A 70,937-nucleotide genomic window follows, 5' to 3' on the forward strand; every position below is an offset into this window, starting at 1 on the left:
TTGCTTTTTGATGCTCTGATAGACACCATGACCAAAAGCAAGCCTGGGAGGAAATAATTTATTTGGCTTACACTTCCATGTCACAGTCCACCATTGAGGGGAGTCAGGGCAGGAACTGAAGCAGAGACTAACAGACTCAAGTTCAGCCATCTTTCTTAAATAGCCTGGACCACCTGCATAAGGATGGTATCTCTCACAGTGGGCTGGGACCACTTACATTAATCAAAAAATCAAGAAAATGCCAAAGACAAACCGGTAGGCCAATCTGACAGAGACAGTCCTTCATTTGATGGCCTTCTTCCCAGCTGTGTCAAGTTGACAACCAGGATTAGCCATCATAGTGCCTTTACCTGCCCAGCCATTCTGCTGGTCCCTCAGACTCCAGTCACTGCCCCACAACTTCAATTCCTGGTTTTATAAGCTGCTGTGAGGGGGGAGGGGTGCCATGTTGTTGGTTGTTTTACTCTTTTGGCTTTTTTTGGGGGGGGTGCCACCCAGTTCCCAAATAAATGCACAGCCTTAGCTTTGCTTGTTTCTAGCCAGCTTTTCTTAAATTATCCCATCTACCTTTTGCCTCTGGGTTTTTTCCTTTTCTTACTTCTATAATCTTACTTTCACTTTTACTGTGTGGCTGGCTGGCTGGCCCCTTCTTTTCTCATTCATTGATCTCTCTTCCTTTCTGTCTTTTTCTCCTTCTATTTATTCTCTCTGCCTGTCAGCCCCACCCATCCTTTCTCCTGCCTAGCTGTTGGCTGTCCAGCGCTTTATTAGACCATCAGGTGTTTTAGACAGGCAAAGAATCACAACTTCACAGAGTTAAACAAATGCAACACACCTTTGCATCATTAAAACAAACGCTCCGCCGTATAGTGTAACATATGCAATATTCTACAACAGGGTCCATATTCAATGACTCTCAATTCTGCTGATACATGACTGGTTACCTAGCATGAGGACCCCCAATCAAATTGCTCTCCAGAGAATGAGAGCACATCTCAGATGCATTCACTCGGTAGCCTGCTTTGCATTTTTGATGGACAAAAATTATATGGTTGAAACATTTTGAAAGCTTACAGGGCATTCTTAATTAGTTTTGTGATTTGTTTGACTGTGAACCATCCGTGCCAATTTTATTCTATTATTTTTGTGAGTTTGGGGTCCTGGACTGAATGAAGATGGAAAGAAGTGAGCGCTAGGCACCAGCGCACGCCTCTCTAGGCTTCCCGACAGCCCATGCGGTGACTGCTGCCCCTTCCTTCCTTTCCACGATGGCCTGCAGCCCCTCAGTGCATCACATAGACTCGTCCTCTCGTAAGCTGCTTTTGTGAGTATTTTGTCAAGAAACAAGAGAAGTAACTAACGCTGCTCACTGCTGCCCTGGGACCCAAGTCTAAACCTTGCACTTAGCGGGGTGTTGGGCTCCTCCATAACAGTTTGTCCCTTCTCAAGCAGCCACGATGGTCTTGGCCCTTTAGACTTTAGACTCCAAGAAGTCTCTGCCCTGGTGTCTTGGACACTCTTCTCCCCCAGACTTCTTCCTTCTGAACGTCCCTCAAGAGGATGCCCCCCTCCTTGCTTTGATAGTCATCCTCCTCCACTGTTCCCCTTCCTGATGGAGGCACATAGCCTCCCTTTCCCCTGATCCCGCCTCCCCAGCCTCACCTGCAGCAGAACTCCCCACCCCCACACCCCTCTGTTCTGCCCAGGGGAGCCTGCCACCCACTGGTGACAGCCCACTGCTATTTACCACCCACCACTGTTCATGGCTCTCCACTGCTGGCAGCTAGCTCACCAGCTGGTCTTCAGTGTCCACGCACACCCACCAACGGGCCTGCGAAGTGAGCATGGTGGCAGAAGTACTCACAGCAAGTACTCACAGCAGCAGGTGACTCCCCGGACACCCATGACCTCTACTCTGAAGGAAGAGTGGTCAGGCTGCTTGTGTATGTGGGTGGCATCTTTCCACCCAGCTCAGAGAGGGACCTTGCTCTGCCAGGTCTCCTGTGGGCTGATGTATACCGAGATGTGAGAAGACACTCAGGGTGGGCAGCTTCTGGGGACCCATGATCAGAGCATCCTCAGCTGCTGTGGCTCAGGCACACTCCCACATTATCTGGTAATTTGGGGACTCATCACATTCCCCGTGACTCTGATATTCCTAACAGTCAAACTGCTAGAAGCACATTGCGTCAGGAGTCCACTGTCACAGCAAGAAAGGTAGTCTTGGAGCTCAGAGGTGACAGACCATGCAAATAGAGAGGTTCTAACCCCTCCCTGGAACTCCTGACAGTCCCACAGTGTGTATAACACTATCTCACGGCCAGCAGGTTCCAGAACCTTGCCTGCCCTCTCCTTGCCCTCCTCCTTCTTCCCCTCCTCTTCAGAGGAACAATGGAGAGAAAAGAAGGCAAAGTGAGGGGGTTCATCATGATGCCTGGGGCTAAGGTCAGGCCTTCAGCACACATGGGACACACAGCACACACAGCTCTCTGAGGACTGGAATGCTGGGAAATGGTCCTGGAGATCGCATCTTGCTGCCCTGGGAATTCCCTCAAGGGTGTGCTGTGCTGTCTGGGCCTCTGGTCTTTCAAACTGTATCCTTACCAGTATCCTTGGGCTCCAAGAGTAGCAAGCTCATTCTTTGTTTCTATTTTGTCCAATAAATTCCAGGAAAGGAAAATAAATCTCTCATCTGCCAGTGCTTTGGCCCTGACACCCATTCCCAGGAGCCACAGCAGCAGCAAGTAGTAGGGGAGAGGATTTAAGTTAGAAAATCTGGCAAAAAAACAAACCAAGCTAAGGCAGGGCGTACATAAGTAAGAATAAGCTTTCTTGTATTTATTTGGGAGCTGGGTGGCAGGACCCCAAAGAGTTAAAAAAAAAAAAGCCAACTGTAGTCAAGTGTCTTATCAGAAGTTGTACAGCCTGCTAGTGGCAGAAGTAGATAACCAGGAGTCTAGATTCTCGTGTGGTCTCCTGACTGCGACTGTCTGCCTCTTCTCACTGCTTCTTTCAGAAAGCCACACTTGGCTGTACCCAGTTTCCCTCTCTGAGGGGCATTCCTAGCCCTTGTCCCATCTGCAGCCATAGCTAGCACGAGAGTGGGTGCATTTGGGTGACTGGGTGGATTAGTGTTGGTTGAGTGACTGGTAGAGACCTGCAGGCTTGGTGGGGCCTCATGGAAGAGGCTTGAGATGCCCCGACACCACCATGCTGCTTCTTCCTTTACTCTGGGAAGGTGATGAAATGATCACACAGCAGCCACTTAGTCAGATGCACCTTACTCAGAAATGACAACATTTGATTATGATGCGAAGGGGTAGTGACATCCCAGGGGCTTCCGATGACATGAACTTCAATGAGAATGGATGCCCCTAAGCTGAAACATGGCAGCCTGTGAGATGGCCTTCTTCACCAGGCAAGGCTTGCTCACCGCTTCTGCTGTTCTTGGGCACTCAAGTTGGGACTGTCCTCTCTATGCAGAGGGGCTCAAGATTTTGGCCTGGAGTGCTTCTCTTGAACCTGAATTAACTGACATGAGCCTGTGCTAAAGAGGGCGGACAAGACAGGTCCTTCAGACAGAGTGCTGCCGAGTGCTGAATCACACTATGCCTAAAACCTGCTCTTTTTATTTATTTATTATTTATTTATTTATTTATTTATTTATTTATTTATTGGTTTTTCAAGACATGCTTTCTGTGTGTAATAGCCATGGTTGTCCTGGAACTCACTCTGTAGACCAGGCTGGCCCTTGAACTCACAGAGACCCACCTGCCTCTGCCTCCTAAAGGCGTGCGCCACCACTGCCCAGCCTAACACCCACTCTTGACACCAGACATGTCCTGGTAGAGGAGCCAGGTACTTTACCACCTCAGATTCACTACAAAGTGGCAGTAATCAAGACAGCGTGGTTTGGGTGCAGGCAGAGTCAAACTCAATCTGGAGATTGGGATGGGGAAACTATGTTAACAGAAGGTACTAACATATCTTTCAGAGGTGACAAAATGTTCTTGAATTAAATAGTATAATTTCGACTATACTGGCAGTGTTAAGGATATGCTCCAGAGAGGTATATTTTTATGGTATGTGAATTATATCTCAAGAAGCTTAAAAAAGTAAATCCGAGCTCTGTTATGGGCTGAAGCCAATCTGGGAACATTTCTCATTGCTGGAGTTGAGTGTAGTATCTCAGTGGGAGGCAGCGAGGAGAGGCAGTCCAGGGTGCTTGGCTGAGCCCCTGAGGAGGGAATCAACCCTCCTCTATTCACTAGAATGCCCAACTCCAGAGCATTTGCATGTGTAACCTGTGTGTCCCCCTGTACGCAAGGTGATGCTGTGTGCTCACCTGCAGGTGTCTGTGTATGTATGCCTCACAATGTGGCTTCCAGAACATGGGTGTGTATCAAATATCAAAGCTGGATTGATACCAAAGGGAAAGGGACACTGGCCTCCAATAGCTGTCTTGACACACCTCTCACTGTGACATCTTTTCTGCAACTGGCATAGTCGGATCTACAGGCTCTAGGAGAGAGAGGTGAGGTCATCTTGGCTCAGCAGGTGCTCTATGGCAACCACAGACTGGTCCTGCCCAGGGGAGCTCCCTATGACTATGGTCGGAGTGAGCGGACACTCAGGGCTCCAGGACATGCAGGGCAGAGGCAGAGCTATAGCCGAGGCCCAGAAACGCTGGATACAGGGCTATGCTAGGCACATTACCCACCCAACCAAGCCCAAGGATGTGAGTTAGGAAGACAGCATACATAGTGGCCTCACTTCCCTGGTGTCAATTTGCAAATGAGAAGAACAGCTTGTCTGAGATGCTCGCTAAAACTTGGTAGCGAGCCATACTTTCATGCAATGTTCTTAACTCACTAGTCAGGAGTGTGGAGGAGCCATAGGAACAAAACAATGAGACTTTAGGTAAAGACAAATATAACCATGGGTACTTCGGGAAGTGAGCGAAGGTATCAGGTGGTGCAGTTCCAAATCACTACCACTAGGGGGCAGAGACTGTGCAAATATCTCACTGTCCTGGACTTCAACCAACCAACTTGCCAACCTTCCTTCTGGTTTCCGGTGGCAGTGTAACCTGGCAGGTTCTCCCACCTGCAACCTCCACACTCTGGCAATGAGTCTCTTTATTACTATGTAACCAGAAAGAAGAAACTGGGGAAGCAGTACTTTTAAGCCCTTCTTTTGAGGTGGTTGCTATTTGGCATCCCCCAAGATCTCTCGTGTGTTATCCCCATTTGACACACAAGAAAACTGAGGCTCCCCAGGGAGCACCAGGGCCAGACATCATTTCAGTAGGCGTGTCAGGGCTCAAGGGCTGGGGTCTGTGTAAGGTCTGGCTTATGCCCACAGTGACTGAGGAATGATCTCTGGGAGATCGACAAGTACCTGATATGAACCATTGTGGACTCTGGTTTCTTATTCACAAGAACCTGGAAAAGGGAGGGAAAATCCCACAGTGAGGCTCCCAAGCCACCATGGGTCCAGTCCCTCTGGGAATCCCAAACCCTTAGAGGTATTAGTGATAGAAATGGATCCTTGCTTTGGAAATCTGCTCACAGCCAGGATGTGGTGGCTCCCACTTATATCCTAGCACGTGAGAGGATGAGGCAGGGTGATGGTATGAGTCCAAGGATAGCCTGGAGTAACAACACAGTGAGATAGATCATCTTGGGCTATAGCGTGAGACTCTGTCTCAAAAAGAGAGAAAGAGGAAAGAAACAGAAAGAAGGAAGGAAAGGAAGGAAGGAAGGAAGGAAGGAAAGGAAGAAAGGAAGAAAGAAAGAAAGAAAGAAAGAAAGAAAGAAAGAAAGCTGTGTTCTTAGGGAGGCCATCACTGTGGTTTCAGGAGGGGGAGGCCCCAGGGTTTCCACTTCACAGGGTTGGGCTTACTGACAGCCACTTGCAACCCCTGCTTCATGGTGGGGATACTCAGACCCCAGAGTTCTGAGGTCAAAGCAGAGCTGAGGATGAAGAATTGTGTCCTTGTCCCCGCATCTAAGATTCATTCCCTTCCTTGACCTTGACTTCCCTGTGACAGTTTTGCCCTGTGATAGCACTAGAGCAGGGCTTGGGCAGCACAGGACAGGACCAGAATCAGGGCAGAAGGGCCAGGGATGAGACAGGGGATGGAGGGGCACGGCAGGGCACAGTGGGGCACAGCAGGGTCAAAGCAGGGGCAGGGCAGAGGCAGAGGCATGGCATGTAGGACCAGGGCAGGGCAGGAGCACAGCAGGTCGGGGTCAGGGCAGGGCACGGCCGGAGCAGGGGCACAGCAGGGCAGGGGCACAGCAGGGCAGGGCAGGGCAGGGCCAGGAAAGAGTCAAGGCAGCTTGTACCTGGCTAGTAGCTGGCTAAGCTCCTGCCACAACACCTGTGGGTTCACCTCCTCATTTTCAGGATTGCTCAGGCGAGCTCCCTGAGCTGCACGTGTGGCTGTCAGCAGTGTGCCTCACCACCCCAGGCAAAGCAGGAGTCAAGCAGGGGCCAGATAGACCTATTCAGAGCAATGATGGTGGTTGCTTCCTCCCTGGATCCTCCTGGTGGTCCTTGGAAGCCTGGGCTATCATGTCCCCTTCACAGAAATGCAAACAAGCTCAGAGCTGGGCAGTGACCAGCCCAAGATCACACAGCAGGGCTTGGTCCGGACTCAGGGCTCACTACTTCTAAGTCCAGGACCTTTGAGGTGCACCCAGCTCAGGAATGGCTGGGAGTGCCACTCTGTGATGGCATTACCATTCTCCCTGCCCCATAACTGGTATGGCCCCATCGGTCCCCAAGTATGTGGCACCAAGATACCCAGGGGACTTCTAACAGGTGTCACCTTCTAAAAACACCCAAGAGATTCCCGGGGTGAGAGCAAACTAGTTCAGACAGCAGCCAGGCTCCATTGTCTCTGTGCTTGCCCCTCCAACCACACATTGCTCATCCATCGCTCTGAGCTCACACAGAGCCTAGGGAGCCTGGGAGAGAGAACAAGGCCATCTGGAGCCAGCTAATGCCTAAGCCTGGAAGACAATGCATTACAGACACTTTCCATACAGTCTTGCTAACGGTGCTTTGGCCAGCGGCTCTGTGCTGTGATCCCATTACACAGTCTTGGCCATCTATTGGGCCAGCAGAAAGGGGAAGTGAAGGTGGGCTGCTCTACTCCTGCAGTACCGAGCATCAGATGGATTCAAGAGCACCAGGGGGAGGAAGTGGCCCAGGGGACTCCCACCCCTCTGGGTTGTGACATCACAATACTGGATGCACCAACCCTCCCATCTCTCCACTCTGTATAGTGCTGGACTTAAAGGCACAGATGCACATACATTCCTGGCTTCCTACATCACCGTGGGGGGGTGTACCCTGCAGTGGAAGCTGTATTATTGATGGTCTTTTAGCCTTCCTCACCCATCCTGTGGTTCAGATCCCGGGAGAGGGGGAGAAGGAGGCTAGGGCACTGAGTACCATGCAGTCATGGGAGGGTGGTTCTGGTGCTCACCTGAAGTGAGGTCCCAAACCCTCGGGCCTGTGCTCTCTCTCCTACTCCTCACACCGGGCTTTCAGTGGCTACAGCTTGGTCATTTCCCAGAGGCACCCTGATTCCAGACTCAGGGTGCAGTGTAGTCCAGTACAGGGAGCGGGGCAACCAGAGGGATCAAGACATACTGTGGAACTAGAAGCTGTGCAGCTGTGAGGATCTAGACCTGGTGCCATCTTAGTTCATGCTACCCCAGGAAGGCCTCCATTCACATCTGTGATATGAACATCACAGCCTCTGGGGGGAGCCATGGCTCTAAGAAGGCTGGTAAAGGGGAGGCAAGAGCTTGAGTCTGACCAGGAGAGAGAAGATGGAAGGACCAGAAGCAGGGATTGAGGCAATTGTTAAGACTGGGACCTGTTTGGGACAGCAGTCTGTGATGGAGAGGGGACCAGTGACTGATGGTGGAGGCACTAGGCTGGGGGTTTGGGTTCCCTGTGATTCTGAGGCCATGCCCATCTTGCTTGCTTCACTACCTCAACACCATTCATTAGCCCTGCCAGCCCAGGTGACCCCAAGTAGATGTGGAGAATGGGAACTGTTTCCATGGTTCTGGAGCCCCCAGACTGGACATGGTGGGGAAGTCTGTTCTGACCTTGTGTTGAGAGAGGAAAGTGTGTCTCTATGCAGGGAAGGCCAGTGGAGACAGAGACCCCTTAAGGGATAGGGCTGCTCTGAGATGGGTTAGTGCTGTGGGGTGGGGTGCGTGGAGTGGTGTGGGAGGCCCCACCATCGAAGGATCTGAGGTTCTCTCTAGAGGACAGGAATGAGCAAGACATTGGACAAGAAGGGCATTCTGGCATCAGGAACAGCAAGATAGTCTCAGATGCATGGGAGAGCCTTCACAGCTCATGAGAGTCCTGGGCAGAAAAGGAAAGGGAAGGTCAGTGGTGGGTAGGTGGCTTGGGCTGGAGAAGCTGGAGGCAGGAGCTGAGGGCATTGACAGCAATAGAAAGGGAGGGACCAGACTGCTGTAGGAACAGAGAGTTGGGGTAGAAGGTGCTAATGAAGGCAGAGAAGCCATTAAGATAACAAACCAGCTAAGAGACCATGGGGTTCTAGGGCAGGACCCCAGAAGCAGGCAGCAGGACCTAAGGGAGACTGACCAAAATGTGCTCCTGACCTGTGCCCAGCACTTTCTTCATTTTCAAAACTAAGAGAACATATACAATTGGCTGATGGCCGTGGGTCCACCCTGTGGCTTAACAAAATGTAATAAAACTGCCTGCATTGCTGCTCTTTGCTTTGGGTCCTGGGTAAGAGGAGGGTCACTAAACACAGCCACGTGCACAGTAATACCACAGCAGTCAGTCTGATGAGAGAAGCCATCTAAGACTGCTGGGTGGGTAATGCACATTAGATACAGTGAACAAAGGGAGGATTTGCATCAGGGGCTGAATAGAAGTTTCGTCACATGACCCAGAAGGATGTACATTTAAACTGTGTGAATTGTGTACTTTTAAAGGATTTCCATTTAACACATTTAAGCATTGGTGGATCATGAATAGCTGGATCATAGGTTAGGAGTACTGTTCTACCTCCCTTACATTGCTGTTATGGAGGTTAGACTGGTCCATATACCCAAAGCCCTGACATTAGTCACCATTATCCTGCCCAGTGAGATTAAAACACAGCTGAGACTAGGAGGTTCATGATAAAATGAAGCTGCTGCTACAGGCACACACCCACATCCACTGTGGTGGTTCCGTGGTGACACCACGGAATGCTTAAATGACAGGTGGGGCCCTGTCTAGAATGCTTTTCAGTCATGCTGGGGAAAAGCCAGTGCTGTTTGGGTGTACTCCCCTAGTTTTACCTTTTCATTGAAACAGACCCAAGAGAGTCCACAAGAGGGCATCCGCATGCTTCCCCAGAACCCTGGAGGATACCCAGCCCAGGGACACCATCCCTTCCTCAGAGCTGCAAAGGAGTTCCCTGACCCTGGGAAATATGCTGCTTGGATATGGGATGAGCATTCCAATCTGGGTGGCTTTTTACCAGCTCCCTGGGTGGCCAGACCCAGGCCTCCTTTTTATTATCACTTTTAGGGCTCCCAGTGTCCTCTAAGAATCCTAATTGTGGGGAGAGACAGCGAGGTGGTCTCTCCCCCTCCTGTGGTGCTGTGGTGAGGAAGGAGGGAGAGCAGGGTTCTCCAGAAGCCAAGGAGAAGCAGAGCCAAGGAAGGAGACCAGTTCCTGTCCCTGTTCCCAAAGTCCCGAGACAGTGGATACCTCCATGTGCTTCCCACAGGACCAGAGTTCCTCAAGTGTGACAAAGGTCACAGACCAGTCAATCTGAAGTCCCTCTGTTTACCTGAGCACACTGGGTCCTTCAATAACAGAGCCCTTTTCCTGGCTGGCTTCCAAGATCCAGCCTGAGAAACTGACAGGAGTCCTTGGGGATAGATAATGGAGTTCTCAATGCTGAGACAGCAGGCGTGGTGGCAAAGCCCAGGACAGCCACTGAGAAGAGTCCCTGCCTACGGTGGGCAGGACAAAGGACCAGAGCTCTGTCACCATGCTAGAGAATTTTGGACACTGTCTTCCTAGAGCCTTTAGATAGGACCTCCAGCTGTGACCTTGAGCTTTCGAGGCCCTGAGAAGTGGACAGCATCAAGTTCTCCCAGACTTTGGACCTGCCTCACACTCAAGCTGGTTTGTGAAGATCCCTGTGAGACACACTAAGAATTCACGGGCTAGAACTTCGGGTCTCCGGGGACTCAGTTGTTGCATAAGAAGCAAGGCCAAGGTAAGTTTCAAGGCTATCGTCTAACCTGTCTCAATTCCAAATATCCCAGTGCCAGGAGATATTCAGATCTGGCTAAAATCCTGAGGCTTCACACGAGAGGTGGGGGACAGGTGGACCACCCACATGCCCAGCTGAGCATACAAGGCCCTTAAGCTGTATGCTTAAGATCTCCATTCCTTGAACAGAATTCATCCTAGGGAGAGGCTTTGGGCCCCTGAGACTGATACCCTTGGCTGGTGTACTTTGGCCCGGATGGTATCCCAGTACTGGACATGACCATGCATTACCAATTTGCTCACAGTTCCTGGCCAACCTGTGCTTCCCGTTGTAGGTGTGAAGTTGCCTGTGTCCCTGACCTGGGATCATGGTGCTGGGCCCAAGCCAAGGTCAGGGAATAGCTGGCTCTTTGTAGAACAGTCTATTTGACTTCCTGGGGCCTGCTGAAACAGCTGATAGACCTCTGACTGTCTGAGGGTGGAGCTGGTCTCTGCACACAGTAGGCAGTTTACAGGCACCACCCCCAGCTTACCCCCTCTCTCCATATGGTCTTTGACAAACTACAGACCTGAGTCCAGATACCCTGGACACAAAGGAGCCATAAGACCAAGGCACAGATGATGAACTCAGACCACATGTTTGGAGCTGATCCTTGCCCTGTACCTTTATGTGCCAATCCACAGAGGGGCTTGAGTGTCTCCTGTATGACTAGTTAGCATAGCAGATATTAGATGCCCTGTCCTTGCCTCCTCACCTTGACCCTGATTAGTTTTTTGAAAGTAAGCTATTGGAAAAAAATGAGCCTAACCCTTGATGCCTGCCCCACCTCTGACTTTCCAACTCACCATGTAATCTCTCCCTCTGCTATGCACTCAACTGAGTGAAGAGGCTCAACTGAGTGTTCTCACTAAAGCCTAGCCTATGGGGCTACCCTGTCTGGGACAGTCAGCTGATGATTGTGAGAGTTAAGTGAGCTTCTTTACAAATGACTCAGCCCCAGATGTTTTGCTCTAGTGATGGAACGAGACTGAAACAGATCTCTTCCTACACACAGGGTCCTCACCTCAGGGTCTGTTTCTGGGGGGAACTCACCAAGATACAGCCTGACATCTCACCCTCATGGCATCATCTAGGGAACAGAGGACTATTCTTCCAGGACTTCCTTCCCCATACCATTAGGTATTGTTAGAGGTGGCACAGGAGTCTGGGTGAGCCCTGTGGCTGCCCCCAAGTTGTCCTTTCTTCCTGCAAACAGAACTAGAAAGCCATTTCCATCCTATCTGAAATGGCCTGTGTGACTTGAGGTGTTGTGGAATATTATTTTAACTAGGCAAAGATATGTTACATTTGTGGAATGTTACTTTAACTGTGTAAAAAGGTGCATTTGTTTAATGATGTAAGGATGTGTGTTTCATTTGGTAAAGATATGTTGCGTTTGTTTCACCTTGCCTGCCTAAGGCACCTGATTGGTTAGATAGAGGAAGGATAGGCAGGGCTGCTGGGTAGGGAGAATAAATAGGAGGAGAAATCTAGGCTCGAGAGAACAAGAGAAAGGAAAAAGAAAGAAGAGACAGGGGAGAAAAAGAAGGACAAGCCAGGGGCCAGAAGCCAGGCAGCCTCCAGATAGACAGGAGAAGCAACGAAAGTAGACTGTACAGAAGGAAAGAGAAGTAAAAAGCCCTGAGGCAAAAGGTAGATAAACAGGTTAAGTTAAAAGAGCTAGCCAGAAACTAGCCAGAGCTAGGTTGAGCATTCAAAACTAATAAGTCTCTGTATCATGATTTGGTTGGTGGCCCAAAAGAAAAAGCCTGCTATAATGAGGGGTGGTGAGAAATGTCTTCCCCACTCTTGCCTCTTCTAGCTTAACAGATGGCTATATCACAGATGGTGCAGGGAATGCCCACATCTGGCAGATGGCAGAGGCACCCACAGGAGCATCCTGGGCTCTGAGCGTCTGGAAGAAGGGCTGCTGGCCAGTCAAAGATGGACATGTGTGGGAACACACTTGCACCATGATGTCCTAGAGTTAGTTTCTTTGTCCCAGCAGCCAATCTTGAGTTCAGAAGGCCTGACCTTTGGTGGTTCTTCTACCTCTCACTCTCTGAGTGCCCTCAGCAGGCTGAGCACTGTACAAGCAAAAACAGGCCCAGAGTCACGTGACTCGGAGGTGCCTCCAAAGTCAGTTTACTGTCCACAGAAGGGCTCCAGGTCTTCCCAGTTCAGCCCTCCAGGTTCCTAGTGTGCCATGACACTGCCAATAATTAGGACCTGCCTCTGGTCCTGTCCCTACGATCCCACAGCATTTTGGGAGCTGAAACTAGGCTACTGGGGAGAGAATCTGGTCAGTTCCTTATTCTCCTTCCCCCTTATTGCCCACTCCCACTATTAGGCCATGGTTCCTGTCCCCAGGAAAGCCTTCCACTGCCCTAACCTTAGAAATGAGCCACTGTCAGGTCCCAAAGAAACCCAGGACAAGGCTCACTGGGTACCTCTGGCCCCTTCTGGCGCATCTCACTCCACCCCCACCCTAAACCTCTGCAGCCCAGGGGCTGGGCTTCCCTCCCCCAGCTTCCGATTTCCATTTAATCCAGCCATTGCATCCATGCTCTCTCTCTCTCTCTCTCTCTCTCTCTCTCTCTCTCTCTCTCTCTCTCTCTCTGTGTGTGTGTGTCGTTCTTGGTCCTGGGCTCCTCTCTTGGTCTGCTTGCTCTCACTTTCTCTTCTCTCCCTCTCTTACTCTTCCCATCTCACGTCTTTCTTGGCCCCATTTATTCTGGACCCTTCCAGATGCCTCTGGCTGTACTCTCTCTCATATCTACAGTAAAAGCCTTCTCCTCAACCATACCCAGGAGTGGCCATTTCCTCATTTTTATTCAGCCACCCAAACAGTCTCTATGTTGTAGATGCCTGGGCTTCTGGACCCACCTGTTCTGTAATCAAGGTCATAGCAGTTTCCTGTGACCTAAGAGATGCTTGCACATCAGTCAGGGGCCCTGAAAATAGGATTTCAAATGAAAAATACTGGCTACCCAGGTAGTGGGGATTTCAGATAAGTAGCAGGTAACTGTTTAGCATAAGCATACTCTATGTGACTTCAGGGATATGTTTATACTACTAATAGTGTTTATCTGGAATTAAAATTTAACTAGGTATTCTGTACCTTTTCTAATGGTCCTCCAAGATTTAGTAGGCACAAGCAACAGAAGAGAAGTTATTGGAAAGACAGGTAATGAGCAGGGTCACAAGCGTATTGAGGGAGGGTGGTATCACCCCAGGACGAGAGTGGTAGAGAGAGAGCCTATGGAGAATCCATCTGCCCAACTGGAGCTGCAGCCAGGATAGACTGGTCTACTGACACAGTCAGAATAGACCCATCCACTGTCAGAGCGGAAGAGGAACTAGAGAGAAACAGCCTGGCCTGACCTCATCACCCCTAACAGTACCCCCTGTTGGTTGAATCCAGATAGCAGGAAGCCTGGAAATGCCTTGGGCAGCATTAGGAGAGGTGGAGTCAGGGCCTGGCAACTCCTGGGAATCAGCACAGCCTAGAAGAGTAAACTGGTTTGCTTAATCCATCGGGTTCTGTCCCCTGATACTTACAGAGGACTGACCCTGCCAGGCTGGGTGCAGACAGTAAGTACTGACAGAGTCTCAGATACTGCATATAGCCTGGAGATCCACCAGTGCGTCTGCCCATAGAGGCCCAGAGTCAAGGCCTGTAGATATCGCCAGATGCCAGAAGCCCCCCAGTTCCTCCGAGGTCTTGCTTGAGTCACCTGAAGCTGATCTAGTTTTCTGGTTCTTCTGCCACGAAATTTTCCCCTGAGTTTTTTTTTTTTTTAGCATGCCCAGCAAGCCTGCGCTCTAGCTGCTGCCTCTACACAGACTATCCCTACCTCACAAGTCCCCAAACCTTGTCTAACAGGTCCCAGCAAGCAGGCCACTCCTCTGCCTCTGAGTCCAGGAGAACCTTGTACTAGGCAGCAGAAAGTAAAGAAGAGGAGTTTCCTCCTTGCCTCCCAAGCCCGGTATGATTGCAGAGCCCGACCCAGTGTTCCCAATACCCTCCCTGGAACGTAGCCCAAGTCTGGGCATGGCCGCAGTGCCCACATGACCCAGACTTCGCAGCTCTACCCCTGCCTTCTGGTTACACCCAACCTTGAGAGGAAGCCAGGAACTCCATGGTGCAGCAATAGGACCAGCCTGCAGCCCACAAGCTGGAATAACCCATGTGTACCCAGAATTATCTGCCAAGATTAAGACAGCCCATGAGAAAGCATCCGGTTCCCTTCCCTAGGCTCTTCCATCCATTCCTGGGTTCTTCCATATTCCTCCTCTCCATCTTCACTTCCATCAGCCCTTTTCCTCGACTCCCCACTCCCCTTCTTTCTCCCTTCTAGCCTAACCCTCCCCTCCCCTCTTTCCACCTCTTTGTCTGTGTCCCTCCTTCATTTGCCTCTGCTCTCTACAGGATTGGGTAGGAACAACATCCCAGCAGCTGACACTGCGTCTGGCTCCCAGTAGGGCTGGTGACATTTGACTTATGCTTTGAGGATAAAAATAATAATAGCTACATTCATTGGGTGCTAGCCTCAAGTAGTCACTGCCCTGGATGTCCTCATTGGGCCCATGGGCAATAAGGGCCAGGCAGGTGGGGCAAAGGTGGAGGCTCAGCGGAAGTTATTACATTGACCCAAGGCCTCCAAGGCCCTTGCAATCAGCTGGGATCTGCCTCTGGGAGCAGCCTTTGCTTCAAGACACAGTAGTCCCTGTGCCCAACAGATACCTAGGTCAGAAACCAGGCCACTGGACACTGCAGCCAAGAGATGATCTGGGGCATGTGGCACAACAGATAGTTGATCCTGCTGGGGTGGGAGTGACACTAAATATAGGGCCAGGGACCTGACGGCAGGACACAGAGCAAGCAGCCAGCTGGGCAGCCAGGAAGGTCCCAGAACAGGCTCTGCACCAACTCAGAGTCAGCTCTGGTCCTTGGAACCTGTCTGACATGTATATCAGGATAGCCACACTCTCAAGTATGCCCCAGCTGTCATCATGCCAGGACTTGTGTGCCTGGTCACGCTCTGCGGGGACAGGCCAGGAACTATGACAGTGCAGTTCGGAAGGGAGGTTGGCCTGTGTGGCATCAGGAAAAGTGCAAGGGGGAAGGGTGGGAAGGAGGAGAGAAAAAGAAAGACACTCGCCTCTGCTATTAGCTGGTTAAACAGTCAGGGAGGCGGAGCCTCTGTGCTACCTGAGCCTAGGCAGGCAGGGAAGTGCACAGATCACCTCTGCCCTGGGGACAGGGAAGCAACACCTCTTTCCAACCAGAGATCATCGAACTTTAACTGGGTCATGTTGGAGACCATGTGTGCACAAGTGGGAAAGAGTGCCAGGATATAGGGGTACATGGCACATCCAATGCCAACTGAGCTGTGCTCAGTGATAGTCATGAAACAAGGAGCAATAATCTGCCATCCCAGCATTGAAAAGTAATATTCCAAATGGCCAGGGAGCCTTGATTCCATTGCTAACTGTTACAGTTAGAATGCTGATGGTTGTGAATGTGGCCATAGCAGCAGGCAGCCGCTCTGCTGTTCTCAGGCCTGAGTTCAGGACCACTTCTGGTTTTGTTCTGTGGCTCTGGGAATTGAGTGTAGTGGACAAGCCCTCTACTATCCAGTCACTTGTTTAGTCCTGAAAGGTATCGCCCAGGCTGGTTTTGAATTCATGATTCTCCTGCCTCAGCCTCTGTAGCATTTGTCAACAAGTGTACACTGCCATGACCCCCGTAGTTTATGGGGACCTTCTCTCTCTCCCAGTGGGGGAGGGTCTGAGGAGAGTCACACAGAACTTTCCAGAAGGGCTAAGACAGACACCTGGGTTAGACTGGAGGACTTCCCGGTGTGTCAGGTGCCTTACATACTATGTTACTGTAAGTTTGTATATCCTAGACAGGAAAGAGGGTGACCACCCAAGCCAGGAGAGAGATGGAGAACTGGTGTGTTTAGAAAACAAGGGACTTACTATTTCATAGCCTGCCCCTTTACCCCCTCTCCTGTACACTAGAGGCTCTGGATAGCTTTTTGTTTTCTCCTGAAGAATGAGAAGCCCATGCTCGAGGTTTGTCAGCCAGGCTTGCTCGGCATGTGTCTAATGGGGCCTGAGCCCAGCGAGGCTGAGACCTATTTGGGTCCCCCTCCTGTTCTGAGAAGGCCCCCATGATGATCACAGCTGGTTGGCTGTGTGGTCTTTCCACGTTGCTGTCATGCCATCGGTGACCTTCAGAGCTGGTTTACAAGACTTTCCATGAGCCGTCCAGTTACGCAACTGTCACAGGGCTTGGAGAGTCCAAGCACTCAACACTTGTCTTTATTCTAAGGGGTAAACATGTGCATTCATACATTATACATGTATAATATAATAATCATGTGTACATAACATATGCACATACTATGTGCATATGTATATATCATATATACATATATAGAATATTTAAGGGCATTATATATGTAAATTTTAAATCTTGCAATCTTCGTATAAGCTGTGTGTACTATCGTTTCCCCCTCTTTTTGTAAACTAGTAAACCAAGGCTCAGAGAGTTGTTCAAGATCACACAGCTAGCAAGAGCTGTATCTAGCAGATAGAGTCAGGGTTGTAGCTCTTAGGCACTGGGCTCCACAGAGACACCAACAGCCATCACCTTACAAATGATTCTGTGCTGGGAATGGCCCCAAGATTGACTGACTGTGTGGGAAACAAGGTACAGTAACATTGGCACTCAGATTGTCTGAACTTAAAGGTAGCTCACAGTCACCCACAACATGGACACCCCCAAAGGCTTATGGGTGGCCAGGGAGGACAGCTTCCAAGTTCCCAGATGCAGAAGTCTAAGCCATCTCTTGGCCTTGCTGTGTGGTCAGGGTCCTGCCCATTTGTTCAACTCTGGTCTCCAAGTCTGCAGCACAATGCAATTATTTAGGAGTGTTAGGAACACCCAGCAGAAGACCAGAGCTGAGGCTCCTGCCAGGGCTGGGAAATCCTCTGCCTTTACAGTTTCCCTTCCTCACAACAAGGGTGTCATTCCTTGTGGAATGGAGGCTACAAGCCTGGGGCTCGTCATGGCTGGTTCTAGAAGGTCCTCAGAAGGCCTGGGTTCCTCTCTCGTGACTTCGCAATGACAACACCTCCCTCACAGCACCAGAAGGGGTCCAAAATGGAAGCATCTTGCTCCACCTTCAGGACATCAAAATCTCTGGCCCTTCCCTAGGCCCCAAGTCCAACTTCACACCCATGACCCAGCATAGCATCTGCAGCCTGGCAAGCCTTCCACAGAAGATCATGTCTGTCTGATATTCCACGGTGGGCGCTGCATCTCCAGCCCCCTAGGCTCCCTGGGGCACAAGGTTGAGGATGGAATCTGAAACCCACAGCAGCTGCCTGACAACTGGCTGTCCCCACAGAGGTGCCAAGTGAGTGACAGTTGCATGTTCGGAACTTGGTCCCTGCAAGTGTGGCTCCATGGTGGCTAGATAGATCTCTGCCTTCTGGCCCTCCCCCCAGCTGAGTTATACAGGAGTGTCTGAGAATGTTCCCATGTTGCTAAGCAGTGGTGGCAGGAGCTGCTGTGTCCAGCAGACCCAGTAGGATCCCACGCAGCCTACCTAGTCCCAGGGGAAGGAGCTTCACATTCTGCTCTTGCTTGGGACCTCCAGCTGGTGAGCAATGGAGGGCTCCCAGCTCTGTTTGGAACATATTTGTGTGTGTGTGTGTGTGTGTGTGTGTGTGTGTGTGTGTGTGTGTGTGTGTGTGTGTTTGTGTGTGGGAAACCTGTCCCCAGCAGCTAGCTCAGGCCCGTGGGCTGCTTTGGGTTTAATTTTGTCCTTGAGTTCCCCAGGGTGGCTCAGGCATCATGAGATAAACCTCACAGGGGGCCAAGTGACTTGGCCAGCCGGAAGGACCAGCAGCCTCTGGAATAACTCAGCCCCACCCAGGTTCCCTGACTGCCCTAGCCCTCTGATCCATGAGCAGTGGGAGATGACTTCTCTTCTGTAGGTGGCTCTGGGAAGAAACATGGCCAGACCGTTGCCTGCTCAGTCCTGGGGCATCTTGAGCTCTGAGATCTTGCTGAATCCCCCAACAGTCAAGGGTATGATCTCACCCCTGCTCTCAGACAACAAGGCTGCAGCTGGGTCCCCAAGCTAAGAATGGGCTGGGGTTATCTGCTGCCAGGCCCGTGCTGGAAACTGATAGTGCAGTGGGCTTTTGTCCCAGCAGGGAGGATGGTCATGTCTGTGTAAAGCTAGTCTAGTACACTCCTGAGCAGTTGTGGGGAGTACACCATAGTGCTCCTTTGGCAGCCATTCCATGGGGAAACTGAGCTCCCTCTCTGGGTACCCTAGTGCTCCCTCCTTCAACCCCTCTCACTGTGCCCCCTCCTCCCTCCCAGGACTGAGCCTGTGCCTGTGTGCTTTCCTGGCCTCCCTTCTAAACATAGAGCCAGGCCCGGGCCCTTGTTTGTTTCTTTTCATCCCGGTTATATGAAACCAAAATAAATTTCTATCGAGGTAGCAAGAGCTGAAGCCAGGACATCAGGCTACAGGGTGCTTAATTTAGCTACAATGTTCCACTCTGAGGCTGACGTCATCCTTGAGCCTTGGCACTGTCACAGACCAGTTCTCATGGCCCCTGCCTGGGTCTTCTTCCCTGCATGTTGGTTCCTTCCATCCTGGAACGGGGGTCACTGGCAGAAAAGGGTCACTGAGTTTTAAATTTCACTATTCCTTTGGGTCCTGCAAGAGAAATCCCGCATGTTCCAAGGGGGTCCTGGGGCCTTCTAGAGGCCTTTCCTCTTGCTCTTCTACAGGCTGACTTGTCTATGGTTTCTGCATCTGTCCCCATTATACCCCTAGTGTCCTCTGAAAGATGGCTGCTAGAGCTACTCCTGGATATTACTTGGTGTTGGGGACCATGGTCAGAAATCACTAGTCCAGGCCATCAGATGCTCAGTGTGATTACTCATCAGGGACACACAGTTTAAAAATGACAACATATCACCAGTAATGTCCACAGAAATGGCTAATATTCAGAGACAGGAAAGCCCACAGGCTGGACAGGGTATGGAGTAACTAGAACCATTGCCAACACTTGGGGGTACAAGTCAGCTGAACTGGGTTGGGAAATCAGAGTTGTGGTAGTCAAGCCCTGCTCTAGTATACTTCTTTCTGTTGGGCCATACTGCCTGTCTTCCATATTGAGTAGGTACCCAAAGTCCAGGCCCCTCCCTACGTCACAAGAGTGTCTCCACTGTAGGACACTGGCATCTGAGTCCATGGGCCACACTGTGTGTGTGTGTGTGTGTGTGTGTGTGTGTGTGTGTGTGTGTGTGTGTGTGCATGTGTATGTTATGCCCTTTGATGAGTGAGCTCAGAGGAGTCACAGCACCTCCCTGGGTCTCAACTGGGAAACAAGGGCTCTGGACACAATATCCAAGAGCCCTTCCAGTTGGAGAGCTTACATACAACACCCCTAAGACTAGGGAGCTTCTGCCCTGTGATGTGATTGAGAACAACTTCCTACCACAAATAAGCAAAGAGAATGAAGTTGAACCCTGGTTTTTGTTAGTTTGTCTTTTTGAGACAGGCTTTTGCAGCCTATACCTTTCCCTGCTGAGCAACCTGAGCCCAACACATTGCATATACATATGAAACTGTCAAAAGCAAAGTAGAGAAACCTCCCGAGCTGGAAGCTGACTTTTCAGTAGACACTTGAAGTTGGTCCTGAATTTAGAAGCAACAGGCCTCGGAGACATGAAAATACCATCTTTTCCATTCCATGATTTTGTTTGGTTTTGGATTCTTGTTTTTGTTTGTTTGTTTACATAGGGTCTCACTTGGTAGCTCTGGCAGTTCTGAAACTTACTCTGTAGACCAGGCTGGCCTTGAACTCATAAAGATGCACCTGCCTCTGCCTCTGGGGTGCTTGGGATTAAACGTATGTGCCACCACACCTGGCCCATTTTGGGATTATGAGGGCCAGGGGTGTGTGAAAGGTCAGCCTAGGTGGTTTATCCCTGGCATTGGCTGGGGTATCTGTTGGAGGTGGAGTAGGACCCACTTTTAAACAGATCCTCACTCACTGTCCATAGCCATCACCTTCCCTGTCCACTCTCTTATCCCTCAGTGGTCCTTCTGCCTGGGCTCTTGGTTGTGGCATACGGGGTCATCCTCACAACATGGCAACTACAAATTGTCCTCTGTCTAGCTTTGGAGGTCTCCAGGAATCACTTCCTCTGCCTCCTATTGCTAAGTATATGGCTAAGGACACCACACATCCAAAGGACAAGAGGGAACAGCTTCTTTCTTAGACTACCTATTCCAGAAATGAAGATACTCTTTCCCAGACCTGGGGGTAGTAGGTCCCTTCTGTGGCTGATCCTGTCCAGGATGTCCTGATGCTGCGTGCTCATTGGTCTGTCGGCTTGTGTCTCACCCTGTGTCCCTTGGATCCACCCCACAGCATCCAATTTTGGGTAGCTGGTGTCCCCAAATGTTAGCCTTGGCCACCTGCTGCATGCCCAACACTGAGCCTTGATTTTCTCAAGGGTCTTGTGTAGAACCCTTTAGCTTCCCTCATTTAGTCCTCCTTTGTGCCTCCACTTTTGGGCTCTTCTTACACACCCCTACTCTCTCCCTGGCTTCTTATTCTCTTTCCCAATTCTGTGTCTCTTTGTGTTCCCTCTCCGTCTTGTCTCTCTGCATCTCCCTCCTCTCTAGCTCCCGCCTGGGTAGTTCTAGAAACATACCCATATATGGCCTCCATGTCAAGGATCACAAATGATGACATCACGTGAGGGCCGAAGCCCGAGATGCTCTCTGAGGCGGGAGCCTGTCTCCTGTGCGCCCCCCCCCCCAGAGGAGTGGAAGGCGGGATCACAGCTTCCTCGGTGTAATCTTCAGAAGGGAAATCTGAGAGTCATAACATCTTATAGCTTGGCTTGACATCTCGGTCATGCGGTGGGCCCGAAATAAACTCCCTGCTTCAAAGGAGAGTGTTTCAGAACTGCCTGGCACAGCGGCTGCAAGCTCAGGGCCGGCACAGGAGGCAAACTCAGGGAGCATGTTCTGAGTTCAGACAGTCAAGAAAATCTCTTTGTTGCCCAGACCTGTGCCCCTGCCGCAGAACCTCACAGGTAATGCATGCTTTCGACTTGGTCACAGCCACTTTCAAAAGAATTGCTGGGCGGGCTGGGACCTGCCGCTTCAGAACTCACTGAGACTGTAGAAAAACTGTGCCCATGCCTCTCCCTCTGCCAGCTCTGCACATGCTGGGGACTTAGGGTCTGGTGGCAGGAAACCAGCACTCTGCATGCACAATAGCTGTTCTCCTGGAGGACTCCAGCTTAGAGGGTCACTCTGTTGTGTGCTTCTAAACATGGACGTGTGAAAGGAGCGATGCTATTTATTATATAGGTTCTCCGGCAATGTCTGTGTTAGACAGGTGACGTCTGAAAATGCTTCCAGGCTGAGAAAATGATAGATGCTTTCCTGAGGACTCAGTGTCTGCTGCATGAAGAGGGCTGTGCACAAACAGTAATGTGAAGCGGATGACAACCCAGGTGTCATGGGCTCTGACTGCCCTTTCTGCAGGGTTAGAAGAGGGTGTGGAGTGAGAAATGTTACACAGATGAGACTAAAAATAATTATGGGATGCAGAGATGCAAAAGTATCATGCACACACACACACACACACACACACACACACACACACACACACACCATATCTGAGGAGGCGATGGTCTTGGAAAGGGCAGATGGAATGTCATCACAGAAAGCCAGGGGTCTCCAGGTGAGGAAGAGCTAGGACAAAGGGAAATGAGGCTTGGAAAGGATGGGGCTGCTGAAGGACAGACTCCCTGCGGTGGGAGGGAGAAGGGAAGCCCCCATGGAGGCTGCAGGGAGGAGTGCTCACCCCAGGACTGGGGGAGATGGAACAGACTTGAAAAGCATGAGCATAGGGGAGGCAGGTGGAGTCTTATCTCAGGCAACATCTTGTGAAGCCAGGGAGATGGGCTGACATGAACAGGCAGGTGACATCAAGGGACAGCAGAGATGTGACAAAGCCCTGCTTGGGGCAGGAAAACTCTCCTTCTTCAAGGAGTCCTTGTGAGGCAGGGTTTGAGGGAATTCACAGGAGCTTAGGCAGGCTACCAGTCACAGCCTGACCTTAGCCATAGTGGTCATTATCCACTCTTGTTCAAAACACGGATGCATGCCCACCAGAAGGAACCATCCCGTTTTTCTGGTCCCTTTTGGCACAAGTAGGCTGCACCTGGTATGTATTAGCCATCAGTGTGGGGATCCTCAAGGAAGAAACTGGGAATGTTGTCTTCTTCCTCTGAATTGGGGGCCTGGAATGATTTTACAGTGATGAACAATTCAGTCCATGTTAGACAGTATCCATCAAAAACTTAATATGAGTGAATCATTCTCCTGACCCCTCTCAAGGCCACCACAAGTGTGAAATGACCATTAACTCCCCTTTGCAAGATTTGGAAACTGAGGCTACAAGGGGTTAAGGGTCTTGTCTGAGGCTGGGCAGTGATGAGGCACTGGGATTAAGATTGAAACCTAAACTTCAGAACGTCAAGAGCTCATGTGCACAGCCACAGCTCCAGCAGCTCTCAGGCTTGCACTGTGGTGGTCGGTATCTCCGTGAACCCAGCAGGGTTCCCCTGGCATCTTCGTGGCATCCTTAGGTTCCGGGTGTTGCCCACAGACGAGATCTGAGTTTTCCTGAAGGAGACACAGAAATGTCTTCAGCCTGTTCCCTGGCTTTCCTCTTCTGAGCTGCAGAGTCCCTGGCTGCCTCAAGAGGGAGGAGTGGCCAACCCTGCCACCCATCACCATCACTTCACGCTGCTGGCAGATGGCAGAACTTGGTATTTCTAGAGACAGAAACTGGGTCAGGGCCCTGGACCTGTGTCTAGCCCTGTGGACTGAGCCATCACTGATGTGTCTGGATGCAGTGGAAGGATAGAGCCTGGGACACAGGCCAGTCCCTGCAGGGCCTGGAGGCAGGGGAGGGGCCCTCCACCCTGTCTGAGACAAAGGTGACCTCCTGGCCCTGGAGAGGCAACAGTTTAGGGTCTGGGAGAATAAGAGGGAACCCAGGCTCCCTGGAGTCCTGTTAGCTGCTGCTCACAGCAGCGCCTCAGGTGGCCTTTAGCCCTGTGAAGGGTTGATTCCTTAGAACACGGTATTTGCCACAAACCCCAGCAAAGTATGTTTTCTTTCTGCCATCCCCACTTCCCACACCCCACTCTCATCCTCTTTCCTACTGTCTCTTTGAGGTGGTTTTAACCAATGGACCCCAGACCTCAAATAAATACGTTATCAAGACATCCTTTTAGGATTCCAGATGGCTTGGGGAAAGTCACAAGCACAAGGAAGGCAGGGTATTCCATTCCAGATAGAACTTCAGTTTCCCCTTTCTGTACAATAAGCCTCTGGTCTGGGAGTGGAGTGAGGGCAAGGTCAGCTTTGGACAAGATCAGCCCCCATTGAGTGACCTCTCTGGGCCTCAGTTTCCCCTCCATACAAATGGAGAAAGAGTCCTGTGTGATGGTGTTGCCTGTACTCTCTAGCCTGGAGCCGATGATAACACATCTTCCCCATACAACCACTGACCAAGGTTCAGAATCCCCAGAGTGTGATAGCCCAAAGTCACAAGCTTGCTTGTGATCAAGGGTCTGAGACTAGCAGCTGAGTGGGCTGTGCTTAGGGGCCGTGAAACCTGTTCCATGTGCTTTTCCTGGAGAGGCACCAACAAATGTCTCCTCACTCCAGAGAGGCCTCCAACAACAGATCAAAGCACGACCACCCGAGTCCGTCTTGGGCAACCAATAAGTCATTTACAGAACATGGGTGAGGGGGTCTTCCTAGCCACACCGTCAGGAAGTCTCACTCTAGCATGGACTTCCTGAAGCTGTGTGGATGGAGTCCCTTTCTGTTAATCTTCCACAGTCTATTAGACTAGAGCTGTATGCTTTGTCAGTGGTTCTCAGCCTTCTTAACGCTGTGACCCCTCAATACAGTTCCTCATGCTCTGGTTCCTATGCTATTTCGTTGTTACCTCATAGTTGCAATTTTGCTACTGTGATGAATAGTAATATAAATGTCTGTGTTTTCCAATAGTCCCAGGCAAATCCTAGAAAAGGGTCGTTCCACCCCATAGCGGTCACAACCCACTGCTCTACCACCTCCTGAGACCATGAGACCATGTGTAGTTTTGGCAGAGTTGCATACAGCTAGGAGGAAGGTACAAGGAGGATTGACCTGATATCTGAGGTGAGGGTCACCCCTCTTCTATGAAGGCAGGTCAACAGGGTGGATCTGGAATGTCTCTTGTAAGTAACCAACTCCTTCTCCTCTGACAGAAATGATCAAATGGTTGTTATGTTGTGAGGACAGATGTCTATATAAAGACCTCCACACCAGAGACCTTTCAGCCTTGTCCCTGGGTGAAAGAGAAATGTCCCACATAAGTTTATGAATTTGGAGACTTGGTCCCTGGTTGGTGACACCATTTGGGGTGGGGTGGACAATGGTGGAAGTACTCCTCTATACTGGAGGAAGTGCATCTCTGGGGATGGGCTCAGAGTTCAGAGCACTAGTTTGCAGTTTATCCTAGCAACAGAAAAGCAGCTAATACACTTGTCAAAGGCCCACCCTGGGGTTTTGACCCAGGTCTAACCTTAGCTAGGGCAGCAACAAGGATGGAGAAGGGTGAGGTGAAGAGCCGCTTATAGGGATCCTTGCCATTGCCCTCAGCATTTAGGGCCAAGAGAGGAGCTGATGACAAAAGGGACAGGTAGATGCTCCTTTGGCCATTCATTCTGGGCCCCGGTCCCCCTCTGTACAATAGGCAGGGAATACTCACCAGGGCTAATGTGGTTTACTTTTCTCTTGCTGTGATAAAGACATCGACTGAAAGCTTCCTGGGTGTCCTGCTGGGAGGGTTTGCTTGTTAGGCTTCCGCATCACAGTCCAACATCTAGGGCAGCTAAGGCAGGAGCTCAGGGCAGGAACTGGACGGCAGAAACTGAAGCACCAATCACGGAGGAGGCGGAACTGAAGCACCCGTCATGGAGGCATACCGCTTATGGGCCTGCTCGTCCCTGGGTTGCTCAGCTTGCTTTCTTATATGGCCCAGACTTACTTGCCTAGGGGTGGCCTCCCCTTTCATCCATTAAATGTCCTCAGGCCAATCTGATGGAGGCAATTTCTCAATTGCGAGTCCCCCTTCCCAAGTGTCTCTACTTTGTGTCAAGTTGACAAAAACTAACCAGCACAGGTACTGAGGTCAAAGGATTCTTCTCAGGACAGTGGTTGAGCACTGTCCACAGCCACAAGTGTGGATTTTACTGTTCAGATTTCAGAGCATCAGGACCAGGCAAGGAGAGCAGGCCACTGCTGAGAGCCACTGCTGGAGAGTGAGGAGTGATGATGGTGGGAGGAACATTGAAAAGAATAAAGCTACATATAGGGGGGGGGACAAGACAGAAACAACCCAGTAACTCTCCACTTCCTCCTCAGTCCCAGGCTAGCCCAAGCAGCCTGTTTTCAAGATCATCCGAGGCTACGGGTCTTGGAACATTTGGGAGACCTTGAAACTCTCACTATAAATTAACTGATACTATATATATACTATATATATATACTGTGTGTGTGTGTGTGTGTGTGTGTGTGTGAGTGTTATATAAAGTTGTTCTTAGGTGTCTGCTGGGATGGGTTCCTGGAACTTGTAGATAGCAAAATCCAAGGTGCTTAAGGCCCCTAGGGAAGATGTGTAGTATTTATGTAGACCTACACACATCCTCTTTGAAGCCATCATGGGGTTGCCCACAGCTCCCCACATGGGTTGTTGTTATACTGTATTGTTTAGGGGCTAATGACAGGAATAATATCTGTACATGTTCTAGGAATACTATCTACAGGTGTTCACCATTACTTGAACATTTCTTCTGGATATTTTAAACTTCAGTTCATTGAAATCACAGATGCAGACTCCACAGATTCAGAGAGCTGACTGTTATATATATACACACATACATATATGTATATAATATAGTATGTATTACATGAAGGCACACATTTGTGAATATAAATTTATTATATATGCACATATAGTATACACTTATAGACAAGCTTTTAAAAATAAAGTCTTTATTCTTGTCCCCAGCCTCTCCTAAAACCTTAAATAGCATCAGGAAGGGTGCTAGGGAGATGACTTAGTAAGAAAAGCACTTGCAACACAGCCATAAGGACTGGAGTTGGGATGGAAGCTGTCTGTAATCTCAGCACAGAGGACGCTGATGGAATCTCTGGAGCAAGGTAGATAGATCTGAGTTCATTGAGAGACCCTGTTTCAATAAATCAGAGACACTTAATGTCACCTTCAGTCTTATATGCACACACACACACACACACACACACACGCCTTGCCTGTACCCACACATGTGAACACACATACACATGCATACACCACACACACACACACACACACACACACACACACACACGTAAAAGTGCAAAGAGGAAAAGGAGAAGCAGATGGTGGCTTCCCTTAGCCATGTGAGACAGAAGTTTGGTGTGAAGTCAGATGCAGCCTTCTAGTCCTGTCCTCGTCACTGCCTCTCTAGGTGTTTCTCAGTTTCCCCACTGTCAGACAGAAAAACAGAACCCTTACCACTGACTCCCGATGTGCTTCAATCAGCAACAAACATGATGGTGGACACTGGTGCCAAGGGAGCCTTCTCTTTGGGTGGCAGCACATCTCTGAAGTGACACCTGGCTCAGAGCCGTGGCCTTGCTCAGGAGCTCAGTGCGGCAGCCCGGCACCCACACTCAGGTTCCAGTGGATGTGTGACCCCCCCAAATGAAAACCACACACAGTGCTTGCCGCGTGCCCTGCACTATTATGTAACTCAAGAACCCCCTTAGGGTCCCCGCTGTCCTGTGCAGATGGCTACCTTGTACAGAGTGAAGCTGGGACTACAAGGAGAAGGAAGCCCAGACAGGTGGTCCCCCAAGGTCTAGAACAACTAGAAGATGGAAGGTCTGGGGGACTTGGGAGAATGGACACCAGCCCTGCATCAGGTTTAGGAGCTCACAGCCACCCTTTTCATGAGAGGAGAAGGCAGCCTTGGTGAGCCTTTCACTTTGACCCTCTCTCATTTATTATTATTATTATTATTATTATTATTATTATTATTATTATTTATTATTGTTAATTTTGGGTTTTTTCAAGACAGGGTTTCTCTGTAGCTTTGGAGCCTGTCCTGGAACTCAATCTGTAGACCAGGCTGGCCTTGAACTCACTCTGCCTCCTGAGTGCTGGGATTAAAGGTGTGTGCCACCACCGCCCAACCCTCCCTCATTCTAAACGGAGGAGAGCCAAGAAGAAGGTAAAACCATCAGATGGCCTTTCTGAAAACTGCCAGCCAGGGCAGGTCCTGAATGGATAGGAGCAGGTGGAGGCTGCCTCCAGAGAGTTGAAAATCATATTCATATTCTTCCAGGCCCTGGATGTTTGTCAGATGATGTCCTCCACATTTGTAATAATAATATCATATATCCTGCAAACACAGCTACAGGCCAAGGCTGTAGCTCCACAGCATTGACTCCACAGGCCTGATGAGGCCTGCTAGTGAATAAGTAGGCTGCAATCCCTGACACGGTCAGCAGAGGGCAGGGCAAGGCTAGAGTAGGTAGCAAGGGGTCCCCAGCCCAGCAACCCGCAGGCCTTCCAGGGAATTAAACCTTATTCTGGTTGAACTGTTTATTCTGCACTTATTAAGTACCTACTGTGTGCCTGAATTTCAATGAGGTCCTGGAGTTTGGACAGGAATGTGAAACCGTTTTATGGATGCTATAGGCGGGTAAGTCCATTGCAAGTAATCTGGATGGCCAGCAGTGTAGAGGGCGGATGAGAAGTGACCTCTAAGCTCTTCTATGAACACAGCACTTCTCCCCTCACACCTGACCCACGTCCCTGGCCAGAGAGGCTGGGTGCAACCAGATGGCTGCCTTCTAGCCGGGCCCACTCAGCCCTGTTTCTTCATAGGATGCCCAGGGCATTGTCTCCTCCTACCATGGCCACCAGTACCACACACAGTCACACAGGAGGCTGGAGGACAAGCAGGAGAGAAGGCTTGTCTTTCAATGCTGTCTTATTCCTCATTACAGTCCACTGGGATCCACACTTGGCCCATTTCACAGACTGGAAACTGAAGCCCGGTTGCAACCTCTATCTGTTGATTCAAGTCCTCCGAACAGCTGCCTCCACCACTTTACAGTGGCCACCTGGGAGGGGACTCTGGGGATCAACATGGAAGGCACCTCAGAGGGCAGGAGGGGGCTCAAGGGAGGCTTAGATTCCCTGGGACAAGCCTGCATGTGGGCTGACCAGCTCTGGACCACCACAGCATGCCCTGGGCTTGGCCAGTGCGGGCCCATGGACCCACTCTCCCTGGGAAATGGCTGATCCTATCCTAGGTGGTCTCCCAGTGGGTCTTGGCACCCTGGCCTTCCTCCGGGATGCAGGTCTGGGACAGGAGATGGCTCACCTGCTTAAAACCCACATATGCACTATTGCTCTGATCATCATGTCTGGAATTTCCAGGAGGAGCATTTGGTCTGAAGTTGGAGGATTGAGATTCAATCCCAGTTTCCCTGAGGCATACCATCTCCTCCTCTGAACCTTAATTGCTTCATCTGTGAAATGGGGTGAATGACATAGGGGCATGAAGCTCCATTTAAGTTGTGTGTGTGTGTGTGTGTGTGTGTGTGTGTGTGTGTGTGTGTGTGTGTATGTTTGCTGGGATAGAGGGACCCCAGGGCTCTGGGCAAGCACTCTACCTTACAGCCACTGTCCTTGGAGTTCTGGAAGGATCAGTGAGAGCAAGAAGTCAAGTCAGAAGAAGTTTTGGAGATGGGAGGGCTACTGCAAGGCAATACCTTGTGGATAGCATCCAGCTCAGGGAAGAGGCTTGGGAAAAGTTTGGGGGTCTATTAGTTGAGGGAATGGGAGACTAGGTGGCCACTGAACACTTCTCAGCCTGGGAGGCACACTGTGGCCTGCTCTGTCAGAGCCCCCAACCAGCCCTTGCCAAGTTCTTATTGACCATAGCCCATGGCTCCTTTCAGAATCAGGATAGACTTCCGGAAGAAGGATACTCGCTGTGGAGCCTTAAATATTGAGTTCTAAGAGCAGAGAGAAGGGGGAGGCATGTCAGACACAGCCCAGGAGAACATGCATGGGTAGGAGGGAGCCTCAGTGGTTTTGGGGAGTATCACCCAGGTATCTGAGTTCAAAGGTCAGAGTGTAGAGAGGAAAAGGGTGAAGAGATAAGGATCAGATTTTGAAGGGCAGGAAGCCAGGGCATGAGTTTCCTTCATAGGCAGAGTGGGGGTTGGGGGCACTGAGCACAGGGTATCAGAGCAGATGGAGGGTGAGTGGGGGAGGGCAGGCCAGGGAGACCAGCATGAAAGGGACTTAAGGGGCTGGAGAGGGAGGCACAAGGGAACGGTACCAGGAAGGCCTCTGCATGGGAGAGAGACAGTGCCCCCACTGTCCTTGCTTTAAGTCTGTTTAGAAGAGCACAAAATTGAGTAAAATCTCTTGTTTTCTGGGGCTCCATAGAGCAAGTGGGAGCTGCTATAAGCATTTAATCAGAGCTGCTTCAAGGGGCCTCATGTAAATACACGCTAGATGTGTATGTTATGTGTGTGCGGTATATGTGTGTATCCTCCCATATACCAGCCTATCCCCTGTCTGTGTTTTCTGGCCAGTGGCTCCCACCTGCTTGGGCTCATCTTCAAATAAAATCGACAGCTTGATACCTGGACCACACTCCCAGGACGCTGAGTGCCGGGGATTGAGGTAGGGCTCAGGCATGGAACTTTCTGATTGGTATTTCTGTATTTATTGAGTCGTTAGGTCATAGCAATGTAGTATGTGCATGTAGACATATGTGTGCACAAGTCACATGTGAATGGTCCCAGGCATGAGAATACTCAGCAGCAGACACTCGAGGAACCTGCCGCCACTGTGGTCCCCGAATGCTCCAGCAGGCTACAGCCTGCCAAAGAGAACTAAACCTCTGGCTTCCATCACTGTAGGTAGTTTAGTCTGTTCTAGAACTTGATATAAGCATGATCATGTGTATACATGTGACTCACATACATGTGAACCATATATGTTCTTGGCATCTTGCTCACTTCATGGGTACACACTCTCCATGACTCCACCACCCTGTGCTAGTTAGCACATTTAATTTTGTAGACACCGTGGTTCTGTTTCAGTTGGGTTTAGATGAATGATGTTGCCTTGAATATTCTAAACTTTACTTATACATGCCCCTAGTTCTTTGGAATGTAACTGGAAGAGGATTGCTAGGACATTTGTATGGTTAACTTTAGCAAACACCATTGACTTTTCAAAGTGGCTTTGTCATTTTCCACTTCTCCTGGTGCTGGGGAGGCAATGACCCCACACCATCCCTGGTAGCCCATGTTCTCTGTGGTGACCCTCATTTACACTCCCTAGCATTGGCATTTTACACCATTTTCATTTGAGCTGTGTCGGTTAGGGGAAGTTGTGTTGCTTTAGATTTGAATTTGAACCCCTCAACATTAATGGAGTGAATGCCTCTTGGTGTTTTGGCTGTGGGCCATTTGGATGTCCTCTCTGAGAAGGGTTGGGCTGATCTCCTGGGTACCACTTAGCTGGAGCCACAAGAATGCCATATAGCAAAGCACTGGTATCCAAGGTCCATATCTGCAGGTGGGAAAGACTCTGAGCTGCAGGCTGAGCTGGGGGCTGGGCATGGAGGGTTCTACTCATTTGAAGATAGCGTAGCATGGGAGTGGGTGTCAGTCTCCCACTGGATGAGGGGGGTTTTCATCAACTGTATAGGGGCCCCCTGCTGGGCTGGGCTTGCCTCCCCTCAAAAGCCTGGTGCATTCTTTTGGGACTCAGGTTGCAAGGAGGCAGGTCTTGTGGGAAATTCCTTTTTCTGCTGGGCACGGCAGAAGAGATCTCTCATGTGCCCAGTATGTTATGCCCACCAGCTTCCACTTGGCAGAGCAAGTCTCAAGGGCTTGGGCCCAGTATCCAAGGGGAGGGAGAAGGACATCTGTCTCTGGGGGAAGGGAGTGCATATTTGCCAGAATAGAATGCTGGCACTTGGGAGGGGGGCATTTTTTTAAGACCTCATGAGACTTGAATGCTGTGCCAGGGCTGAGAACCATTGACCCGTGGTCATGCTGCTGCAAGTCCGTAAATACCACAGGTTGGGCTGATTTGATTTCATCTGCTGAAACGGCTTTGCTCAGCCCACTCTGTTCTCTTCGAGGCATCCGTATCTGTTAGAAGAGAGCCCCTGTAACAAGACTGTTGTGATGGCTGGTTTTAACTAGAGCATGCCATCCCAAGCAGAAGCCCATGTCTGATTCATCCACAGCATTCTCAGCCCTCCCACAGTGAAGAGCAGCCTTATGTGCCAGTGTGGGACACAGCTGTGACTGGATGGGAGGAAGGCACATGGCACTGTATGGGCTCATGAGGCAAGATTCAGGGTTTTGAGATCCCTGTGTCCCCAGAAGAGCGCCTGACCCAGAGTGGTTGCACAAGAAATAATCTCTTAGTTAATGTATGCAGTCATACCTGTAGAGATAGGTTTCCTGGAATGGAAATGGTGAGTGGGTAGTCATCTGCATAGCTAGGTTTAAAAGGGAATGGGTAGGAGGATGGGGGGATACGTGGCTGAGGGAGTGAACAGATAGGAGGATGGATGATGGACAGATGGGTGGAAGGTTGGATAGATGGGTAGATAGATGCATTGTTGGAAGGTCAGATGGGCTGGCGAAAGGTGGATGAGAGAGTTGAGGGGGTTGTGGTTGAGTGCATGCCCTGGTCAGTGGGTAGGAGGATGGATGGATGCGTAGTTGGATGTTTGGACACATGGGCTGCTGGGAGGATGAATGGGAGAACACGTGGGAGGCTGGGCGGGCATAGCTGTAGGTGGGTAGACAGATGCATGAGAGGATAAATAAATGGATGATGATTTGCAGGCTCAGTGGATTGGTGACTAAATGAGTTCATGGATGGCTGTGTGTATGGACTGATGTTTAGACAGATCCCACGCCAAATGAATGATTTTTTTTAAGTATGAGCTAGAGGGATGGGTCAGTAGTTAGTGCACTTGCTATTCATGCAGAGAACCCAGTTTTGTTCTTAACACCCACATCAAGTGCTGCACAGCCACCTGCGACTCTAGCTGCAGGAGCTCTGACAGCTTCTGGCCTCCATGTGCATCCACACTCAGGTGTACATACTAGCATGTAAGCCAATACACACATGTTAAAAGATGTGCAGTTGCATAGCCCTCTCTGTGGGTAAACATGGCTGTCTTGAGGGACACTCATTGACTCGGGCGGTTTTGGTTTCTGCACAGGGAATTGTCACCTGCTGTGAGTTTGCTACTGCTGAGTCTCTCTTCTGGAAGGTGGAGGAGAGGTGGCTAAGATGGCGACTGAGATCACCACTAGGGGCAGACAGCGTGCCATTGGACATGAGGAATACAGCTTGTACAGCAGCCTGAGTGAGGAGGAGCTGGTCCAGATGGCCATTGAGCAGAGCCTGGCAGACAAGACTCGGGGGCAGACCCCTGCTGAGACCACTGTGCCCTCTCAGACCAACCACCAGCCAGGCCATTTCCACTCGTGGACCAGGTAAGTGAGGCAAGGCCGATGAAGGGAAAATGGACCTCTGGGCATTCCTCAGACTTTAGATGCCCAAGGATGTTCATACTGAAACAAAATATCCTAATCTCTGACCACATAATGCACTTCATTTGTTAGCTAAGTCACACTTTGGTGTCACAGGGGAGTGGGATCCAGGATGCTTGTGGCCCAAGTCTCTTACATAAAATATTGTATTTGTATATAACTAATGCATACCCTAACTGTATATTTTAAGTCACCACTGCGTCACTTTTAATAACTTTAAATACAAATGCTATGTAACTAACTGTCATGTTGTATCATCTGGGGAATAATGATGAGCAAATGGTCTGTATAGTGCAGAACAGACAGATTTTTCAAATGTTTTTGATCCAAAGTTGGTTGACTCCATAAGGGTGGAACTGATGCTCTCTTGGGTTTGATTCTATACACTTCCATTTTCAAATCCTCTTAAGAACTCTGCAAGTAGTCTCTATGTAGGAGAAACTGAAGCCTAAGGCTGACTATCTGGCTCAGGGTCACAAGGCTAAGAATTTGGAAATGGCTAGCTCCAAGGCCCAGACCTGGGCGTGCCCTACTGATTAATGCCTGAATTCGGGGGACTGTTGTTCAGAATGGGACTGGTGCTTCCAGCTCTGCCTAGCCAGCATCTACTGAAAACTCACCTGCAAAGCAAAGGGCACCCATCTGCCCGGCACCCTCATCCTGCCCCATTCTCCATGCCTTTCTGTGGCACCTCATCTTCCCAGCTGCTGGGCTTTTTAGCAGTATGACCCAAGGCCATGTGAAAAGCCACAGGTACAGTCCACAGTGCCACCTAAATAGCAGAAGAAACAAGTGAAAATTTACATCATTTCATAGAAATTTATTTTTGTGACACTGTCAAGTTGCATAGGCTCAAGCTGATCTGGAACTCACTTGTGTAGCCCAGGCTAGCCTCAAACTCTCAGTCTATCTGCCTTGGTTTTCCCATTGCTGAGGATCCAGGCATGCACAGCCATGATCCACAATTTATATATATTTTATTTCTAAGTATCATCATTTCTACTTTTCACCAATATAAAAATTATACATGAAGGGCTGGGGAGATGGCTCAGTGGATACAGGTGATTGCTTCCAAGCCTAATGACCTGAGTTCAATCCTTGGCACCCATGTGGTGAAAGGAAAGAACCAACAAGTTGTCCTCTTACCTCTGACATGGGTACATCACCACACATGTGTCCACGTATACACACACATGAAATAAATAATGCTGAATTGTCTGCCATCAAACTTTTAAAACCACGTGTATTTCATATTCAGAGCATCGTTATTCCAAGTGTTCATTAGCCACATGTGGCCAACGGCTACCAGATTGGCCAGCACTGATCTAGGGGACACTGTCTTTGCAGGGGCAGGCAGTAAGGCACTTGGCATTTACTCTTCAAGTGCTTTTAGGAAAGAACTGTATAAATTATGAAGATGATTTTGTTGTCCCTCCAACCCCCAGCCAAGATTGTATGCATTGGAGGTAGCGTGCACAGGGACAGGTGGTATGTATGTGACTGTGAGCCATGGGCCTCAAGTGTCAGTGTCTCCAGCAACCAGTGACCCCTATGAGACCTTGACCTTGGGAGAGTCCCCCACTCCCTCAGAAGTTCTGCTTGCTTTTCTAACAACTTCAAAGTACAGATCTTGCACAGCTGACATGACTCGAAAGTGGAAGATGAGGTGTGCCAGCCCTGTCTCTGGGTGACAACTATCTGTTTACATCAAGTCACATTGCTCCATGCTAATAATGTTAGTTCACCTGTATCCAACTGGCTGTGCCAAGGCCTCCCTATTCTGAGGAGTCCTTTCCACAAGGATGTCAGGCAGGCTTCTTGGGCAATGGGGGAGGGGAACAAGACCTTCAGGCTCCTAAGCTGACCCTGACCACATCCCATTGGGGCCTCGGAAACTCTGTGTAGGGACCTGGCTCATCTACTTCCTGTTTTGTCGGGTTCAGCTGAAGTCAAACACAGGTTCCTCTTTCTCAGGACAGGACCGGATAGAGACAAGCTATGGGACTGCTACAGGAGCCACACATCTCTGAGTGCCGCAGCCTTCTCCCCAGCTCAGGAGCCCCTCTTGAGGCGTCCTTAGAAGTCAGGTCCTTGAGCTCTAGAACTGCCTCCTTCTGTGTGATAAGGCTATAGAAATGCTCTGGGACATTCACATCTGTCCAGCCTCGGTGGGTCCCATCTGAAGTGAAACTGCTTGTCCAAGGTCAGGCAGCCTTCATCTGGATCTGTCCCTTGACAACACCTTGACCAGCCCCATTGTGCAGACTCCCACCAGCAATACCCCCCATGCACACTCGTGTACACACACAAACACACACACACACACACACACACACACACACACACACACACACACACTTGGAGCTATGCTGTGTCTCTGTGCCCCTTTTAACAACTTACAAAACAGTTGCACAGTGGGGCCAGGTAGTCTGTAGCTTCTGCAGAGCAATGCCCCTTTGGCTCTCCTGCCTTCCCCACCTCAAAGTCAGCTTTAGCCTTGTCACATCACCCTCTCACCTACAGAGGTCCAGGATCCCTGCAGACTCATGAACAGAACTAGAAGTTAGAGGGAATACAGGACCTACGAGCCCTGCTTACCTCTCTTTGGATATTACAATATCACCAAATAGACCCGGGGCATCACAAGGCTCCAGGGATTCCTTTTCACCCTTTGGGTCCCATGTTAGCTCTCTCTTTCTCAGTGAGTCCTGCTCTAACCATTTCCAGGATAAGCAGACTCAATGTACTTACTGCCTGTCCTGGTGGTTCCTGCATGGATGGCCCTGGATCTCTCATGGAAACCTTATTTGCCTGCTTCAGCAACCTGTGAAGTTCTAGGGATTCTCAAATCCCTCATTTGCTCTCTGAGGCCCTAGTCATGACCATACGCCAAATGGCCATTTAAAAACCAAGGGGCTGGGTGGACAGAAGAACAAAAGAGGCCCCAGGAAGAGGTAGATCTGGAGGATCAAATGTTTTCTGTGTCATTTACTGTATGTGCAACCATTTCAGGTTAGATATCTCCATCTCAGTGAGTCCTGATGTGACCACTTGTGACTGTCCCTTCTCAAAATGGCAATAGCTAAAGCTTGCTCATCTTGTGGTAATCTTTTTTTTCATGTTCTTTTTTTCTTTTGGTGCAGGGGATGGAACCCAGACCCTTGCTAGGCAAGCACTCTGCACACTCTGGTGCTCCCCGTGTCCCCCTCCTCCCCTGTAGGCAAACCCAATGTAGCAGGTTAGGGCCGTCCCCACACCTTGTGACTTGCATTCACTTCCCCCATTCTCTAGGTGATTCCCCAGGGGCCCCAACTTCATGACTGCCTCAACTTCACAGACCAGCCTCTGTGCCAAGCTGGGGAAGTCTCCTGAGAGTGTTCCCAGCCACATGACTTATTGGGGATGAGGGGACATTGTTTGCTTCAGTGTCTCAGTGCCTTTATTACTGTAGGTTTCTAATGAATATTTTCAGGAAAAAACTTCAAAACCAAGACCATACTTTTGGAACGTAATTTGTTATTGTCTTCAAAATGGAGCATGGAGTCCTAGAAAGGATGACTATAGGGGGATACCAAATAAAACATAAGGTCTCCATCTCCCCACAACCAGGCAAAGGGACAACGCTGAATACTCATGAAGGTCATTTACCAAGTCTGGCCTCCAAGAGCTCCCGAGAGGCATAGCTAGGTCCCCATTCAATGGAGAAATGGGGTCCATATATCCATGAAGTAGAGAATCTGAGGCTACTATAGATGGACCAGCAGTGGGCAACTAGAGCTTGTCTTTAAAGCCTTCAAATGCCCAAATGCCTGCATTTGCTCTTGTCAGAAGAGACCAAGGAGGGAAACATAAACCTGGGCTTGCTGGAGATGAGGTACATAGCTGGGCTTGCTTGGGATGGGGTGCATAGCTGGGTTTGCTTGGGATGGGGTGCATAGCTGAAGATGATTCTAGTCAAGCTACAGCCTCTACTGTATACACTCTGTGCTGGCTCCATCCTGGCACCTGGTCATGACCTCTCTAATCTTGCAGGCTGAAGAAGGCAAAGGTTGAAGGTACGTAGGCAGGCACAGTGGTGGTGCTTGCTGTGTTTTAACTGGGTGAGGGTGGGGGTTGTGGTGCACACAGGCCATACCTGGACCTCTTCTAGTTCATAACCTGTAACCACATCCCACGGAAGCATGTTCCTCTCAAACCAGATGACTCAGCCCAGTGGTTGGCTCTGCTGGGAATTCCCCTCACGTAGCCAGCAGAGGGGAAGTGGGGCTTTCTACTTCATTTTGCAAGCACACGAGTCCCTTGGCTTCCCATCCAGCCTGAGACTCAGAGCTTGGACACTGTGAGCAGCCACATAGCTGACCCCTAGACCAGGGTCATGCACCCTAATTTCAGTGCTTCTAGAATGAGTTCTCCTGCTTTGCTCTCAACCCCTCCCTGCAGCTCTGTGGGTGTGTGGCCTTGTCACGCACATGTGGCCTTTGACCATCTAAGAATCCATAATAATACGTGACTTAGTGATCTGCAAGCCCAGTCCCTGACACCAGGTTTGGGACAGAGCCAGGGCTGGTATATTGCCGAACCCATCATGTCTGTTTCTTCATCTGACAGAATGGGAATGACACACCCTTGCTGCCGTGGAAGGTGGCAGGAGGGTGCTTGGAAGGGCTCTGAGAAATTTGTCCTGCACAGTGGGGACCTGTGACCCTAATTATGTCATTGTACTGCATCAGCCTGGGTTCCTCACCTTAGCTACCCTTTTTGCTATTATTACTTCACATGGACTGGTCCTCATTTTAGGTGAATGTGGCAGCGTTTACTAGTGTGTGTCATTTTGCTGAAACATTTGGGCACTCTCTAGAGACTAGAGGCCACATGGACCAGGAATCTCAGGGTCTCATGGAGAACTCAGACTTGCTGACTACAGAGATAGCCTACCAAAGCTGCCTCCCCGGGGCCAGGAGGAGAAAGGGGAACACGGCGCCTGTGCAGACAGACCAGGTGAAACAGGCTATGCACATCCTTACTTGGGCTGGTGGCTCTTCGATCTGTGTCAAACTGAGCTTCTTCAACCACACAGGCAATGATGAACCCCCAGTTTGGTCCTGACACCACCTTTGCAAGTAAAGAAACAGAGGCACAAAGTTCAGGAAGGCACAAAGTTCAGAAAGAGTCTGCATACATTGAAAGGCACAGAACCAGTGTGGAGGTCATGGAGCCGAAGGGAGGGTTAGGAGGCAGGAAGCAGCCCGGCTCTGCAGGATGGAGGTCTCAGGAGCTGTCTGACCCTTGGCTCTGCTCACCTGCTGTGTGGGACCCTGGGCAGTCCCCACTCTCAGCTCGCTCGTCTGTTAAAGGCAGCAATATTAACGCCAACCTTACTGAAAATTGCTAAATGAAAGCATTGGGTAGGTGTCTTACACAGCTTAGATATGCGTGAGGAAGGATGCAATGAGTTGGTAACAGAAAGAAAATGGAGGCAAGGCAAGGGAGATGAAGGTGGCCAGGCCTCCGGCGCGATTTGAGCCATGCCTCCTCTTCACTTCTCTCTCCTGGCCCTCTCCTCTGCACCACAGCCTGGTTTTGCTGAGGGATCCACAGACTCGGAGGCCCTGCCCTGAAAGGTCAGGATACTTCCCAAGGTCCTCATTACAGTATCTGTACCCCATGGGGAACCAGCTCCAGAATGATGTCCCAAATTCTACAGACAGTCCCCTGCCTCAGGGTTCAGGCAGCAAGGTGGGGAGTGCTCGGTAGTAAGCTTGACCTACTAGGAGATGAAAAGGGGGTCAAGTCTGTTGTCCCTGCAGCCCCAGATAAGACCAGAGTGGAACAGCTTGTAGTGTGAATAATAAAAACCCAGAGATAGACATTGGGGTTCAAGATGAACAAATGAGAGGCAAAGCAGCCAAGACGCCAGAGAGCTCCTGGGCAATCCTGTCCTCAACATGGCTGGAGACTAACTGCAGGTCTGAGACCCAGTTCCTGTCTTATATACCTAGTGCTGGGATTAAAGTCGTGCACCCCCACTTCCCAGCTACTACAGCTAAGTAAGTATGGCTGCTGGGATTAAAGGTGTGTACCACCACTGCCTGGCCTCTATGGCTGTGGCTAGCTTTGCATTCTGACCCCTAGGCAAGTTTTATTAGATCATAAATATCACCACAATGGCTGTCATATCTCTACCAGCTCTTATGGGAGACTCAGTATAGTGAAAACAAAATGAAACATTGACCTGAGTCGAGTTCCCTGTGTATGCTAGTTTACTTTCTTCTACCTCAGGGACTGAACCCTGAGAAATGGCTTAAAGGAGAAAGGATTTATTCAGGTCCACAGTCTCAGAGGCTTCAGTCCATCATTATAGATCCAAGGCACAACAGAATACCTCGGTGATGGGAACACGTGACTTAGGTGGCTGCTTGCCTCGCAGTAGCCAGGAAGCAATGCAAGAGCGAGAAAAGAGCTGTACCGGCTGGTTTTCTGTGACAACTAATGCAAGCTAGAGTCATCGGAGAGGGAGGAGCCTCAGTTGAGGAAATGCTTCCATGAGGTCCAGCTGTAAGGCATTTTCTCAATGATTTATGGGGAGGGCCCAGCCCATGATGGGTGGTGTCATCCCTGGGCTGGTAGTCATGATTTTATAAGGAAGCAGGCTGAGCAGGTCATGAGGAGCAAGCCAGTAAGCAGCTCTCCTCCGTGGCCTCTGCATCAGCTCCTGCCTCCAGGTTCCTGCCCTGTTAAAGTTCCTATCCTGACTTCCCCCAGTGATGGACTATGATCTGGAAGTGTAAGCCAAATAAACCCTTTCCTCCCCAACTTGATTTTTGGTCATGGGGTTTCTTCACAGCAATAGAAACCCTAACTAAGACAAGGGCCAACGACCCATTCCTGTCAATTGGGTCTCAGGTCCTTATTTCCACCACCTCCCTGCAATGCCATCAGGCCTCATCTCGTTTCTGTTGCTATGATTAAAATATTCTGACAAAAGAAACTTAGAAGAAAAAGGTGGTTCACTCCAGCTTTCAAGCCCAGGTTCTAATCCAGCTCTGTGGGGGAAGTCACAGCAGCAGGAACCTGAGACATCTGGTCACATCACAATTGTGGTTAAGAGTGGAGAGAAATGAATGCTTGTGTGTGCTTGCTTTTGCCCATCTGGATTTCACTATTATACAGTTTGGGAGCTCTTGCTTAGGTAATGGTGCCACCCACAGTGGGCTGAGTCTTCATACATCAATTTGACTTAATTAAGACAACACCCACAGACGTACCCAGAGACCAACCCAATTTAGGCAACCTCATTGAGATTCTCTTCCCAGGTGACTCCAGGCTGTGTCAAGTTGACAAAGTTACCTGTCACATCATCCAATTTTGAACCAGTCAGTGGATCAAATCCAAGGATGAGAACAGAGACCTTTTGATCCAACCACTTCCCCAAGCCACAGCCCTGAACACTACTGTACTGGAGACAAGCCTTTAACACATGAGCTTTTGAGGGACACTGTGCTCTAGAATGAAACAGCTAAGCATTTTACACTGGCTCTTGAGACAGGGTCTGCTCTCCTGCCATTATACAGGTGGGAAAACTAAGACACAGAGAAAATAGAGAAAATGAACTTGTCTCCAGGTCACACAGCAAGTAGCATGTAGGTGTGAATCCCTGTCTGACCTTCTGTACACACCCTTTTGGGTATCTTCTGGGCTGCTGGGTCCCAAGAGGACTGTGGGTTACATAGTCCTTTTATGAGAAGCCAGCAAGGTGAGGTAGAAGGCCACATGCCTTGGCTTCTCAGACTGGCTTTCCAGTTCCCTTGCTTGCCCAGGAATCTCGTGTCCAACCCCTCTGAGACCCCCGTGGTCTTTCAGCCTGACTCCTGCCACCGACCACATCTCACATCCTCCCCAGTGAAGAATGTCACCTTGCTTCATATCTGCGCCCTTGTGGTTGGCTGGGGAGGGGGGCGGTGGGGGCGGGGGTGAGGTTAACCTCATTGTTGTCTTATATGGTCATTTAAATCTCTAAGGGCTTCCTCCAAGGGCCAAAAATAATCCAGAGACACAGCAGCTGTGTCCAGCACACAGAGAGGACCCGGCCATCTGCTTTGGTTCAGAGCCCTGTGTCTGTCTGTCACTCAGACTCTCTCCCGGCTTGCTCTCCATCCTCCTTCCTGCCGCCAGCATGACCCGATTCTCCTATGCAGAGTACTTTTCTCTCTTTCACTCCAGTTCTGTACCCTCCAGGTCCTCTTCGCCTCCTGAGAGTCCACCATCCCGTGCACCCCTGGGCCTGTTCCAAGGGGTCATGCAGAAATACAGCAGCAGCCTGTTCAAGACCTCCCAGATGGCGTAAGTGACCCCCGCCCCAACTTGGCCCAGTCAGACTCACACCTCCAATGGGAGCATCAGAGAGAGGGGCAGACTTGTAGCCCTAGACCCCCTTCTAGCTGTGTCCTTTAGAGTCCAGCACTCCCACCAGGCTGGACACAGGATTGATGCCTGCTAGGAGTTGCATTCTGTCTCTGCTCAGGACTGACCCCTAAGATATCCCCAGAGATTGTGACCTGCTGCTGCAGGAGCTTCCATGGGATTGAATCTGGGGCTCTAGCAAGCTCTAAGGACTAGAGGAAGGCACTAGGGGTTAGCTTCCTCTTCTCTCTATCCCTGTCTTGTGTCTCCTCACGACACCTCCAGGAGTTCATCTGTGCACATCTAAATCCCCACCCACACTTTATTTAAGTGCTGGCTGCCAAAGCCCAGAACTAATCAGAGCCAAAGGAGAGGGCTCTGCCTGGGGCACTGAGCAAATGGGGATGGTTGGGGGATGGTACTTTCCCCCTTGTTCTGAACTCCAGAGAGGCAGTTAAAAGAAAAAAAAAAATCCCCTTGCTGGGACCCCGTTTCTGTGTGGCAGAGAGGTGGTGGCAGCTGGCCGGTTCTCATTCTTAGCCTCTCCAAACCCTGCAGCCACCACATTATCAGTGGAGCTTTGGGGTTGACACAAAAGAAAGTTCCAGTTCTAATCTCAGTACAACTGCCCACCCCTGCATGTGTGCCCAAGTCTCCCTTTTCTGCAAGGCAGCATTGGGAATGGCAAAGTGGCCTTCCATGGCCCTGTCCAGCTTGCTACTAACTTAACATGCCGGGCAACCTCTCCCTCTTCAGGGTGGGGACTTTGTCTGAACCTGTGGGGAATCTCTCAGTGTGTGACACTGAGGGCACCAGGGTCTGTGAGCCCCAGCTGGAGAGCCCCACTCCAGCTGGAGGTTCAGAGAGATAGCATTACATAGTGGGAACCTCCCTTACCAAGGACACAGGACAAGCCAGCCCAATCCCATCCACTTCAGCAGTGGCCACATACCCCATGGGGCCCTCCCTGAGATTGATGGGGTTGATCCGGTTGCTCCTGAGTGGAACTCAAGCAGGTGGCTGTGATGGTGTTGATGGACCTCCAGGATCTAGATGGTCAGTCCCTTGTCCTTGAGTCTCTGGCTTCACCCGTATCTGCTATTAATAACCCAGAGGCTGAGTGGCAGGAGGAAGTGTCGCATGCTGGAGGAAGCAGCTGGAGAGTTTGGGTGCTGGTCCTAGAGACTCCCCCTGAGCCCATCATTGCCCTTGATCCCAGGATCCTAAATAGTCATGGTCCCTACTGACTCGGTAAGGGAAGAGATTCCGGCAAATAGACAGTCGAGTGAGGGAATGGATAAATGAACAAATTGCCTTCAACGAGCCAAACAAAGACGCTCCTTGAAATCTTTTGACATTTAGAACTTTTAAGCTGCGAAGGCTTCTAGTTTATTAATGCTTCAAGTATTGTCATTTTGCAGCAGCTGGGAGTAGGGATAATGGATTGGATGGGGAGATGGGAAGGCTGGGGTGACGGTGGAGGGAGGGACCTTGGCAGGTCCAAGCCTCTGGGAGCGCTTGCCATCATTCAGTCCTGTAGGTAGCTGTGCTTGGTACAAACCCCGGGGCCTTCTTTGGGAAAGGCTCCTAGTTACTGCAGATGCTTTCACAGTTGTTAGCCATTGTTAGCACTCTGTGCCCAAGTCCCCTTGGTAGAAATAGTCTGGGTGTGACATTAGCTTCAGCCACAGAAAGCCACAGGGCTGCAGATGACCCGCCCCAATTCCCTTGCCTCCACTGAGCCAGAGGGAGGAAGCATTGATCCCAGAACAAACTGAATACCCAAGAAGGGGGGACCCCAGAGCAGGCACTGGCTCCTGCCCTCTAGCAGGTCCTGTTTACCCTCAGCACACAGGCCACCTGGCCCTGCCTCTGCCTACAGCTGTCACTTGCTCTCACAGGGCTATGGATCCCGTACTGAAGGCCATCAAGGAAGGGGATGAAGAAGCCTTGAAGGTCATGATCCAGGATGGGAAGAATCTTGCAGAGCCCAACAAGGAGGGCTGGCTGCCGCTCCATGAGGCTGCTTACTATGGCCAGCTGGGCTGTCTGAAAGTCCTGCAGCAAGGTGAGGGCCAACTCTGTAGGGCCAGCAGGGACACAGGGCTCTCCCTTGGTGTGGGGGGCAGGCAACATATACATAGTTAAATCACTGTGTTGGGGGAGGGTGGACAAGCCCTGCCCCTGCCCCTGCCCCTGCCCTGCCCCTGCCCCTGCCTGCTGTGGTCTCTCCACAACTTTCAGACAGGAAAACCTAATTCCTAGAAACGGAACAGGGAATAGCAGAGTTCTGGGACAGCCACTGCCAACTTGTTTCAGAATGTTCCAGGGGATGATTTGGTGTGGAAAGAACCACAACTGTGCCTGTGTACTACCAAGGCTGTCCCCACCAACTGTGGGACACTGGGCCAGTTCTGCCTCATCTCCAAATCCCATCTTCCTGTTAGGACAGATTAGAATAAATGATATCAACAGGCAGGTATTGCCTTGACCATTGAATGGCTCCGACTCCCACCAGCCACACTGGGACATGCTAGCAGTGACCAAGAGGGCAAAGAAAAAAATAGAGACTCAGAGCTAGAGGCTCAACCTGGTGAGGCTTCCCAGAGGAAGTGACATTGAGTTGCATTTCTACAAGCAGGGCCATGAGGGGCAAGATGAAAGCCATCTGGGCTTGATAGATTTCAGAAGAAGCGGTTCCACCCTTGCTCAGAACTGTGAGGAAGCCAGAACATGTGTGGGTAGTGTGGCTGCCTTCCTTCTTCACAGATTTCCCGCTCTTCCCTAGCCTACCCAGGGACCATTGACCAGCGCACACTACAGGAGGAGACAGCACTATATCTGGCCACATGCAGGGAACACCTGGACTGCCTCCTGTCGCTGCTCCAGGCAGGGGCAGAGCCTGACATCTCTAACAAATCCAGGGAGACTCCACTTTACAAAGGTAAGTCCCTAGGATGGGCTTCTCATGGACCAGGAAGCCTGGAAGCCAAGTGGGCAGCTTACAGACTACTCCCAGGATTATACAGTTCTGAGGGGTCCACTGTGCAGAGGGTAATGCCCTTCCAAGACGCATGGGGACATGTTAATCCAATCTTGCATTTACACATGGGATCATCCAGTATTTCTCATGTGTCCTTCCCCAGGTCAGCATGCTGAGGGACACTGAAGCCTTGGGATGAAAAGATATGACATATGTCTGTGGGCTACACCAAGCATGAGCACTTACTCAGACCACCGGCATGTAGATCTTGGCAGGAGGAGGGATGGGATTGTGTGGAGGGGGTACCTCTTAGAGGGATGCCTGAGTTGAGTCTCACCAGGAAGGGGTTAACCAGCTGGCCAAACTTTGGGGACAGCATGGGCAAAGGCCAGAAGGCAGGAGAGACAGTGCACACCTCTGCTATGTTTATGTAAGCAAAAAAGTCACCTGACTGACTTGGGACTACCTCAAAGTTATGCCCTGACTGCACTAGCCAGGCTCAGTGTCAGTAGATGGATGATCCATCACAATAGCTGGCTCCTTTGAGGGCTGTGTGCCAGGCGAGGCACTTTCCTTAAGCCCCATATTCATCTCTACACTCGGTAAGCGTTGCTAGTGCCTCCATTTTATACATAAGGACCAAGGCAAATCTCCTGTAGGTTAGGCATTCAGCACACATAGTATTCTGTAGGAAATGAGGGCCCGAGAGAGCAGGCGTCTGAAACTGACATGGGAGTGTCTTCTATGGGACCCTTAGTGGTTACCTGGGACTTCAGCTGTCCCAAAGAGAACTGTAGGATAGGAAGCCAGCTAAATACTAGCCAGTAGCTTGGCCCTATCATGTGCCAAAGCCCCAGGCTGTGTCCTGTGTGTGGCCTCCTGTGATTCCCTCCCCCCCCCACCTCCTCCAGGAAGGCTCTGCCATGTGGTTTCCAGGGAGAGCACCAGGGCTTATGATGTGGAGAGCCGAGACCCGTTGAAACTCAATAGGCAGCTGCTCCCCTGTGTCCGGCCTCCTCCCCAGGGAGGTTTGTAGAGCTGTTAATTGGCTCATATGCCTTGGTGACTCTAATGCCTTCTATGGCTCCCAGGTGAGAACTAGGGGCCAGAGCCAAGGTCACATTTAAGATCTTTTGACAGAGGAAGCAGAATGGGAGCTTTGAGGAGGATGAGAAAGATGAGTTATACTCAGAAGATAATGCTAACCCAAGTTGAATGTGCATTTTTGCTGTATAGATTCTTTCAGCCCTAGTGTCTGACATAACATTGAAAAGGATAATTAATTATGAACCCTTTAGAATATTCTAGGGGGCAGAGTCTCTGGATGTGGCTCTCTAGGTTGGAATCCCAGTTCTGACTTTTACTCCCTGTGTGACCCTGAGTAAGTCACTTACCCTCTCTGTTTCACCTTCCTCATTTACGGATGTAGGTATTGACATTGCATTCTTCAAGGGTAGTTGGGAGGAGTTAAACCAGTAAACTGCCAAATCTTCAGGGCCACCCTGACTATCTGTCTTCTGCCTGGTCCAGCCTGTGAGCGTAAGAACGCAGAGGCGGTGAGGATATTGGTGCGATACAACGCAGACACCAACCACCGCTGCAATCGGGGCTGGACTGCACTGCATGAGTCTGTCTCCCGAAATGACCTGGAGGTCATGGAGATCCTGGTGAGCGGCGGGGCCAAGGTGGAGGCCAAGAATGTCTACAGCATCACCCCCTTGTTTGTGGCTGCCCAGAGCGGGCAGCTGGAGGCCCTGAGGTTCCTGGCCAAGCATGGTGAGTTATCACAGGGTACCCTGGCAAGGACCTCAGAGGTCAGCTGGGAAGGAAAACTGTGTGTCATCTTGTGGGCATCCTCTGATCCAGGGCCTTGCAGGGCTTTTCAGAGGATCCTGAGGCTGTGTTTAGGCTCAGTGGAGCTGCTGTGAGGAGATGCTGGTGTGCTCGCCGTTACACACAAGCCTTGTACCATCTCTGGTCCAGAGCAACATCCTCCTTTCGCAAAAGAGGAATCTGAGGCCTGGAAAGAGGAAGTGACTTATCTACAGAATTAGCTGAAGGACTATCTAGATTCTTGGGCTCTTGATGCCCCAACCACGGTTCTTTCTGCTACGTCACACTGTTGGGCCGGAAGACCTCAGATGTAGATCACATCCTTGTTTTGCAGGTGATTCAAACAAAGGACCAGGGTGAGAAAGTGATTTGTCCAAGATCACACAGTAAGTTCGTGATAGACATGGGGTCTGAACCCAGGTCTCTGCCCTAATTTCCCATGAAAAGAAATCTTAACTGGAGAAACTAAAACAGTACCGTTTGTGCCATGGTGTCCCAGTAGCAAAGACGGAAAGACCACACCTAAAAAAGCTTTGTATTTTGACAACTCCCCGAACTCCCCTTGGATTTCTTTTCATTCTCAATGGAAGGAAGATTCCCTTTGAACACTGGGGAGGTTGAGGCTATGCAGACCTTGGAGCTGTGCCACAAGAAATGGTTGAGCACCTTCTGTGTGTCAGACCTCCTGCTAAGCATGGACCTGTGATGGGTAGAGTGTGAGCTGGGCATCGTCCTAGCTCCTCTATAAACACGAGGAGACTGAGGCTCGAGAGGCTAAGTGACAGCTCATAATGAGAGCCTGGAGTCCAGCTTGTGTTTGCACATGGCCAGCGTCTCAGCCTAGAAGAATGACCCTGGGCCTTCGTTGGGACAAGAGGCCACATCCATAGTGTGTCGGGACAGACTGAGGCTCTTAGCCAGGCATAAATCTGCAATGAACACTCTGAGAACACAGAGGCCAAGGTGGAGTCCTGGAGCCCAGGCCAGCAGGCCATGCTGAGGGCAAGAGCACAGTGGGTGAGGGGGACTCCCCTTTCTAGGCAGCTGTTCTGTCCCCTGCCGACACTGAGGCAGAGACTGCTCCCTTCATGGGGGGGCTAAAGCCAGTTCCTACACAAATATTTTCCCTGTTTGATCAGGCTGCTTTGCTGACAAGCCTAGGCCTGCTGGAGAGCCTGACTCCAAGCTTGTTGAAGGTACCCCTACTCTCCCTCTGAGGGAAGGGCAGGACCAGGCTCTGTCCTGAGCTCTGCCCAGACAGCTGGCATAGGCTGTGCAGCTTCTAAGCCTGGTACTGTGCTGATGTTATCTTCTTTACACCTTTTAGTAACCATGAGAGGGCAAGACCATGATCCTGGTCAACATACAGGTAAACTGAGGTTTCTAAAAGCTACCTAGGGCCCCAGAGCTTGGGAGTCATGAAACAAAACTTGAATGGTCCCAATGGGCCATCAAGGCTTGTGCCCTTCTCTCAGGGCCAGAGTGAGCTTCACTGCTGTTGAAAATGAAGTTATCAGAAAGGTGAGGCAAGCAGATGGCTCTGTGAGGGGAGTTGTGGTTGACACAAGCCTTTGATCTCAGCCTTCACAAAACACGTCAGCTCATATGCTTCTGTAGCAAAAGCCTAGTTTCCTTTGCATAGAAATCATGTGCACACTGGTTCTCTTTCTCACCCCCATGAGATGCAGAAGATGTAGAAGACTGAGATGGAGACAGGCTGCCACCAGGCTTTAGTCCCCTTCCTGCCAGCATGGTTCAGTGATTCCTTGCTTTTTTAAATTTATTTTTACTGTTTTTTAGTGTGTGTGTGTGTGTGTGTGTGTGTGTGTGTGTGTGTGTGTGTGTGTGTAATTACCTGCAGAGACAAGAAGAGGGTACTGTTTCCACTGGAGCTGGAGTTACAGTTGGTTGTGGCTACTATAGGAACCCAGTGTCCCCTTTAAGTGCATGATCTTCACCACTGAGCCATCTCTCCAGTTCCTCAGTGATGCTTACAAGCAGAAATGAAGCCATGTCTCTATTGTTTCTGATGGAGAACAAAACAAATCCAGGGCTCGGGATGAGGCTCCACTGGTAGAGTGCTTGCCCAGCGTGCACAAAGTCCATGGCCCATCTCCAGCATCGCAAACAACAGTGTGGTGGTGTGTGCCTGCAATCCTATCATTCTAGAGTTGGAGGCAGGATGATCAAAAGTTCAAGGTCATCCTTGGCTACATTTGGAATTCAAGGCCAGCCTGGGCTACATGAGATGATGCCTCAGACCAATCAACTGTGCCAAAATATCCATCAAATGCAAATTCAGCTAACAAAGCCAGTGGGGTTTTCCTTTGGGAGCTTTGTGCTTAGCTGGAGCTGAGGCCACCATGAGGGTACAGCCTAGGGCCCTCCACGGTAAGGGCTGAAAGCCTGGTCTCCATCCTGCGGCCATGTGAGTTCAGGTTTGGCTTTACATCCATGAGTGGATGTGTCCTAGTCTCTGATGAAAAGCCTGCCCTAAGGTAAGCTTTGACCTCCCAGGGTTCTATGTGAATTCAGAGAAATAGTGTAAGAGCGTGGCTGCGTGATAAAGAACTTACTGTAGCTTTGACCTCCCAGGGTTCCTTGTAGATTTAGATAGTATAGGCATGGCACAGCACACAGCAGTTGTTAGGTAAGAGGTGCTCACCACATGATGGCACTGAATCACTGGTCACTCGCAGCTCTGCTTCTCTCTCTCTAGGAGCAGACATCAACACGCAAGCCAGTGACAGTGCATCAGCCCTCTATGAGGCCTGCAAGAATGAGCATGAAGACGTGGTGGAGTTTCTTCTCTCACAGGGAGCTGATGCCAACAAAGCCAACAAGGACGGCCTGCTCCCACTGCATGTCGCCTCCAAGAAGGGCAACTACAGGTCAGTCCAGGCAAGGCCATCATCTTGCACAGCACAGTTCTCCAGGGATGTCCAATGAAGGCAGAGTGGGGCAGGACACCTGCTTCAGTCTGTCCTCAAGGACAGGAAGGCCAGAGGCTGGCAGGGTGAAGGATACTTTCCTTGTGGAAGGTTTCAATGACCACATGTGACAACCACCATGCTAACAAGAGTACATGATTGCATGTGTGGTCCTTCCACTGCTTTCCATAGCCAACTCATTTAATCCTCTCAAGGGCTTGCTGAGGAGGAGGCCGTGGTGACCTCTTTTTTTTAGATGAGAAGCCCTTTAAGATAAATAGAGGTTGAGTCATTGGTCTACACAGCTTGTAGGTGACAGGAATTCACCTGCTTCAAATGACCCAGCTAATCCTACTTAGGGAGCAGAGAGGAGTCTGAACTCATGACTTTTGTTGTTGTTGCTGGGGTGGGAGGGTGCAGAGATAGCCTGCAGGGCATCCTAGCAAGCAGCCAAGGATGCCTACAGCAATGCAGAGGGACCAGTCACTGGGTACTTCCCTGTACTTCATGTTCAGGTGGGAGAAGCTCAACCTCTCTGGAAGCAATTTGCAGGAGGGAAGGTGTGCATTCTCTCTCTCTCTCTCTCTCTCTCTCTCTCTCTCTCTCTCTCTCTCTCTCCCTCTCCCTCTCCCTCTCCCTCTCCCTCTCTCTCTCCCTCTCCCATGCATGTGTACCTACTCTCTATGTCTGTCTGTCTCTCTCCTTCTCCCCCTCCCTCTTTCCCTCTCCTCCCTCCCATCCCCCCCTCTCTCTCTCTCTCTCTCACACACACACACACACACACACACACACACACACACACACACACACACACACACACACGATGAAAGAGCATACAGTCCTAAGTTCCATGGTGGCCCCAGTAGAAAAGCACTGTTAAGTACCAGAGCAGAATGCACTGGAGCCAGCCTGTATCAGCCCATGCAAGCAAGCCCATTGCAGGCGTTGTCCCAGCAATGTTCACTCCATGGAGTAAGCTTCTCTCTGGAATCCCCAACATCCCACTCATCCAAGAGACAATTACTTAGAATTTTCCACTCACACATGGGTGGGGAAGGATGCTTGGCAGGTGGGATGCTGGCTGTTCCTGAGGACAGACACTTTGGTCATTTCTAAAGTGTGGCCTCATTGCCAAGCTATGGGATTCAGGTCCACAATGATGGCTCCTTTTACAGTACAAGAAACTGACACCCAGTAGCTAAAGAACCTTGTGCCTCAGTGGGCCAGCACCCAGGCCTAAGACTTAAGCCTCGGAAGTCAGATACTTTTCTATTGGCTGGGTGGTTCCCAACTGTGGACCCTGGTAAGCTTCTTTCCATTTTAGACAATTTTCATTACTTTTTCAAGATAGGATTTGTTTTGTTTTGTTTTTTTTTGAGACAGGGTTTCTCAGTAGCAGTGTGGGAGCCTGTTCTGGAACTTGCTCTGTAGACCAGGCTGGCCTCAAACTCACAGAGATCCTCTTTCTCCACCTCCCAAGTGCTGGGATTAAAGGTGTGTGCCACCACTGCCTGGCTCAAAGATGGTTTTTAAAGTACATCTTTTTTCCTAAAGTTGTTTTCAAATGAAACATTCACCACAGTGGTATAGTGGGAAGATGATTTACGGTTACTAGAAAACCCATGCCCTGTGCCTGGGTTGCCAATCTGGGAAACGCTCTAACTGCTCAGGCTGGCAGAAGAAAGCGAACAGATTATGTTTGGCATTGTCAGTAAGGTGGGGGTGTATATAGGGAAAGAGGAACGTCCACAGAAAACAAAGTAAAGGCCCAAGGAGCCTATACTGTCCCTCAGAGCCCCAGGTTTCCCTGTAAACTATCTTCATACGCAACCAGTTTCCCCGGGGGCTGCCCAGTGAAGGGTTAAAGTTGGATCTCCGGCAACCTCTGCCACCTGACTGGGCCAGGGCTCTTTGCTCACACCCTGGGCATGTGGCAATAGAAGCCCTCCCCATGCTGGCCTCCCACGGGCTAAGCAGGGATTTGATGTGACATTCCATAGGCATTCAGCCACCTGCCAAAACACTGCCTAACCAGGGCCTGGAGCTCAACGCCTGGAGCCTGAGGCCATTTGCCAGATGTGCCAATTCCACAGAACATGGGGTAAGAGTGCTTGGGCATGGCTTAGTCACCGAGGGGCACATTTTCTGTCTTCTATTCCCAGTGTGGTGCAGGGACCTTATGAACGAAAGACCAGAAGAATGGGGTAGACTTCCAAAGACCCCGGGAGCTGGACAAGAATGTGACCAAGGGCCCGGAAAGCAGGGGTTCCTGACCTCGGCTCTGCAGCCCTGATCCAGGCCCCACCTTAGCCCAGTTTATGGCACTGGGATGGCCTGGAGTAGATTGCCTGAGTTTCTACATGGTGACTGAGTGAGTTCCAGGAGCTTAGCACCTCTCCTGTGGCCAAGAGAAAACACGGGGTTGTATTTTGGAGTTCATGTCTGACCCACCATCATTAAATACCATTCTCTATACACGTGTATGATATGTGTGTGAAACACACGTCAGAGCTGACCGCGTGGTTCAGTGTGCTGGTAGCAGTGGTGGTTAGTTCCTGTGTGACAGGGTGAATGCTGACAAGGGTCAGGCCACCATGACCTTTTGACTAAGGGCTCCTCTGGCTTGGAGCAGTAGGCTAGGGCTGTGTCACTGTGCTCGGGACGCTGACTTCCAACTGCATTCTAACTTCGTACTGTGTGCTGATCAGACTAAGGCATGAGGTGTTATCTTAGCCTCCAAAGCAGGCTTGGCAAACAAGATGGTAGGTTGTGCTTTGAAATGTGGGTGCAAATCCCACCTTTCTGGGGTGTATGAAGAATAAAGGAGACAAAAGCACTAAGGTTGTGGGGTCATTTCTGATTTAAAGGAGTGACTATCAAGAGTGCTTTAAAGGGCGCCTGGCACACAGTGAACGCTTGGTGGCATAGTCATTGAGACTTTGAGGGTGAAGTGTTCCTAGCATCAGGGCCTCAGTGAGGGCTAGCTGTAGGTGTCGTTGTCATTGTCATTCAGTGTAATCTGTTGTAGGTGTGGTTTAGAGAGCTTAGTGGCATGCCTGAGATGGCCCAGCGTGGACCTGGTCACCAGGTCCATCTGGTTCTGAGCCCTGATACTCCCTTGTTGCCTATGCTGTCCCCTACACTCCACCCGACAAAGAGAGCTAACTGGAATTGAATACCTACTCACTGCTCCTGGGCGGGGTTAAGGCAAGCCATCAGCACTCACGGTGAGACTATATATGTATTATATATGTATTACATATATAACGACTATATACATTATATATTATATAACATATATATAATGTAATAAATAATACATGCTTTAGTAGTTTTCATCTTCACTAGTACCCCAGCTCTAGGGCAAGCAGAATGGGGGTTTCAATACTGAGAGGACCTGGACTGGGGTCCCAAGTCAGAGGCTGCCAAGTAGCCAGATGCTGCCCAGGGCCTCCCAGAAACAGCCCTGGGCTGGGTCTGTTTGGCTTTCTGGGATAAGTCAGGGAATCCCAACCTATTTTGGCATCACCTGCTTACTTCCTGCCCTCCATCCCACAAAATGACCTGGGGGAAAAGAGTCCTCTGCATAATGGGTTGTCCACATGGGCACTCTCCGTGGTTAGAAGTAGGAGACCAAAACCAGGCATGGTGGCATACTCCTGTGATGTCAGCACTTGGTAGGTAGAGGCAGGAGGATCAGAAATTCGAAGTCATTTGTGCCTGTGTATGAGTTTGGGGCCAGCCTGAGCCATAGAGACCTAATTACTTAATTAATAACTTACAAAGAGGCAGGCACCACAGAAAGTCCTGGCCCTGGGTATTCAGCGCCCCCACACTGCCCTGGCTTGCTGCCTGTCTTTATTCAGACACATTTGCTTCTCAACTCCAGTCCGGGGTCTCCATTTCCACCCTCTATAAAATGGCAGCACTGTCCTTTTCTCCTTCGGAGCTGGCCAGCACAGCACACCAACCCTTGACGCCTCAGTCCTAGAGAAGTAACCAGTGACCTGATGACTCACTGAGTTGCTGACTCGATGCTTCTGGGACTCGGGGCAGGGATTGTTGAGTTCCCACATTTCTGCCCCTTTCCTGGCCTGGGCAGGGAATCCTGGGAGACCAGCTGGGGCCTGCAGAGATCCCAGCCCATGGGCCAGCAGCCCAGCCCACCCCTGTCCCTGTTCTTTCCCGTGCTTGGGCGCGTCACGGCTGTTACCCTGCATTTGTTGGTCATGGCGGTGGTCCAGGGGCCCCAGCCCTGCCTTTGACCAGCACCTCTGAAGAGGAGGTCAAGCCCCTGGAGCCTGCACAAATAGAAATTAGGAGGCAATTAGCTCCCCTGAGTGTGTGAATCTCCTTCTGAGGTCTTAGAGGCAGATCTTAGCCAAAGGCAGCATCACCTATGACAACAAAGCTGTCCTTGGAGAACCCAGCAGGAGGTCGCTGGCATCTCAGTTCCAGGAAGCCAGAGGCAAGGACAGTGCCAGGAGGCAAGAGGCATGAGAACTGGCCTGGTGGCACCTGCTTTCCCCTCCCCATTCCCCAACATGGCCACCTCCTTAGAGCTCTACAGGGAGGCTGTGAGGTCACCTGTCAGCAGGGCTTCGATGAATCAGGGATTGAAATCAACAGTGTAAAGACTTGTTCTAGAAGGTGGCGGGGATCCAAGGGATGAGAGCCAAGATGAGGGGTCCTGGGGTCAAGAGCTGAGATGAGAGGTCCTGGGGTCGAACCCCTAGAGCTGTTTATTCTATGACCTCTGGTTTGTCGTTGGTTTTCTGAGCCACGTCTGTTAAAAAGATAGACACAGCTTGTTCTGGATACCCCATAGGGCTACGGTGAGGATAAAATGGGCCAGGCAAGTTAACACACTGTGAAAATTGCAAAACCCCATGACCTATCAGCTGTCACCCTGATTGCTCCACCAGAAGTAGGAGAGTAGTTAAGAGCGTAGTCTAAAGGATCAGACAATCTGAATTCAAATCTTGGCGGCCTCACTTCCTGGCTGTGTGTCCTTGGGGATTCTCTACCTTCCCTGGGCTTCCTCCTCTGTAAACTGAAGACTCTTAGGAATACAATCTCAAGTGTCCCCCCAGGAGAACTACGAAGTTTAATAGGTAGAGAGTTGAGATCAGTGCCCAAGCCGGCAGTCAGGAGCCAGGGCAGTGGGACCTCCAGCCTTGGCAGTGGCTGGCTAAGCTCTCCCTGTCCAACATGGGACTGTTGTTACAGTCTGGAGCTGGAGTTTCAAACTTCTGTGGGCTGTCCTGTGGGAGCTGGGACGGTTCTGGAGCTGGGTCCTCTGGAAGATTACCCAGAGCTCTTAACCTCTGAGCTGTCATCTCTCCATCCACAAGCATCCTTTTATTTAAGGGGCTGGAGGAGCTGGTGTTACACATTCAGGAGGAAAGCCGAATAATGCAGCAGAAGAGAACGAATCACTTGGGCACAGTAGATCAACCAGTCTGGGGCAAGAGTGGTTGAGACATTTCTACCTTTCTGGCTCCTTCCCTCCCCTCACCATGTCTAGAAGTTCCACCAGATGCCAGTGTAGCAGGAGAGGGAGCAAAGATAATTCAGCCCCAGAGTGTCCCTCCCAGTAAGTCCCTTAACCGTTTGAAGCCTCGATTGTTCTCTTCTGCAGAGTGGGGGCAACAAGACATGCTTTATGGGCTCTTGTAACGATAAAACAGGGCAAGGTCTGGCACCAGATTTCAGCATCCAGCTCTATGTACTATTCCTGCAGAGTGGTGTGGACTTTCAATGGGTGTGAAGGGCTTCCTGCCACTTTCTTCAGATTACGGAGAGCCACCATCTTTATCATTAAGGATCAATGTTTTGTCTGCATATATGTCTATGCACCATGTGTACGATTGGTGCCCGTGGTCACCAGAAGAGGATTTCATGTCCTCTGGAGCTGGAGTTACAAACTGCTGTGGGCTGTCCTGTGGGAGCTGGGACGGTTCTGGAACTGGGTCCTCTGGAAGTTTACCCAGAGCTCTTAACCTCTGAGCCGTCATCTCTCCATCCACAAGCATCCTTTTATTTAAGCTCGAATGAGTCCATGAGAGATGCTTGAAACCACAGCCCATCTGGCTGAGTTTTTTTTTTTTTTTTTTTTTTTTTTTTTTTTCTTTTTTTCTGGCTATGGGACTAGGTGGGGAAAGGCCAGCTGAGCATGGCTGGCCCCTTGGCGCCCCCCGCTGGCCGGGCCATGCACATGCGTGCCGTCTCCTGACCCGCACGTGCCTGCCTTCCACAGGATTGTGCAGATGCTGCTGCCGGTGACCAGCCGCACGCGCGTGCGCCGCAGTGGCATCAGCCCCCTGCATCTGGCAGCCGAGCGCAACCACGACGGGGTGCTGGAGGCGCTGCTGGCCGCGCGATTCGACGTGAACGCGCCTCTGGCGCCCGAACGCTCGCGCCTCTACGAGGACCGCCGGAGTTCCGCGCTCTACTTCGCCGTGGTCAACAACAACGTGTACGCCACCGAGCTGTTGCTGCTGGCGGGCGCCGACCCCAACAGCGACGTCATCAGCCCCCTGCTCGTGGCCATCCGCCACGGTTGCCTGCGCACCATGCAGCTGCTGTTGGACCACGGCGCCAACATCGATGCCTACATCGCCACGCACCCCACCGCCTTCCCCGCTACCATCATGTTTGCCATGAAGTGCCTGTCGTTGCTCAAGTTCCTCATGGACCTCGGCTGTGATGGCGAGCCCTGCTTCTCTTGCCTGTATGGCAATGGGCCGCACCCGCCCGCTCCGAGGCCCGGCCGCTTCCACGACGCTCCTGTGGACGACAAGGCACCCAGCGTGGTGCAGGTGCATGGAGGGAGGGGACAGGCGGGTGTCAGAGAAGGCAGGGTGGGCCGATAACCGTGCTCCCGAAGCAGGTTGGTTGGACTAGTGGTTATGGCAGGTGGAGAATGACCCCTGCTTGCAGTAGGGTAAAGGGATTGGATGCGAAACTCCAGGGTCAGTCACCCGTGGAAAACATTCAGCGGACAGGAAGGGGACAATGGAGCAGGCTGGTGTAAAATTCCGGGGAGGCTCTAAGACTCAGGACCGCCAGGCAGGTGACGGGTTGGCCTGTCTGTAACCCCGATGCAAGAGTAATGAGAGAGTCAGGTTTATCTCCGGCTACAGAGTAACTTAAAGGTCATCTTTAACGACTCGGTGAGAGTCTATCTCAAAATAAAGCAAAAGAGAGCCCGGAGAGATGGCTCAGCAGTTAAGAGCGTGTAAGGCTCTTGCAGAGGACTGCAGTTGGGATTTCAGTACATACCATGGGTGACTCACAACTACCTGTAACTCCAGTTCAAGGGGCTCTCCTGCCCTAGCCTGTGGGGACACTCATGCTCACATACATTCACACACATATGCAGAAGATAACTAAATGTAAAATAACTCTTAAAAAGTAAAATAGAGTATAAGAAAGAGCATTGAATGATGAAGTAGTTCACCCTCTGTCGAATAATAAAATAATAATAATAATAATAAATATAAGAGCATGTGAAATATACAGTTTATGTTCTTAGAAAAAAAACAACTCCTTGGAGTGAATGTCATGTGCACAATTTATAGGCAAGGAAATGGAAGCTCCGAGAACTGAGGGGACCAGCCCCACTCATCCATCTTGCATGTTAGGTGACAGATGCCAGTGCTAACAGGGGCCACACTGGAGGGGGATTCATAGAAGGAAACCTGGTCAGATCTTAGACACCCTCCCGGCCACCTGTCTGACATCCCCTCTAAGAGTGGTGTGCTCCTTTTTCAGTTCTGTGAGTTCCTGTCGGCCCCGGAAGTGAGCCGCTGGGCGGGACCCATCATCGATGTCCTTCTGGACTACGTGGGCAATGTGCAGCTATGCTCCCGGCTGAAGGAGCACATCGACAGCTTTGAGGACTGGGCCGTCATCAAGGAGAAGGCAGGTAGGGCTGTGGCTGCGGGTACCAGCGTCTCCTCCGTCCCACAGAGTTTCAGATCTCAGGCACTGTGACCCATGCCAGCACAGGCTGTGCCTGGGCCTGCTCTGCAGTTTCCACCCAATCTGCTGGTGGCTTCTGGGGTGATAAAGTCATCCAGCCTCAGAGAGATCGTGTCACCTGGGCCAAAGTCACATAGCGAGGTAGTAGCAGCCTAGATGCCAGCCCAGGCCTGACCCCATGTTAGTCCCTACTTCACTCAGTTTGAAATAGCTCTGGTAGCCTGAGGGAGCTGCCCAGCACCCAGATCTCATCCAGAGGGCAGCTCCCTACCCCAACGCTTTGTGCAGATGTGGAGCCTGCATTCCCACTAGGTTTGGGGCATACCAGAGCCAATGCTCTGAAGGTCACACACAGCGGCCTTTGTAGGGACACAAGGTGGCTATGAGGATGTTCTCTCGCCCCTGAACAGAGAAATAAGGCAGGCTGCTGACCCTCACCCCTTCAGCACTCAGATGGGAAAGTCTGGCTAGCTTGGGTTCAGGAGGCTAGACCCTGGTCATTTGTCTGTCAGGTGATAACTGGCTTTGCATTAGGTCATCACCATGCCACCAATGCTGTTCCCATCATTGTCCCCCATAGGACCCTGACTCTGATGTACTCAGTTCCTCCTTGATCTCACCCACTCCCTTGAGCCCTAATTGCTATAGGAACTTCCCAGGGCACAGTCTGGGTGAACAACTCTCAACTGATGCCTTTGACAAGTCAGTGGCAGCAGCAGCAGGGGCCACATGTCATCTATCTACCACCCACTCGGCTACTGCTATCGAGAATGTCACAACCATTCACTGGCTGCTGCCATCATGATCCCTGGCCACTAGAGGGGAGAGTGGTCCACACTCAGATGTGGGCCCATCGGTCCAGTCCTTTCCTTAGAAAGGGGCTCTCTCTCACAACTAGACTCCGCCCCGGGGCAGAGAGCTGTAGTGAGCACTTGTGAGCAGATGATATGTGGTTCTGAGGTCTCCCTCGGTTACTTTAAAGCCACCTTTCTCTGGCTGGATTGCCTCCCACTTCTGCACTAGGTGCTCTGAGGTTGATATCATTGCTCTGTGGAGAAAGCAGGCTAGCCCAGCACCCAGGCTCTCCGTGTCTTGGGCTACCCTCTTCCTCCCCCCCAAAAGGCCCTACTTTCCTAGAGGGAGGCTGAGGCCCTGATGTCAGAAATGATGGGAACAGTGGATGTTTGTCAGAAACCCCAGGGCAGCTTGTGGACATAAAATTGGGGCTGCTGCCATGTTTTGCTCTCCCCTCTCCTTCACACCCTTCTCACCATCTTCCTGGCCATGGCCTCTAAGGCTAGGTAGACACTTGCCATCTTCCCTGCTGGGAATGCCTTGGCCTCCGTCCCTCATCAAGAACAGTCCCTGGGGACCCCTCTCAGATGGTATGGAACCTTCTCCGTATCCTCCGGAAGGCACTGCTGCATCTCTGGTCCAGCACATGCTTGTTGGATGGATGGATGGGTGGATGGATAAATGAATGACATGTTTTAGCTTGACAAACTACTTCCCTGTACCCCCAATAAATTACCCAATTACCAGATGCACCCCTCTGCCTCTCTTTACTCCCACCTCCAAAATGAGCAAACACCAGAGCATAAGGTACTCCAGGGGTGCCTGGGAACAACCAAGTGGGAGTCTACAGCCTGCAGGGAGTTCCCCAGTCCTGCTGCCAATCTCTGCCCACTTCATCTGGCTTCTCAGTGACAGCAGGAGCCCCAAATAAGTCCTATGCAAGGGAATGCTTGAGAGGTCAAATTCTGACCAATTTATTGAGGCTGTTTGGGAGTCCAGGTTGCATGTGAAGAGAACCAGACAGGGATGTAAGCATGAATCCCATGAACATCCTGGGCAAGGTGGGTAGCCTTACCTGGGAAGCGGGTGTGGCATTTACCCTGCTCACATTGGGCTGTGCAGATCCACACAGGTTGAAGGTATAAATGCACTTTTCTAGTCCCAGCTTTGGGACTGGGGTTCCCAGCAGCAAGTACCTGCCCCTCTTGGACTCAGCCACATCACTGACTGAACCCACAGGCCATACCCCTTGCTCAGTGCAAACGACAAAAATGCATCTCCCATTTTCTCCTCTTTATAGAACCTCCGAGACCTCTGGCTCACCTCTGTCGGCTGCGGGTTCGGAAAGCCATAGGAAAATACCGGATAAAGCTGCTGGACACACTGCCGCTCCCAGGCAGGCTAATCAGATACCTGAAATATGAGAACACACAGTAACCAGCCTGGGAGGCAACGTGGTCTTCAGACTGTTTCCATGACACCTCAGGTGGACCGCATCCAGGAGCACCTGGGGTCAGAACGAGGCTGCAGAATGTGATCTTGCTTGGGTCTCTGTACTGGAGCTTCACCCAAAGCAAGCCCAAAGCAAGTGTGGAGTAGGCGAGGAACCTCCAGTTTCAAACTGTTGATTGGATCACAGACCTGCCTGCTCTGCCATTGGGCATTGTCGGAGACCTTCAGCCTGGGGCCAGGGCAGGGCTGGTCTGGGAAAGGCAGCCCAGGCAGGAATCCTGGCCTTCAGCTGGAGAACTTCTAGGAATGAGTTCATCCACTTGATACTACTTTGTCCAGCTACAAATCCCTCCTGAACTCTGAGCTTTCAGACTGGGGAAGGGGGACCCTCAGTCCAAGTGCTTCATTGAGTTCAATAAATGTTGCGTACTAATTTTCTGCCCTATAAGTCTCCCTTCAGACTTTGTGCATGGTAGCCAAGTGCTGCACCTACCCCTGAGCTACATTCTCAGCTCCCACCTTGCTCTTTGATTGGGGGTCTATCTGTTGCTGCAGCTAAGGCTGCTTTTCCCTCTCCAATTTCAAGTCTCCCCAGAGGTGCAGTGTGCTCCCCCCAGCTGCTTCCCATATGAAGGAGACTTGTGCCCTGAGTTCCTGTTGGGTATTGTCTCATTAAAGGTTTCTGCTTTTATTTTTTAACTACTGAGACATCTCTCCAGTCCCACTTTCTGCTTTTAAACGAAGCCTTCTGGCTTTTGATGTGACGGGTCTGCAGGTTCCCCTGGGGAAGCTGAGCCCCAGCTGGAAAAGGCTGGTTTAGGAGCAGAACTCAGGCAGAGTGGGGCTCAGCAGCACCTGAGAATATGGGTTGCTCCTGCTCTGGGAGGGGGGTGGTGTCCAAGGCACTCACTGCAGTAGACAACACGATCCGTGCCTGTAATCTGCCAGCCTGGAAGGGCCTCCAGGTGCCTAACTGTAGGAAATGACTTCTTGTAATAACAGAGACCAGACTTTCACATATACAACAGCCCGAGTAGCAGGTTTGTGTCCAATCTCACTTTTTGGGTGAGGAAATTTCAGCGTAGAGAAGTAACTTAAATTTGAACCCCTGCTGCTCAGTCTGGAGGAGGCTGAGAACCATTGCATAGTTTCAGAGGGTCTTAGTGTTGATGCTCTGGGCTAAGAGAGCACACACCTGCTCCTGGCCCTCCAGTGTTCTCTAAGACGGAGCATGGGCTAAGGATCTGCTCCTCCCACATACATGCCAGAAAATGACTTAGGACAACTCTGGGTCATGTCAATGTGACTCTGAAATCTTTTGATGCCTTTGGACAGAAAACCCCAGAATCCTGCCCACACTTCCCTAGCCAGCTGTACTTCTGGTGGACTCCCTGATGGGACTTGCGGCGGTGGGGGGGAGTAGCCTAGGAACACAGGGCCATGTGCAGCCTCTAACCCTGGATGAGGAGTTATGTCGTGTGATATTTTGTTTGTATTCTGACAAGTAAATCTTGCTTGGAGTCAGAGGGCAGAGCTAGCCACTAGTTAACCACAGAGGCCTGAAGATCTGTCTGTATGGAGAGGAGACAGGGAGTGATAAGGTGGAGCGGAGAGAGGATCTAGACCCCTTTGGACCGAGGAACTGGGAGGTGGCTGTTCCTCTGGTTTTCTGATCCTTCAGGATTTATTTGTTAGAACACAAATACCTCACAACAGAGTTACCTGAGGAACCGACTCAGAGGCAGACCACGAAGGAGATAGTGCCGAGGGATTGGCACACCTGTTAGGATCCCCTCTCTGGGGAGCAGAGGCTTGCCCAGCACCAGGCAAAGACCATGGTTTCATAAACTGTGTAGCCCAGTCACGCTAGAGTGTGCCTAGGCCAATGCCACGCAGGAAGCCGCCTAGCCCAGCAGCTTGCTGTCTGGAAACTGTCAGGAGAAGCCCCTGTTCTTTGCCCTCAGCACACATGCTATCCAGCCACAGGCAGAGGTCTCCACATTTCGTTGTGGCTGAGAGCAATCGGAAGAAGGCTCAGGATGGGAGTGAGTTAGAGACTGTGGCTTCAGGGCTTGGGGTTTGAGTTCTGTTTTGTTTTGGTTCGCTGTGGACATATAACCATGTCCACAGGATTAAAAGGGACAGTTTAGCCAAACTGCTTTGGTCACAAGAAACTGAAATCTCATTTGTCCTGGTTTTCTCTCTAACCAGGATTATGCACGGCCACTCTGGCAAGGCCTAAGCTGCCGCACAGGCACACCAGAATTAGAGCTCTACCTCCCTGGGACAGAGCATCCTGAGCCACAGAGATCCAGGCTTTGCACACCTCTTTCTTCAGCTGTCTGGACCAAGCACCCTTCCCCCAAGGTCTTTCCCCATCCTTCCCCACCTGTTTCCCGTGAATTGAGCCATGGCTCCCGGGACCCATCTCCAGCTGCCTCAGAGGCTTCAAGCCACCTCCTCCCTGAGCATCCTCTATACCAACCCTGCATCTGGGAACTACCCCACTTCATGACATCCAAGAGGTGGAAACTGCAAAAGAAATCTTTATTTTTTTTTAACTTTCTCAATATTTACAAAGAACAAAATGAACAAGTGAGATGCCCCCCAAGCCCAGAAGATGGCAGCTGAACGGGTGTGTAATGGGCTGCTGCCAGACTAGGGTCCCCCTGCCCATGGTCTCCACAGGACAGGGAGATGAGGCTTCCGGGAAAGGCCTCCTGTGCCTGGCCCCGCAGCCTGCAAGAGTCAATTAGATGCCTGAGGAGCCCCCTCCCTGAGGCAGCCTGGCTAGACCCCTGCTCAGCTCCCTTCTCACACAGAGAGCTTATCAGAGACCCCATCCTGCAGGCCAAAAAAAAAGGGGGGGGGCTGAGGCCGTCCATCTAGAGGTAGCCGAAGACATTGAAGATGGGTGGAGGCATGGCTGGCTTAGTGGGGATAGGCTTCAGAACCACAGGTCTGTACACTTTTGGCCCTGAACTGTCCACATCCTTGCAGAAGTGGGCCAGCTCCACAGGAGAGGCTGGGCTTTTCCTCCACAAGCCCAGACTGGGTACTGGGCCTTGAGGTAGGACCCCTGGAAGGCTGGGGAAGATGGGCTGTCCATGGTACTGGAATGGGCAGTAGCTCCAGGCATCAAGGCTGCCTACCAAGGATACCCCAGACATCTTGAGTGGCTCCATGTCAGCTAGCACTCTTGGGGACATGGGCAATGGAGCAGGAGCAGTCTCAGGCCCCAGGGACTCCAGACCCTTGCAATTTTTCTTATTCTCATACAGAGATGCCTCCCTGGGGGCGAGGCCCACCTCCAGCCCCATTGGGTAGCTGAGGGTGGGCCTTGGTTCCTCCCAGAATGAAGCAGGCAGCTGTCTCTTCCTCATGGGCACCTGGCCAGGTCTAGCAGCCTCTGGATTCAGGCCCTGGAAGCTCTGCTCCTTAGAAAGGCACTCCTCCCTGAAGGGGGTCCCCAGGGCCTTCTCCTTGTAGCCCCCACCCCCGCCAGGGTTGGATTCTGGACAGGGATGGAGAGGCAGCTGCCCAGGCCTCTCTTCAGGCCCCCTTTGCAGGTGAGGCTCTGTCACCCTGCCAGGCAAACCCCTAGGGAGCCTGGAATACTTCTGAGAGAAGCGCTTGAGTTGCTTCTGCAGGTACTTGCGATGGTCCACAGAGCGGCGGCAGGGTGCAGACTTGTCCAGGGCTGCCTTGATGTCACTGGACGCCAGGTTCACAAAATTCAGTAGCATCTTCACATCGCTGTCAGCTGCCATCACCACGGGAACTGTGCTGGGCTTTCCATGAAGAGTGTGGGCTCTGCTGGGGGCTGGAGGCTCCAAAGAGAGCACAGGGCAGACCTGAGGAACACAAAAGGCAGCTGGACTCTCTCCAGGGCACTTACACCTTCCCCAGGGCCACCAGGACTGACTGCAAAAAAGCTCCCAACCCAGGCACCCTTCTGTCCCCAACAGAATTTACAATGGGACACCTGGTAAGTCATTCAGCATTTCTCGGCTGAGATGAGACAGGTGCCAGCTATTTCAGTCTTTTAGGGTCTGTGGCCCTCCCCAGGAAATCGAGGCTCAGAAAAAAAGCAAGCACCTTTCTCAAAGCCATCCAGCCACAAGTGGCATTGCTGGGGCCACATTCCCAGCTGGTCGCGTCTCCCACATACTGTGAGGCCAGCATGCACAACTCACCATTCAAGTTTTTATTTTCGGAGCCAAAGAAATTCTCTACAGAAAGCCAAGCCCTCTTCCCCCTCCTTGGTGGTGGCCTCCCCCTCCCACCACCCCGCCCCCTCTGCCGTCCCCACGCTCCACCCCCAACTCTCACACAGGGCCAGGCAGGATCCCTGTCTAACACTTAATCTAGACCTGCCTTCAAGGCTCATCTCAGGCCGCCGGCGGCAGGAACTCCCCTATAGAACCATCTGCAGCGATTTCATGCCTCCTCGGCCGCCACCCACAGCACTGTGCCCCTCCCCCAAGGCCCTAGCCCGCTCACACCCTCCACCCAGCCTGGCCAAACCACTTGGGACTCCACACTGACCGAAGGTGCAGGCTGGGACCCCCGCCAACGTGGCCGGCAGGTTCCCCACCGTAGACCCAGGCAAGCCCGGCGAGCTGGCGTGCAGCGAGCTCCGTGCAGGGTGAGAAGCAGTTGTGCAGCCCTTGAGTGGGCTGAATGGAGGACAAGTCCGGAGCTGGGGGGCCCTCAGGCCAATCAGGAGCGCCTCTCCAGATACAAAGCATCCCAATCAGGCGGCGGAGCCCCGGTCCCACATTCTTTGCCGTCACAAATTGTCACCATGGGGACCATCACAAAAAAAGACAGCTCCCAAATGCAATCATTTCCCGGTAAATTTCTACCCTTCAGCCCCACTTTCCTAGGCCTCCACATGCCCCCCTCCCCTTGACCTCGGTACCCTGGTTTCTTGAGGGGTGTGTGTGTGTGTGTGTGTGTGTGTGTGTGTGTGTGTGTGTGTGTGCGCGCGCGCGTGCAAAATGTTCAGGATCAAGGAGGGCTGGATGCAGTGGAGACAGGCACCCAACCTTCCCAAGATACTCCAGGCCTCCAGCTGCCATGCTCCAGTGCAGACAGACAATCGGATGGGGTAAGCCGGGGTGGGCTGCTTTCCCTCTGCCCTTGAGTGTTGAGCGTGTGCTCTCTGACTCTTTCTGTCCTCCTGTCTCTTGCCTCTTTCACCACCCTTCCTGAAGGGTCCCCTGGGATGGGTGGAGAGGTATGCTGATGTGGGGAAAGGTAGCCCTGACTAGCTAGCTGAGCGGTGCTGGGATATCCATGGGAAGGGAGCCGGGGCTCTCAGGAATCTTGTCTTTATGTCTGCTTCCTCAATTGAGCTGCACAAAGCCTGAATTGCCCATTCAGTGCGGCCGGACAAAAGGGTGGCGTTGCACGGTCCCCTTGCATTTGTAGTCAAACAGTTAGGGACTTAAATCGAGTCGTCATGATGGAGAAAGAGGTGGACAAAGCCCATAGAATTGCCATCAGCAAACATTTTCCTGTGTCATATTAGCTAGTCTCCATGGCTCCCCCTGGCCCAGGGACAATGGCACAAGTTTGCACACTTGGCTACTGTCACCGTGCCAACGCCGGCAGGGCTGCAAGCAGGGCTGCTCAGTTGGAGCAAGCAAGGGAGCCCAGGCTGCCTCGGCCCTGCCCACCAACTGCTCAGAGAGAAGGTGAGGCCGATAGCCACATGGTGAGCGAGCAAGCGAGCGAGGCTGCCTGGGAAGTGCTCTGGGGCAGGGTCTCCATGCCAGCCAGTTAAGTGTACCCCACACAGCTCCTCTCCTCCCCTTTCCCCGTATTTCTGCCACTTTCCTCCTCCTGTCTCCATCTGTATACCAGCCCACACCTTCATACCATAGCCTAAATGGCAGACCGAAATGGCTACATGGCCTCACTCAGGAGTGGTGCCAAGAGACTGCTACTGCGGGGATGGGACACCTGTCTATAGTAGCCCGAGGAGCCCTCCTCTGGAGATGGCCCAGGGCTAATGAGTGGCGATTCTGATGCCCAGGACTAGCACATGTTCTCTGAGCAGAGCCGGGGCACAACAGACAGGGGTGTGTGGGGCTGTGGATACCTGTAGTGGCAGCCACCACTTGCGCTGGTTTTCCTCAGCATGACTGAGGGCCATGCCATTGCTACTTTAACCCCCAGAGGTTTGGGAGGGGGAGCTTCTGCAGCAGCATCCCAGCCTGCCCTGACAGGTATCAGCAGGCACCATCCTTCCTACTCCAAACTCTTGGCACACTCTGCTGGAGATATTCTCTGAGGTCCTGTCTGAGATCCTGTGGCCACAGGGTTAGACTCCAGATAGCTCCCCTCAGACCCTACGTGTTTGGGACTAACCCTTTATCTCCCACCATGCTGGGGCATTGGCTCACATATCCATCCCTTTTCTGCCCTGGCAGTCAGCACCTGGCCTGACCTGTGGGCCCTATTCCCTGGAGCTAGGCTGCTCCCAACAATGTTGCTGTCAGTGGATCAGCTTCCTGTAAGACGGCAAGATAGCAACATGCTTGTGTCCCTTAGTGTAGTGTTGTCTCCATGCTTCCCAGGTTAGTGGGCTCTGTGGGAATCCAATCTTAAAATGCCTTGGGGTAGGAAGGAATTACTCAGTGGTGAAACCCTACCATGCCCCAAACAAGCTCTTAATGTGTGCTGTCACCAAGGCTTGGCAGAGGGTGGTTTCTTGTTTCTGGAAGTAACTATCAATTCCACTGACTAGCTTGCATCCTGTTGACTGGAAACAACTTCTTGTTTCCTTTGTTTGCTACCCAACTCTAGCCAGGTAAGGGCAGTGTGGGTTTGGCTGCAGGTTTGTTCTAGAACTGTGGAAGCAGAGGTGTCCTTTGCAAAAGACACTTAACAGCTGCTGTGACTGGACCACAAATGATTGTCTTGCTTCCCCAGCGTGGTGGCACTTAAAACAGGAGACAGACTCCCAGTTGTGCCCAGGTAGGAGTCTCTGCCAAGCTCTGCCAAGGGCAAATGAGCTGAGCTGAAGGACTAAGCTAATCAGAGAGCAGCGCCCCAACCTGTGTGCTGGGGAGCCCCCACTGCCAATTCTGTGACCTGTAACCCTTGATCTCAGCAATGCAAAATCCTACTTGACTCTAGAGTGGAAGGGAATGAGTGTTGAATGTTGTCTCCCAAGATGCCAGAATTACTGTCTGACCAAGAGCCACTGTCCATGGGCAGGGGATGACAGATCACTGCTGGCAGTGCACCCCAGTCTTTGGTTGTGACATCCCTGTGTGCTGTGGCCTGACAGCTGTCAACTAGGGCCAGACCTAATTTCCCCCAGGGACTCTGCCTTGCTCTGACCATCCCAGTTCTGGGGATGAATGCACCCAACCACTCTTGACTTGAGGACCATGAAAGGCCACTTGGGGTACAGCAGCTTGCTAGAAGCTGTTAATACGAGGCAGGCCTTGTATGCTGGCTTATGTAACCTCTTACGTAACAGCAGCATTTCTGTCAAAGTCCAGCCCGCAGCAAGTGTCGACTGCAATCAGGCCTGATGAGGGATGGGAGGCATTGGGTGGAAGTAAGCTCCTTTGGCTTCTAGAATGAGTGTCTCCTGTTCTGGCTGCCCAACTTCATGGTTAATGATGACTCACAGTATGACTGTGACCACAGAATGACTGGGATCATGGGTAGTTACAGCCCAGTGTGGTCACTTCCAGCAGCAAGGGAGGCAGGGTGTAACTTAGGAGTCCCAACCTTGGTAAATGCTTTGATTTCTCCCGATACAAATCAGGGTGGACTTAACCTCACTTACTAGTCTGGGACCCTTAGTATAGCTAGAGGTCCAGATGGGATCTAAGGACAGCAGGCTTCAGGCAGAGATAGCACAGCCATTCTCCTTCAATTACCCAGGGCCTCTGGAGAGCAGACTTCAGGAAGGAATTTGGAGTGAGTGTGCACACAGTGCTCCTTGTCTGCTTGCTGATGTTGGGGAAAGCAGTGGAGGATGACATACGCAGTGGGCATGGCTGCCACCCCTGCTCTACAGAGGGCACTAGGCATGAGTGGTGACACAGGAGTGGCTGTGATGGGTTATAAATCCTTCTGACAATGAGCTGTGTCTCAAATTCCTCTCCCTTAAGGTGGAGGAATCACAGCCCCTGGCAAAATTGATACTGTGATCAAAACTCTTCAAAAAGTAAAGAAGAGGCTTCCTGGCATGCAACCAACACCATCCCCTCCTCCTCAATGCTCCACAGAGCTTGACCGACCTTCCTCTGTAAAGTGGGGTTGGTGAGGCACAGTGTGACAGTTGTGATTTTGTGGCCCAGTGCTCTTTCCCCACTGGATCCTGGCCCCACATTCCTCGTATCCCCACCCTCAGGCCCACCACAGACAGATACTTCACCTTGACTGTGTCCTCTCCTGTCCTTATGCTGTGTCCTGTCCAGTCAGGGCACTGGCCAGGAATGAAAAGTCAGTTTAATCTCAACTGTCAATTCGGATTTGATTGGTGATGCCTCCAAGGAGCCTTGTGGGATGATTCCGAGGCCAACATGGAATTTGGAATGCTCTCTGATCATCTAGTGATGTCTGCCTTGAGGGTGGATGGAGATGGTCTCTGGGTGCCAGGTCCTGATTCCATGTGAAGATGACAGGACACAAAGCTTGGCATTATAGTCATCTGACCCTTGCGATTTTAATCAAGCAAACAAAACACTGGAGAAGGGCAGTGACTTATCCATGCACGAATTTCTTTAACCAGGTCCCAGACCTCTCGCTTCCCCGGGGAGAGTGCATCAGTTCAACTCAACAGGCTTTTGTTTTCCTTGAGATAAGGGTTCACTTTATAGTCCAGGCTGGCCTGGAACATGTGACCCTCCTGCCTCAGCCTCTCAAAGCCTGGAACTACAGGCTCAGCGACCATATCTAGCTACACGTTTACTAACAGGCTTCAATACCCAGCTGGGTATTAACCATAGTAAACATCTTACGTGTCTACTGGTATTAAAATTATTCTGGAGATTTTATTTCTTGTTTATGTATATGAGTATTTTGCTTGCAGATGTATGTGCACCACATGTATGCAGTGCCCACAGAAGCTAGAAGGTGGCACTGGATCCCCTGGAACTGGAGTTTCTCATGGCTGTGAGCTACCATGTAGGTGCTAAGAATCAAACCTGGGTCCTCTGGAAGAGCAGCCAGTGCTCTTAGCTGCTGAGCAGTTTCTCCAGCCCCCATGTCTATTGGTATTTTATTCTGACAACCACCCTTATGTGATGGATCCCAGTGTTTCCCCACACTTGGCAGATGAAACTACGGCTCATGGATGTTAAGTGACTTAACAGTTGGAAAAGAGGATGAAGCAGGGAGGGTTCAAACCCCATCTCCATGACTCGAGACCCTGGGATCTTTCTGGTAGCTCTTGAGCGTGAGATGTGATAACATCACAACCTGGAAGAAGCCCCTGGGGCAGAGTGGGCACTCTGGGGTGTGGGACAGAGAGACATTTAGTGTCATGCAGAGGGAGGTGGTCAGTGCAGGAGTGGGGGTGATACAAGGTATGAAAGAATTGTTAAATTCTTCCTGCATTTTTCTCATTTCATGAGGGGCATAATAAATGCTTGATGCCTGAGTGAATAATTGCATAAACAGAATGAAACATGAAGTAAAATGCCTGGTTGACTCTTGAGTGTATCTCTGGTGCCTGATTTGAGCCCTGGGCACACTTCCCTCTCAGCTGCTTGTCACAAACACATGCCACCATCGTCATAGGAGCCCTTGCCTCTAGGCGGTAGGTTTTCAAAAGGAACAGTAGTAGAAATAGCCACCTAACTGTGGTGATCTTGCTGTCTCCAGAGGGAGGCAAATAGGTAGCGACTGGACTGCACCTAGCAGGGAGATGGCAACCTGCAACCAGGCACCAGACGCATACTGCAAGAATCGGCTGAGGACCATTAACCTTAAAGGGTCAAAGATGCGGGGATGCTGAGGGCCACCTGGAATTACTGACCACTGGAAGTGTTCCCAAGGAAGAGACTCCTTTTTATTCAGGCTCCTCCCCTTTCTTCCTTTTAGTGCTCCCTTGGTCACACTTCCATCACAGCTCCTTTCACACACGCTGTGGTTGTAAAGTAGGTCCAAAGATCTCTCCGCACGCCCTACTACAGGAAGCGGAGACTAAGACCTTTCCCTTGGCATGGATTGAGCAACTCCCTTCTACTGAATGTTTATCAGAAGGGAAAGTGATTGTGTGGGTGAGCATGTAAGCAGTTGAATGGTGTGGACAAGGAGGTGTGGAGATGGGCAGATGGGCAGATAGGTGAATGGGTGAATCTATGTATGTATATGTGGACGGACGGATGGATGGGTGGATGGATGGATGGATGGATGGATGGATGGATGGATGGATGGATGGACGGACAGACGGACGGACGGACAGACGGACGGACGGAAGAAGTAGGGTGTGTGAATGGACGAGTGAACAGTCGGATGGATGGGTCGACAGACATTTAAAACTTCTGTGTTCCGCAGAAGCAGCCAGTTTGGTATGACTAGTTGAGTGGTGGCCGTAATTTCTTCACATGCTTCAAGGCTTTCTGTCCCTGAGGTCTTGTCTGCTTACCTGGTCTCTACTGTCTACTGTAACCTCCGTTTTAAACAGACACTGTGTGCCACAGCTGGATGGGACCTGGGGGACCATGACAAGCACCAAGGGTGAGGGAGGGGCCTCTGGAGTCACACACCTGCCCCTCACCAGCTGGGCGGCTCCTCCGAGCCTCTGTCAGGATGTGGCCCCCTGCCCTGTGCTCAGAGGACACTAAGGAAAGGCACGCCCAGTGCTTGTCTGGGGCTGGATTGGCTCTGCCGCCCACCAGAGTCGTGTGTCTCATCCCACCTTCGATTTGATGAGGAGACAGGCCAGGGGATAGCGTGGTTAGCTCTAAACAACTTGGGGGACTGATAGCTGGAATCTTAGCTCTAGGGCCCACTCCTGCCTTCCCTCCCCCACAATTGAAAATAAACTTTTTCATACAATATATTGTGATTACAGTTTCCTGCCCCCCAAACCTTCCAGCATCCTCTCCACTTCCCTTCCTAAATCTGCACCCTTTCTGTCTCCCCCTAGAAAACAAGTGGGCATCGAAATGGTAACAAAATGCAATATCCCCCCTTCTGAATCCACCTTCAGCTTTCTCCTTTGTGTGTTCAGCCTTTGCTAGCCACAAGGGGGCGCCCGTGAACCCCCCTCAGGTTTTTTTTTTTTTTTTTTTCATTTTAATTAGAAAGAAAATTATTTTACAAGTCAATCCCAGGTCCCTTTCCCTCCCCTCTTCCCTTGCCCCCCCCCCACTAACACCCTATCCCATACCCTTTCTGCTCCCGAGGGAGGGTGAGGCCTTCCATGGGGGGGGGGTCTTCAA

The 70,937-nt window shown here is 51.1% G+C and overlaps 2 protein-coding genes across 2 annotated transcripts; one reads left to right on the forward strand and one right to left on the reverse strand.

Annotated features, from left to right (window-relative positions):
- The first annotated feature begins 32,807 nt into the window (after positions 1-32,807).
- Asb2 (ankyrin repeat and SOCS box containing 2) lies at positions 32,808-59,933 on the forward strand. The gene is made up of 9 exons (XM_035445703.1): positions 32,808-33,078; positions 41,371-41,475; positions 43,437-43,603; positions 44,324-44,479; positions 46,049-46,294; positions 49,071-49,242; positions 55,541-56,102; positions 57,058-57,211; positions 59,363-59,933. The coding sequence occupies exons 1-9, from the start codon at positions 32,873-32,875 to the stop codon at positions 59,497-59,499; spliced, it is 1,905 nt and encodes a 634-aa protein (XP_035301594.1). The 5' UTR covers positions 32,808-32,872; the 3' UTR covers positions 59,500-59,933.
- A 2,466-nt stretch (positions 59,934-62,399) lies between these two features.
- Positions 62,400-63,342, reverse strand: Fam181a (family with sequence similarity 181 member A). Its single transcript, XM_035445055.1, has one exon. It carries the CDS (start codon positions 63,282-63,284, stop codon positions 62,400-62,402), a length of 885 nt encoding a protein of 294 aa, XP_035300946.1. The 5' UTR covers positions 63,285-63,342.
- Positions 63,343-70,937: the final 7,595 nt, after the last annotated feature.

This window comes from Cricetulus griseus, chromosome 5 (assembly GCF_003668045.3).
Source record: "Cricetulus griseus strain 17A/GY chromosome 5, alternate assembly CriGri-PICRH-1.0, whole genome shotgun sequence".
Taxonomy (NCBI): Eukaryota; Metazoa; Chordata; class Mammalia; order Rodentia; family Cricetidae; genus Cricetulus; species Cricetulus griseus.

Bases quoted from the DNA above. Each gene is read 5' to 3' on its own strand.
- Asb2 (XM_035445703.1), top strand. From the start codon at position 32,873: ATGGCGACTGAGATCACCACTAGGGGCAGACAGCGTGCCATTGGACAT. The intron at 43,604-44,323 runs GTGAGGGCCAAC...GCTCTTCCCTAG, and splicing joins TCTGAAAGTCCTGCAGCAAG to CCTACCCAGGGACCATTGAC. The intron at 57,212-59,362 runs GTAGGGCTGTGG...TCCTCTTTATAG, and splicing joins CGTCATCAAGGAGAAGGCAG to AACCTCCGAGACCTCTGGCT.
- Fam181a (XM_035445055.1), bottom strand. From the start codon at position 63,284: ATGGCAGCTGACAGCGATGTGAAGATGCTACTGAATTTTGTGAACCTG.